This window comes from Chiloscyllium punctatum, chromosome 1 (assembly GCF_047496795.1).
Source record: "Chiloscyllium punctatum isolate Juve2018m chromosome 1, sChiPun1.3, whole genome shotgun sequence".
NCBI lineage: Eukaryota > Metazoa > Chordata > Chondrichthyes > Orectolobiformes > Hemiscylliidae > Chiloscyllium > Chiloscyllium punctatum.
In genome coordinates, this window is record NC_092739.1 from 67,238,719 (window position 1) to 67,310,807 (window position 72,089).

At 39.9% G+C, this 72,089-nt stretch overlaps 1 protein-coding gene across 2 annotated transcripts; it reads right to left on the bottom strand.

The window, feature by feature from the left end:
* Positions 1-1,708: 1,708 nt before the first annotated feature.
* smim14 (small integral membrane protein 14) lies at positions 1,709-46,553 on the bottom strand. Of its 2 annotated transcripts, none has more exons than XM_072567814.1 (5): positions 46,511-46,553; positions 40,956-41,058; positions 18,592-18,640; positions 8,393-8,541; positions 1,709-6,744 (listed from the first exon to the last, which is right to left on the bottom strand). In XM_072567814.1, exons 2-5 carry the CDS (start codon positions 41,028-41,030, stop codon positions 6,706-6,708), a joined length of 312 nt encoding a protein of 103 aa, XP_072423915.1. In that variant the 5' UTR covers positions 41,031-41,058; positions 46,511-46,553; the 3' UTR covers positions 1,709-6,705. The 2 variants fall into 2 exon arrangements, with proteins under 2 accessions (XP_072423915.1, XP_072423913.1); XM_072567812.1 differs by having other exon boundaries at positions 46,411-46,527.
* Positions 46,554-72,089: the final 25,536 nt, after the last annotated feature.

The window sequence follows — 72,089 nt, forward strand, 5'->3', positions numbered from 1 at the left end:
TGATGGAAACTTTTGGAGGGCAAAGCTCCACTGATTATTTTCTTGAAATTAAAAGGAGCAGAGTACGACAAACAAAACAGGTAGGAGAGGGAAAGGGCATAGTAAAAAGCAGGATGGCAATGTGGCATAGAATGGGAGAGATTATATTACATTTATTATTGTCACACATATGCAGATACAGTGAAAAATATTGTCTTGAGTGCTAACCGGACAAATCATTCCTTATATAAATACATAATACAACAGAATGCACAATAAGGTGTTATAGCAATTAAGAAGGTGCAAAGAAAGATCAAGTCTAATATACAAAAGGTCCATTCGTAAGTCTGATAACTGCGAGGAAGTAGCTGTTCTAAAACCTGTTGGTACATGTTTTCAAACTTATATCTTCTGCCCAATAGAAAAGAGTATAGCTGGAGTGGGACAAGTCTTTGATTATGTTGGCTGCTTTCCTGAGACAGCAGGAAGTGTAGATGGAGTCAATGGAGAGGCGACTGGTTTTCATGATGGACTGGGCTGTGTTCACAATTCTCTGTAATTTCTTGCGATCTTGAGCAGAGCATTTGCCATACCAAGCTGTGATGCATCTGAATAGGATGCATTCTATGTGCATTGGTTAGAGGTAAAAGGAGGTGGTTGAGAAAACAGATTGAAAGGAGGGAGGAGGGAGTGCAGGTAAAGGATATCAGCATATTTTGTATAATTGTTACAAGATACTGAATATTTTTCAAAATTTACCAAATACATTAAAGAAAAAAATAGAACCACAAATGTAGACCTGGACTTTCAAAATTGGGGTAACTTATGAGCCCATCTTTCAGTGGAGTATTTCTGGGCTAATCTCCTATCAGTTTCACAACGCTGATTTTCTCAAGTCAAAAGGTTTCAAGTGACTGCAGTTTCAGGTAGTGTAACTTTAAGAAAGGTCTGGATAGCAGAGACTTCTACTTAGAGAAAGATAATTGAAAATATTCCATCAGTGACTTTGAATTTTCTTCGGAAAAAATGTCATTATTAGGGCTATTGCATACATTATGGGTGAGTGGACATGGACATGATGTAATATGGGTGGGTTGAGGGAACTTGGATGGTGCATGGAGAATGTTAAGGCTGGAGGATCTCTGTCCCAGTTAGAAAAAACGAAGTCCTATTACATGAAGTTAAAAATCACACAACACCAGGTTATAGTTCAACAGGTTTATTTGGAAGCACTAGCTTTCGGAGCGCTGCTCCTTCATCTGGTTGCAATAAACCTGATGGACTATAACCTAGTGTTGTATGATTTTATACACCCTAGTCCAACACTGGCATCTCCAAATCACTATTACAAGAACACCCTCTGCCTCTGAACTTTCTCCCATATCAGCTGGCCCAACTCTGGTTTGTACTTGCATCCTTCCCTGCCAAGAATCAAAATTCCATCTTTCCTGGCATTTCCCCCTGAAGCAGGTTTGTCAAGTTTGAACTATTCCAACTCCTGCTACCAAGCCATGTTTATAATTGATTGAAATGGAAACCAGCTCAGTGAACTTTATAAACGGTTTAACCTTATATGGCATAATAGGCTAAAATATAATACCAAACTAATGCATTTCTTCTACATTGTCAAAAATCACAATTTGGATTAAAATGTTTAGCTTCCAGACTTCCTGACATGATTCATTTGTATGAATAAAATAATAGACTTTATTGAAAAGAATGAACATGATTAAGCAGTGGGAAATAGTAATTTAATAATCACCAAAAGTAGTCTAATTATTTATTTCAATCAATACCTTCTATTTCCATTCATAGAAAACAAAAGCAATCTTTATTTCCATATTTATAACCATTTAATATTGAACAAAAAAGTGCATAGTAAAAGCCATTTTCCCAATAATAATGCTTAAAACTTTGAACAGCACTAATTACAATACTACAGCAAGGATCAAGCAAGCAGTCAATGTTAACAATTACATGATATCATCTTTTGGCATGTTTAGAATTCTAAATTACATATTTCCACTGTGAAAGAATCAATCCTCCTGTAACAATTGATAGCAGTAAGACAGTATTGGATACATTACAACTTTTAATTTAAGGAAGGCTTCCCCAAAGGTACTATCACCTTGTTCTTCTGTGTTGATCTTCACATCTTTTATCTTAAAAAACAGGCAGTCAAGTTGCCCATTCATGTGTGGATTTTCAGTGTTATGAAAAAAGGTGTAGAGTATCCCATCCTTCCAACTTTTATCTGTCTTGTTATGGCCTGTGTTTGGTTCTTAGTTCTCGATCTCTCATATGGAGTTATAAAAGAGATTCTTCAAACCGATTGTGCATTTTCTGGTTTTTTTGGAATCCTACCATAATATTTTGATGAGATGACATAGCTACCCATTAAAATGTTATCAACTATAAGTCTCAGTACAAGTTTACAGATAGTGCACAATACACAGACATGAAAAAGAGGGTCAATCATAGACCTGAATCATGGAATAAAATAGTTCAGTGAAAATAATCAAATTAAGTGTTTTCCATTAAAAGTTGCCATTGAAATTGAACCAAAACAAGATATTAGAAACAAAATGACTTTCATGTACAGAGACAGCATCATTCTCTGTATTAAACTAAATTGGAGTTTTTCTGAGTAAAATGAAGAAACATTTATCTCAGAAATTTATTGAAAATTATGTTATGGTAATCTAGAGTTTGATATCTGTCACACCATTCAAACTAACAGACAGAAACATTTATATAAACTGAGAAATCTCCTCCCAGTACAAACTAAATTACACTGTGGAACAAAAGAATTATGAGATTTTAGGTGGGAATTCATGACATGAACAGCTGACCCTTGGGGAAATAAGTTATTTTAAAAATAATTCAACAGCAGATTCTCTTTAAAACATGAAGCAGCATGAATTTGATATGTCTGGAAGATCTGTTAAACTCATGGGACCAAAATACAAAATAAATGGTTAGTAGTATTTTCTTAAGATATTGACACAATCAAAATGGTTTCATTTTCATAATTTAGCACGCATTCCTATACTGATAAATTGTGAGGTTACATTTACTTTGTTTCCACTTCTTATAATGTACAAAGCATGGAACTGAGCACATTCAAACAGGAATTTACATCTGTTTTTAAATTCTCCAATAGAAACCATTATTCACACAAGGATCACTCAGCTTACTTCTTAGATTAGATTACTTAGTGTGGAAACAGGCACTTTGGACCAACAAGTCCACACTGACCTGCCGAAGCGCAACCCACCCGTACCCCTACATTTACCCCTTCACCAATACTACGGGCAATTTAGCATGGCCAATTCACCTGACCTGCACATCTTTTGACTGTGGGAGGAAACTGAAGCACCTGGAGGAAACCCACACAGACACAGGGAGAATGTGCAAACTCCACACAGTCAGTTGCCTGTGAGGCAGCAGTGCTAACCATTGTGCCACCATGCCGCCCATATTATAAAGGTTGAAAAAGATCTATTTCCATATTTCCAGAAAGTTTGATCCTCAGCTAAGATACATAATTATTCTGGTAAAAAGTGGCCAAAGTCAGTGACTCCTTACCTGTCTCCTTTTAAGAAGTCACTGCACTATGTATACAACAATGGTTCTACCTCAGGCAAGTCATGAATTTGGTCTTTAATTTAGAATCCACCAATTAATAAATTACATGTTTGCTACAAATTACAAAAGTAAACGAACTTGAACTCCTCAGATGTAATGTGAATGAATGGTTCATGTATCATGAATTACTCTATTGAAGGGTTTTAATAAATTGGAGATACCCCTTTGTTACAAGGAAAATAATAACTGGTTATAACCAGTGTTGGGTGCAGATTGATTGCTGGTAAGTGTTCTGAATAAAATTTGTTTACAATGCGTTTCTACTCATCTCTCAACCTATTTAACTTACTGTAGATTAAATACTGTCACAAAGTAATTTTATTTTGAATAAGCTGTGTATTCAAACACAGAGAGAGATATGAGTTTATATTTACTTCAAATATGATCATTCATTTGAAATGTAGAATGATAGGACAAAAGCAACCTGAACTACCATCGGTTTAGCTTTTTTCCAATTTCATTCTCTCATTCAGGTTTTGATCCATCTGATTTAACATGGTTAGTTTGGTGGCAATTCAACCGCAGGGAACTTCATAGCTGGGTTCAATGTTATCAACATCTGTACACACGAAATTCCTTTAAGCAAGTTTGAGATAAAAACTTCCTTTCTCTTCACTTTAAATTTCATGCCTAAACCAGTTACTGCAGCACAGACCAAAGGGCAAACATAGGACTTGTAAATCTGAAATTTTAAAAATGTCAACCAAAATCAGAAGGTTTAAGCAGCATCTGTGGAGACAGAAACAGAGTTAATGATTCAAGATATGATCTTGCTTCCAAACTGAAGGAGGCAGAAAGAGTGATGGGCTTTATGCTCTAGAAAGAGAACTAGCAGTAAAACGAGGAGATAATAAGGCTGTCAGAGAAAAAGGTAAAGGGAAAATGATAGTACTAAAGAGATATAGATGACGATTAAGTGTTAGTGGCAGAAACAGATCAGCTTTACTGACAGCAAACCCATGTTAACAAGAAGTGTGTAGATAATCTAATCAAAATGGAGGACAGAATTGAATGCATTGTTGAATCCTGAAAGCTATAAAGCACTGAAGTAGAAAATAAGGTGCCATCTTTTCAAATCCATGGGTCTTTCCTATCCAATTGTAGTTGTAACACTTGTCCTCTTTTCCTCCTTCCTTGTCACTGTCCAGGGTCCCAAAGATACCTTCCAGATGAAGCAGCTTTTTACTTGTACTTCAATCTAGTTTATTGTATTCACAGCTGACAATGCAGGCTGCTCAACACTGGTAAGAACACATGCAGACTGGGTGACTACTTTGTAAAACACATCTGTTCTGTCTACAAGAATGACCCCTACTTTTCAATCGTTTGTCACTTCTATATGTCACCTTGCTTGCTTCTGTTTTGCGCCTCCTGCAGTGGTTCAGTAAAGCCTCATGCAAGCTGGAGTACATCATCTCATTTTCCAATTAGGTACTTTACAAGCATCAGGCCTCAACAACTTCAGACCACAAACTCTGTTCTCCATTTACCTCCACTCCCTGTTATGGGTTTTCTCAGAACTAATCAATTTTCTGCCATTAATACCTACTATTCATTTATATCACATCTCTACCATTACTAGCAGACATTTTGCATCTTGCGGAGGGATATCTTTACCATTTGTTCTACTGGCTCCTCCCTACCCCTTTCTATAGTACAAACTCATGACTTTTCCCTCACTTCTGAAGGAGAGTCCTATTCAACTTGAAATAACTCTTTCTCTCTCCATGAACATTGCTAGATCTGCTGCATTTCTCTAGTACTTTATTTTCATTTCAAATCTCCAGCATTTGCAGTATTATGCTTTTACTCTGGTAATCTGTATGTCTCACACACAGTCCCTTTTCCTGAAGAAGGGCTTATGCCCGAAACATCGATTCTCCTGCTCCTTGGATGCTGCCTGACCTGCTGCGCTTTTCCAGCAACACATTTTTCAGCTCTGATCACCAGCATCTGTAGTCCTCACTTTCTCCTAGTCCCTTTCAGGTCATCAATACAACTGACTACCAGATGTGGTAGTACCAACACTTCCTGTAAAAACTGACACTTTTAAACTTGTGTATGAAGTAATTCAATAGAATGTTAAAAAAAAATCACAAACATCAAATGGAGAAAACTATACATAACACACAACCTGGCACCATGCTAATATGAATCTTATGGTTGTGGACTATGTCTGGAATAAGCAATCTTCCAATTGAACATGACAAATTGGCAGCAGTTACTCAATGGTGTTGGCACTGGAATCTTAACAAAGGTAGGCAGAAGATCCTCATGATAGACAGTTATTGTGAGATTTTAAAAAAATAATACATTTGCAATATAGGTTGGCACCAAGACAATTGTAACTATACTGACCTCAGAATACCAGAACATTTAATTTAAGCATACTGATAAACTTGAAAGTGGGGCAGGGTGGGTGGGGAGGTCTGGAATGTACTGCATCATACAGGAAAGTAATAAAAATGTTCAAGTAGTCTCCAAGTATAACTGTTACAAAAGGATTGTTGGATAGAGATCTCAAAGGAGGTAAAAGATCTACTGTTATTAAAAACTTAAAAGGAACAACCAAAACAAAAGTTTTAGTTAGTAATGCTCAACCGGCTTACCCACCCTCCACACCCTCTAACCCCATAATCACTTAAATGCTGACACACATACAAGTTAACAGTTTAATGTTACTGGGGCCACAAACATCTGGTTTGCTTGGTCCTGTTTGTGTTATGTGATGGTCCAGTGCCAGATGTGCACATATCTCACTGTCCCTGTGCAATTCAAAGGAAAAATCATCTGCACTGTCCTCAATCGGGTAAAAATCAGCTATTCTGTAAGAATACTGAACCAGCATTCAAAGTTGCTTTTGTAAAAGGAAATGACTTCATTAGTTTCAAATATATAAATTTGAATTTGTAAGTGGTACAATTCACTATTCAACTGTTAAGATCAATGTTCTATATCTAGTACTTAAGAAAATATCAGTAAAATATAAGTAAACTAATAAAAATTTGAGAGTTATTCAGGCCACAGTCAATGATTTGGTCATTGGTTTCTTGACTGAATTGCAGGATATGCACAAAGTTAATCCACTGGTGGAGCAGGGGGATCTTGTCTTGGATTCTGGAAAATAAATTGAATTGCATTATTTACACATCCTCAGCAATATTGGCTTATTTGACCATTTTTAATAGTATATACTACCAACATTCAAATGGTTCCAAAAATACACGATCAGACAGCAAAATGTTGCAATATAAATTTGGAATTAATATTGTTTACCTCATCACTAGAATGCTGCAGGGTAAATAAATAGAAAACATTTGACAAGTGCTCCAAAATACCATTGCAAATCTCAGATTTTTGAAGTAGTATGTGCAGCATTGATTAATTTTGAAAAAAAAAACAGGTTGCAGCAGTCATGAATCAATGAAACAAGACCAACCTACAGGTCATTGAAACACACAAAACAGGAATGTGGGCAACATGATGGATTAAAATGCATGTTTTTAAAAAACGGCATGCTCTGACAGTGGTGGCTCATAGCAGCATTGGTACAATTTAAATATGCAAAGAGAAATCTTGCCCCCTGTAAAACTGACTAAATTTGGATACAAGTATATATGGGGAACACAAAAGTTTATTTTGCTCATACAATGCGGAAATATGAGAAGAAAGACTAGCCTCTATATAAGTGTCTTTCACAACTACAGGATGAGCCTAAACCTTCTTCAGACAATGAAATACTTCTGGTCGGTGCTGCAATTCAAGAAAAACAGCAGCCAATTTCCACAGCAAAACCCTGTTGGGATGCTATAATATCTAGCTAATCTGTTTATGTGACATTAATCGGGAGATAAACATTGCCCAAGACTCTGTCATGAGATCCAACTGAAAAGAAAAGATGGAGTCTTAGTTTAATATGTTATCTAATGTCCTCAATTTCTGTCCTCAAATCCTTGAAGTGACGATTTCATGATTCGAGTGTGAATGTTCCTGGAAATTGGTCAGCATGAGTAAGCAGGAGCAGAACTCGAATGAAACGTTAATTTTCCAAGTGCATCCAAGCATCATAATTGTGAGCTTTGCTTGCCCCTCCCAAATGGTACACTGCATTTCAATTTCTGGAACCTATTGTGGGCATCAACCAATATTCCAGCTAGTCAATTTTGTTTCACTCAACAAATAGTTAACTCCCCATTGGAAGCTTTTAATGACACAAAGTAACTGATTTTCTTTTCACATGGACACTTGAGCATCTTTGTGAATTTGGCCATACACAGTGGAAGCAGAATCTTTAAATATTTTCAAGGCAGAAATTGACAGATTTTTGATCCCAAGAGGATGAAACATTATCAGGGATTTGCAGGAATGTAGAGTTCAGATCAGCAAGGATCTTAGTGAACAGCAGAGCAGGCTGGAAGGACTGAGTGGTCTACTCTTGCTCATCTATCATCTACCTTGCCCATCATTTTAGGTGCAGAGTTTGTAGTTGCTTTTGCTTCAGACCTGAAAATGGCAATAAACAAATTCCCAAATATATCTTTCAAAAGGAATCTCAATTCAACAATTACATGCAAGTCTTTTTAATTCCCGGTAGATTCAGAAACACTGCCACTGGAATAACTTAGATCATGAAATAATGGGCGCATTCTGGAAAACCTGATGTCACACATAGGATGCAACTGAAAATTTGGGTAAGTTACAAACATCACTATGTAGAATGAATAAGCAAAAGGTAACTTTGAGAAAGTAATCTGAACCAACTTACATTCTGTGGCCCATGTGATTTTCCACCTGTTTGATATCCTCTCAGACTAGCAGGTCTCATCAGGAATAAAACAAGGGCAATAATCACCCAAGCCATAATAATCATAGACAATGTTATTCCACTGTCATTGGAAGCATTTGGTCCAGGCACTATAGGAACAGAACAGATCAAATTACTGAGGAGAAAGTGAGGACTGCAGATGCTGGAGATCAGAGTTGAAAATGTGTTGCTGGAAAAGCGCTTTTCCAGCGCTTTTCCAGCAACACATTTTCAGATCAAATTACTGTACTATTTGACATAATGGGAGAATGTTCGACTTGATGAATCCATTTGGGTGCAACAGATTTTATGTCATACTCACTATTACTACATACTTAAGCCAAACAACATTATATTGGGTGGGGGTGTAAAGAAGTTTTCCACCTGACTCTCTACGTTTCCTGCTAAACATGCCTAGTTAAAATTGCTGTTTTGAAAAGTAGATATTGGGTCTTTAGGAGCATGCCAATGTCAAGCAGGCAGTTTCCAACTCTTTTTTTTGTTTATAAAAACAATGGGAGGAATTCCATCAGCAAACATCTACTCACTCACACCAAGTGAAACTGTAATGAAACTTGTAGTTTTGTACACAAGTGGGCACATCCCATTATTACTAAAGAATATGGGGGAGGAATTAAGTACCATCACTACCACTAGGGAAGTAGCAGTAGATAAACTATGGGGCTGGAGACAGATAAGTCCCCTGGTCCTAATGGCTTGCACCCGAGGATCCTAAAAGAAGTAGCTACTGAGATAATGTGTTGGTTGTAGGTTTCCAAATATCCTTGGATTCTGGAGAAGTACTGGAAGATTGGAAAACTGCCAACGTGACATCCTATTCAAAAAGTGAGGTAAAAAGAAGGCAACTAAGTTTATTAGTCTAACATCTATTGTTGAAAATAATGTTAGAATCAATTATTAAGGAAGTAACAGCATATTTGGAAATTAATCTATCAAGCAGAGTCAGCATTGCTTCACAAAAGGGAAATAGTGTCTGCCTAATTTATTAGTATTTTGAGGAAGCCTCAACCAGAGTGGATAAAAGGAAACCTGACTTATATTTGGTATCCAGAAGATGTTTGACATGGTTCCGGACAAAAGATTGAATCATAAGAAAAATGCCCATGGTGCTGGAGGTGGTATATTGGTGTGGATAGAGAATTGGCTAATTGACAGGAAATAGTGAGTGGAGATATGGGCTTTTTCCAGGTTGGCAATGAGATAACACAAGAGGGGTAACTACTGAGGTTCCACAAGGATCAAGTGCTGGGACCACAACTGTTTACAAATATATTAATGTTTTGAAGGGGGGAAGCAAATGTATTGCAGCCAAATTTGCAGACGGCACAAAAATGGTGGAAAGACAAGATTTGAGGGAGATACATACAGTTTACAGACAGATACTAATAGATTAAGTAAGTAGACAAATGGAGTATCATGTGGGAAAATGTAAAGTTGTTCATTTTGGAAGGAGAACAAGAGAACAGTATCAATTAAATGGAGAAAAACTGCAGAAAGCTGCTATACAAAGTGAGTTAGGGCTCCTTATGCCTGAAACACAAAAGCTAGCACACATGCAGTGGGTAATCATGAAGACTTATGGAATGTGAACCTTATTTCAAGGGGGTTGGAGTACAAGAGTAGGGAAGTCTTACTGAAACTGTACAAGGCACTGCTGAGACTACATCTGGAGTGCCGGGAACAGTTTTGGTCTCTTTACTTAGGGGACAGATATTGTTTCATTGCAGACAGTTCAGAGAAGGTTCACTAGGATGATCCCTGGAATATATGCATAGTCTTATGAGCAAAGGTTAAACAGGTTGGGATTCTGTTCATTGAAATTTAACAGAATAGAAGAAGTGATCTAATCGAATCATATAGCATTCTTAAGGGACCAAAAGAGAAAATGCTGGAAAATCTCAGCAGGTCTGGCAACATCTGTAAGGAGAGAAAAGAGCTGACGTTTCGAGTCTAACTGACCCTTTGTCAAAGCTTAAGGGGTTTGGCAGGGTAAATGTAAGAGGCCATTTCCCTCAGGAGAATTTAGGACGAGAAAGCATAGTCTCAGAACAAAAGTTGCTAATTTAAGACTGAGACAAGAAGCAATTTCTTCTGGGGTTTTAATGTCTTTGGAGGTCCTTGCCACAGAGAGCTGGGGGTCAGAGATATTGTACATTTAAGGCTGAGATGAATAGATTTTTGATCAGTAGGCAAATTAAGAGTTGTGGAGAAAACATAGGAAAATGGATGCAAGAAATATTAGATCGACCATGAACCTAATAAGTGGTGGAGTAGGTGTGAGCAGCCATTGACAGTCTACTTAAGTTCCTATTTCTTATGGTCTTATTGACAGTGAGCAGCAATTAGTGTATGTTGCAAAGATCTGGTGAAACCCAGAGATCCATTTAGAAAAATATCAAGGATATGTTCTTAAAAATGTGTTTTGTGATCAACAAAATGTGTTTGGACCTATGATGTAAAGGCCAAACTAATTGTAAACACCTTACTTTTTTATTTGTTTCGGTTTTGAATTTGGGCGCAGTTGGATTTTACAATGAAGAAGTGAAGAAGGAATCACTGTACATCTAATACACGATCAATGACAGATGAGAATACTTCATCAATCCCAAAGCTGTTCTGTAGAATGGACAAACAGGAGTAGTGGTTTTGGAATGGTAGGACATTCATTCCCTAATGCCTTGCAACCTCAACTGATAAGCCTTGTTAGTGTTATGACATGGAGATGGACTCCTCTGTTAACTAAACCAAATACTTCAGAAAAGTTCACCTTGCCTTGTAATCTATTAAAATTTGAGTGATAGAGAGCTCCAAAATTCCATAATTTAAAGAAAATAACATCATTTTTTATTTTAAAAGTGAACATTAAACAACAATTCACAACTATAAGTCCCCCCTTTCTCTTAACCGCTTAGTATCTGCCTCCTTAGTATCTGTCTTTCCTCTTCCAGCTGAGGATCTCCTCAGGTCATCATCTTTCATTTTACTGCAAGTATGTTTCATTTGAAAAATTACCTTTGATAGAGCGTGTTTCCTAATTTCTTGGAGAGTAAAATGTTAGCTCTCCATGCGTTTCTCTCGCAACTGTGATTGCTCTGACCAATTTTCAAGAATGTTCACATTTTATACCCCCCCCACAACAGATCGCCTCATTGGTTTGATGTTGGCAAAACAAATTCAAAGTCTGTTGGGTTTTAGTATCTTGGGGAATAATTTCAACTGATTAGTTAAATTCGAATTGTTGCCAAAACAGCAACCAAAACTCAGGTATCCATTTCACAGCCAAATGTTACATATTTTCAACTTTCCAGTACACTCTAGGACTGTCATGTAGTCATATACACAGGTGCTTACAATCTTTCAGTTCAGTTCTCTCTCAAAGATACAGTACATGTTTTCAACTTCATAATATTAGTAACACTCTTTGTTCTTCCCTCAGGTTGATGGGGTGGGACTCTTTTTCCAAAGAATATGGTGACTCACACCCCCAGATCCCCTTTCTCCCCTAGAATCTCTCCTCCACTGTTCCCATGTTGACTTATCTTATTTTTGGGGGTTGGCAATCATCTCTGTCAATCCTCTTGGCCAATGAACACAGCCAGCTACTCCTAACACCAGGATGATAGTGGTCGCCTTGCCCTCCTTATCAGAGGGTTTGTTAACCATTCTTTTGCAGAACAAAACAAATTATTTTCCCAAATACTACACTATTGATAGAGTTTATATGACACCAGAAAAATTGTTGACACTTGCTCAATGGCATATCGTGACCTTGGAGATTTTTGTGATTCCTACCTTTGTTTATGCTAGAAACTTAGAAAGTCAGTTACTATAATAGCAATTAAATAAAATCTCATGCTATATAGCAAATACTAAGGAAATTTAGATTTAAAGGAATCCTAGTTTCCAAACCAACAACCGAACTCAGTGGAGAATGTGCTGACACTGGCCCATAGCTAATACAGAGCCACTGTACTCTAAACTTTGTGTCTTTCAATGTAGATTATACTAAAGACAGTTATCTCTAAAGATCTCTCAAATTCTGTTGTACAAAAAAAACCTGTGCCAAAACAATTCCTTATTTGTCAAAAATTGCTATCCTCAATTCTTCCAACTATTAACTTTATTGCAAACAGTGGGGAAAGAATCAAGTCAGCATATCAGTAAGTACAATGCATTAATGATTAATTTTTACCTCTTACTCCTTAAACAAGCTAATGTCCAGACTGTATGCAAAACCATTAAGCACAGTGCAAAATAACTGCATTTCATATTAGAAGCCCAAGGTGCACAGCACCTAAAGTTGTTGTCATAACTACATCATTAGTGCTAGTATAAATCATTTAAATTTACAAATAAACCAAATGAGCATAAATACCGAAAGATGAAAAAAACACAGGAAATTCAATTTAATGCATAGGTGGTCTCTATTTAGTCTTGAGTAGAAAAAACATTTGTTACAGATGCACTCTCAGAATTCAGGTTAGATACTTTACATTTTTTAGGTAAATTGTTTCCATTTGTGCTCTGGCAAGTTCCAAGGGTACATGACAAGGTGAACGCTGAGATGATGCCTCACCCTCAAACACAGAGGACTCCCATTTAAGATGGAAATGAGAATTTTTTTCTCCAATGCTCATTGATATTGAATTTCTCTTCCCCAGAGGCAGGTCAATGAATGTGTTTGAGACAATGTTAAATAGAGTCTTAATTATTAGGCAAGTCAAAGATTATAGACAGTAGACAAGAAAGTAGAGTTGAGATCACAATCAGGCATGACCTTATCAAATGCCACAGCAGGTTCGTGAACTGACAGACAATCAAGAAACTGCCATGCACTCCTTTGCTACTTGAGCAGTAGAAATGATCTGTATCACAATTCCCTAATTGTCAAGAATGATTCCCAAACATTTACATGTCTGGATTTCAAGAAACAAACAGAAATACAACTGCTTTCCCACATCTGCATTAATTTTCTGAAGTTCCTTACATGGAGAGGACAGTTCAGGAGAGAGAGAGAGATAGCGAGTGAGAGAACCTGCACAGTTACTGCTTTTACTGTTTTGAATTCATGTATTGCTGGACATCGGAATGCGTCTGGGTAAATTAACCAATAGTGAAATTCACAACTAATCTTGGAGGAACCTATTTGGGCAAAGTTCACAGCACAGAATCAGGTAAGTTAATCGTTGTTTTAAGTTGTCCAACAGAAAGGCTGCAATAGTCATTAGAGTGGGTTCTTTCTTGATTATATGTTTTTGGAGATATGTCTCTTGATTAAACTTAAAATATAAGCCATAACTATTCATTTAACCTGGGGCAGTGTTTGTAGAGGAATAAGACGGTGTTATTTTCTGGGTCTGTAGACCGTGAAGGAGCAAAAATGGCCTTTAGTACAGTGATATGTACTTCTTGTCAGATGAGGGAGTTTAAAGAGAGTTTAAGGGTCACTGCAGATTATATCTGCCATAAATGCTGTATGATACAAATCTTATCAGATCAAATGGATCGGTTGGAGAGACAGAAGCAATGAGGAATTTGCAACAGCAACAGTGTGTGATGGATGGCAGTTATAGGAAGGGGGAAAGTCTCAGATACTATAACAAAGATGGGTTAACTCCAGGAAAGGTAACAGAGGTAGGCAGCTAGTGCAGGAGTCTTTTGTGGATATACCCATTTCAAACAGGTATACTGTTTTGGAAAATGTAGGGGGTGATGGATTCTCAGGGGAACGTAGCATGAACAGCTAAGTTTCGGGTATTCAGACTAGCTCTAATGCAACAAGGGGTACGTCGGCTTCCAAGATATCAATTGTGTTAGGGGATTCTATAGTCCGAGGTACAGACAGACGTTTCTGTGGCTAGCAGCGAAAAAGCAGAATGGTGTGTTGCTTCCCTGGTGCCAGGATCAAGGATGCCTCAGAGAGGGTGCAGAATGCTCTCACAGGGGAGAGGGGCTAGCAAGAAATCACTGTCCACATTGGAACCAGCGACAGAAGAAGGGAAAAAGTTGAGATTCTGAAGGGAGATTACAGAGAGTTAGGCAGAAATTTAAAAAGGAGGTTCTCGATAGTAGTAATATCTGATTATTCCCAGTGCTGCGAGCTAGTGAGGGCAGGAATAGGAGGATAGAGCAGATGAATGCATGGCTGAGGAGCTAGTGTATGGGAGAAGGATTCACATTTTTGGATAATTGGAATGTCTTTTGGGGTAGAAGTGACCTGTACAAGAAGGACGGTTTGCACCTAAATTGGAAGGGGACTAATATACTGGCAGGGAAATTTGCGAGTGTTGCTCGGGAGGTGAAGGGGGTGGGACCCAGGGAGACAGTGAGGAAAGAGATCAATCTGAGACTGGTACAGTTGAGAACAGAAACAAGTCAAACAGTCAGGGCAGGCAGGGACAAGGGAGGACTAATAAATTAAACTGCATTTATTTCAATGCAAGGGGTCTAACAGGGAAGGCAGATGAACTCAGGGCATAGTTAGGAACATGGGACTGGGATATCATAGCAATTATGGAAACATGGCTCAGGGATGGGCAGAACTGGCAGCTTAATGTTCCAGGATAGAAAGGGAGGCAAGAGAGGAGGGGAGTGGTATTTTTAAGGGATAGCATTACAGCTATGCTGAGGGAGGATATTCCTAGAAGTACATCCAGAGAAGTTATTTGGGTAGAACTGAGAAATAAGAAAGGGATGATCACCTCTGGGTGCTCCGGTTTCCTCCCACAGTCCAAAAATGTGTAGGTTAGATAAATTGGCCATGCTAAATTGCCCGTAGTGTTAGGTGAAAGGGTAAATGTAAGGGAATGGGTCTGGCTGGGTTGCTCTTCGGAGTGTCGGTGTGGACTTGTTGGGCCAAAGGGCCTGTTCCACACTGTAAGTAATCTAATCTAAAACCTTATCGGGATTGTATTATACACCCCCTAATAGTCAGAGGGAAATTGAGAAACAAACTTGTAAGGAGATCTCAGCTATCTCTAAGAAGAATAGGGTGGTTATAGTTGGGAATTTTAACTTTCCGAACATAGACTGGGACTGCCATAATGTTAAGGGTTTAGATGGAGAGGAATTTGTTAAGTGCGTACAAGACAATATTCTGATTCAGTATGTGGATGTACCTACTATAGAAGGTGCAAAACTTGACCCTACTCTTGGGAAATAAGGCAGGGCAGGTGACTGAGGTGTCAGTGGGGGAGCACTTTGGGGCCAGCGACCATAATTCTATTAGATTTTAAATAGTGTTGGAAAAGGATAGACCAGATCTAAAAGTTGAAGTTCTAAATTGGAGAAAGGCCAATTTTGACAGCATTGGGCAAGAACTTTTGAAAGCTGATTGGGGGCAGATGTTCACAGGTAAAGGGACGGCTGGAAAATGGGAAGCCTTCAGAAATGAGATAACGAGAATTCAGAGAAAGTATATTCCTGTCAGGGTGAAAAGAAACACTGGTAGGTATAGGGAATGCTGGATGACTAAAGAAATTAAGGGTTTGGTTAAGAAAAAGAAGGAAGCATATGTAAGGTATAGACATGATAGATCCAGTGAATCCTTAGAAGAATATAAAGGAAGTAGGAGTATATTTAAGAGGGAAATCAGGAGGGCAAAAAGGGGACATGAGATAGCTTTAGCAAGTAGAATTAAGGAGAATCCAAAGGGTTTTTACAAATACATTAATCTGTTTCCATGCTGTACATCTCTACGACTCTATGACAAAAGGGTAACTAGGGAGAGAATAGGGCCACTCAAAGATCAGCAAGGCGGCCTTTGTGTGGAGCCGCAGAAAATGGGGGAGATACTAAATGAGCATTTTGCATCAGTATTTACTGTGGAAAAGGATATGGAGGATCTAGACTGCAGGGAAATAGAAGGTGACATCTTGCAAAATGTCCAGATTACAGAGGAGGAAGTGCTGGATGTCTTGAAATGGGTAAAAGTGGATAAATCCCCAGGACCTGATCAGGTGTACCCAAGAACTTTATGGGAAGCTAGAGAAGTGATTGCTGGGCCTCTTGCTGAGATATTTGTATCATCGATAGTCACAGGTGAGGTGCTGGAAGACTGGAGGTTGGCTAACATGGTGCCTTGTTTAGGAAGGGTGGTAAGGACAAGCCAGGGAACTATAGCCCAGTGAGCCTGACCTTGGTGGTGGGCAAGTTGTTGGAGGGAATCCTGAGGGACAGGATGTACATGTATTTGGAAAGGCAAGGACTGATTCAGGATAGTCAACATGGCTTTGTGCATGGGAAATCATGTCTCACAAACTCGATTGAGTTTTTTGAAGAATTAACAAAGAAGATTGATGAGGGCAGAGCAGTAGACGTGATCGATATGGACTTCAGTAAGGCGTTCGACAAAGTCCCCCATGGGAGACTGATTAGCAAGGTTAGATCTCATGGAATACAGGGAGAACTAGCCATTTGGATACAGAACTGGCTCAAAGGTAGAAGACAGAGGATGTTGATGGAGGGTTGTTTTTCCAGACTGGAGGCCTGTGACCAGTGGAATGCCACAAGGATCAGTGCTGTGTCCTCTACTTTTTGTCATATACATAAATGATTTAGATGCGAGCATAAGAGGTACAGTTAGTAAGTTTCCAGATGTCTCCAAAATTGGAGGTGTAGTGGACAGCAAAGAGAGTTACCTCAGATTACAACAGATTAAGTAGCAGGACTTATACACTTAATGGTAAGATCCTAGGGAGTGTTGCTGAACAAAGAGACCCAGGAGTGCAGGTTCATAGCTCCATGAAAGTGGAGTCATAGGTAGATAGGATAGTGAAGAAGGAGTTTGGTATGCTTTCCTTTATTGGTCAGAGTATTGAGTATAGGAGTTGGGAGGTCATGTTGCGGCTGTACAAGACATTGGTTAGGCCATTGTTGGAATATTGCGTGCAATTCTGGTCTCCTTCCTATCGAAAAGATGTTGTGAAACTTGAAAGGGTTCAGAAAAGATTTACAAGGATGTTGCCAGGGTTGGAGGATTTGAGCTATAGGGAGAGGCTGCACAGGCTGGGGCTGTTTTCCCTGGAGCGTCAGAGGCTGAAGGGTGACCTTATAGAAGTTTGCAAAATTATGAGGGGCGTGGATAGAGTAAATAGGCAAAGTCTTTTCCCTGGAGTCGGGGAATCCAGAACTAGAGGGCATAGGTTTAGGGTGAGAGGGGAAAGATATGAAAGAGACCTAAGGAGCAACTTTTTCACACAGAGGGTGGTACGTGTCTGGACTGAGCTGCCAGAGGAACTGGTGGAAGCTGGTACAATTGCAACATTTAAGAGGCATTTGGATGGGTACATGAATAGGAAGGGTTTGGAGGGATATGGGTCGGGTGCTGGCAGGTGGGACAAGATTTGGTTCGGATATCTGGTCGGCATGGACGGGTTGGACCGAAGGCTCTGTTTCCATGCTGTATATCTCTATGACTCTATGACCAAGCTTTTGACACTAAGCACGATGTCTCAAGCCACTTCATTATTAAAGCTGCAAGCTGTTGTAATGGAATTACCTCACTTGTTGAGAATTTGGTTATTAGTTTAGTCTAAGCGTTAAGAATCAAGGGCAGCTCAAGTAATTTACAGTGCATAGTGGTATCGATTGATGCAACCCATTATCCCATTCAGATCAAACATCGACTGGAAGCTTCAAAATATGGATCTCATTTGGAAACTACCATATTGCTGTGAACACCAATGAAAGTAATTAAAAGACCTACCAAAAAGTATTACTACCTTCTTTACACCATTAGATTAAAAATTAATAAGCAAGGTCAGTAAAAAGCTAGTTTATTTCTGTGTTTAGATCTAATAGGCCAGTATTTGGAATGTAGTGATAATGTTATTAAGGAGGAACCCAGAATCTAAGGCAAATGATCTGGGACATGGATTCAAAGGCCACTGTGGTCAATGGTGGGATTCAAATTCAATAAAAATCTGAAGTAAAAAGCTCACCTAATAGTGATGGTGTGAACAACGTCTATTGTCATAATAACTCATCAGGTTCACTAGTATTCTTTCAGTCTTTCAGATTTAGATAAATGAGAAGTGTTGTATTTTGGTAAGACAAATAAGGGCAACCAAATTTCTATTATACATATTGGCATTTCACAAAATTATTGACAAATCAATTTAAATTCAAGGAGAACTTACATTCTTGCAGACACTCGTTGTCTGTGCAATAGGATTGTGACTGTCGCAGCTGAAATTTAAGAGCAAAGAATAAAAGGTCAAGGATTGTAATCTTGTAAACCACAAATTCAATGACTTGACTATTTACTGTCTTTTCCAATACAGAGAGATTTGTTTCTCGTAATCTTTTATAACGTTCTTCCAAACAAACCATCAGCATGTGTCTTCCTTAGCCCATTCATTTTCACATGTGCCTTTCTCATCTCCAGCCCTAAACATTCCAACATTTTCTCTGCTTTCCTCTCACCCACCTTTTATAGATTCCAATATGTGCAAAACTCTGCTTTATACATCTTGATCTGCAGGCGGTCCAGAATGAACATTACGCTTCTCACAATTAGCCTACATTGTTTACCCCACGTCTAAGCATTAAAAATTAAAGTAAGACCAAACACAGGCAAGATCCTATGACATACAGTTGCCTGTGGAGTCTGCAACATTAATTCTGGATCTCATGAACTCTCATGGTATTAGTTCAAGCATGAACAAGGCTACTTCCTGCTGACTATCACATACCACATTCCCATTTACATCTCTTCCCCTTGATTAAATCAGTACTCAAATCAGTACTCATTCAAAAGTTACTTGCAGGAAGCCCCAAGAATGGGAAGGGCACAGAATGGAGACATTGACACAGCAGGTCAATCAGTATCAGAGGAGCAATAGAATCATCCTTCAGGGCCCTGCCCGAAACATCGAATCTCATGCCCCTTTGAGGCTGCTTGACCTGTTGTGCGTTTTCCAGCTCCATATTTTATCGAAGGGCATAGAATGAACTATGAAGGGGATTTTAATAGTCTAATCTGGCAGTGTTCTGAAGGAAGATAGCAAGAGAACCAAGAGTGGACAAAGCCTACATGACCTTGTCCTCACCAATCTACCGGAACACAGGCATCTGGTAGGAGTGACCACTGCACAGTCCATTTAAGTCAAGATTAAAACATTGTTTTCCTCAGAAGGTACTGACTTTTTATAATTCTTTACCACACAGAAGACTGCTGAGGCTGGGTCATTAACTATATTCAAGGCTGAGATAGACTCGTTTCCAATTACTAAAGAATTCAAGGGAAATGGGAAAAGACAGGAAAGAGGAGGATGATCTAAAAATTAGAGCCAGACCATTTAAGAGAGATGCTGGAAGCGTTTCTACACACAAAGGGTCATAAAGTTTTGGAAATGTCTTCCACAAATGACAGTTGATGCTAGATCAGTTGTTAATTTTAATCTGAAATAGATAAGCTTTTGTTCAGCAAAGCTATTAAAGGATATGAGCCAAAAGCAAGTTTATGGAGGGAGGGCACAGAACACCAAATGATCTCATTGACTAATGGAGTGGGCTTGAGGGGCTGAATGGCCTTCTCCTATCCCTATGTAGATCAGACATTATCTCTTTGAATCGTAAAGTGGACTCAATAGGAGAACTAGGCCATTTGGCCTACATCTTATGGTCTTGTGTGCTGCAACTATTCACCAAAGTTTCTTTGAATCACACCTTTTAAGTCCAGAACCTTTACTTCTAGAAAGGCAAGTTTCTCTCCAAGCCCCAAACCATCTTGACTTGGGACTATTATTGTTCTTTCACAGTTGCTGAATACAATCTTGGACTGACATTAGATAAAATGCAATAATTCGAGTTGACAGCTCACCACCTCAGAAGGCAATTAGGAATAGATAAATAGCACTTTGCCACCAACATCCACATCCCATGCAAGAGTAAACAAAATTTAACACTGTATAGAGTGAAAAACAAATCAATTTCTTTTAATGCATTATATGCCACTCATTTAATGTCAAACACAATGTCTGAGGGGTTTTACACAATTTTCAGTCCCCTGGTGTATTGTGGTTTTATTTTATGGCCTTTCCAAAGTCAGCATTTACACTATAGTATTCCTAAATTTGCACGGTGAGCCAAAATGAGAAAACAAACATATTAAGCCTGTTCTGTTGAAAGGTCAATTGGCTGGATGATGTCTTCAATCTTTGTGTTTTCTGGATTGGGATGTGTGTTTTACATTATGTTGTAATTAGTGACAGAGTCTGGGTTAGGTCTAATGTAAAAGAAATGCAATTCTCTAGACATGCGATGTCTATTTGTAGGCAAAACAAAATTGTTGATCACATGCTGTGTAAATTTCATATGGTTGACTAAACGACAAAAGCTACAAGGAATCAGGATGGCATGGGCAGCCGAAACAAATTGGCCTGAGGTCAAGGTTCTTTTAAAGCAGAGAGATTAGCGTCTTTCCAGAGAAAACAAGCAGCTGTTTAAATGAGCAAAAAGATTAACTGGACCATGGAACACATTGCATGTGATGTTTGCTGGACAGTGTCAAGGTTTGATCACATAAGCTGCTTGTATGGAACAGGAACATAAGAAAGCATGCTTCAGAGCAGGAGTGATCTGATCAGTGACTAGAGTTTGAGATAGTGTGAGCTGATTACCTGTTTTAGTCAGATCCTCAGACAAGTCCATATAAGCTAGGTGACTTGAGATTGTAAGTATTGTGCAGGTAAGCTTCTGATGTATTACTTTTTTTGAAGTATTTTTGCAGTGTACCTTGCTTTGAGAAAGAGCAATTAGGTATATCCTGCTGTTAGAACTGTCTTGGGTAATTGACATCCAGAGTAAACCTGATGGACCAGACTAGGTAGAAATAAAATCTTGCAACACCTATACCCCAAATTGTACCATGTCCCTCAGCATATCACCCTAATCCTTGCAACATGCCAGTCTGTAACACTTTGAATTTGGGCACGAAGGTTTTACACTGTCCCATGCAGAAAGCAATTCATTGAATGATTAGTGAGTCAACTTTTTCATGGGACAGGGACCAGAAAGCCCATTCCAGTGCCCATAATTTACTTAGTGGATGGGTAAAATTATATAAATTTTTAACAGATGTATCTTAGCAATTCTACATTTCTAAACTTGAGATATAGAATGGTAATTTCAGCCAAATGGAACTAAATCTTTTTAATAAAGGTCAATTTTAAAAATTCATTTGTGGGATGTGCATGTCACCGGCTGGCCTTCATTTATTGCTGGTTACTAGTTGCCCTTGAGAAGGTGATGGTGAGGTGCATTTGATCCTCTGCAGTCCACCTGCTCAGGGTTGACCCACAATGCCATTAGGGAGGGAATGTCAGGTTTTTGACCCAGCGACAGTGAAGAAAAATCGATACATTTCCAAGTCAGAATGGTGAATGGCTTGGAGGGGAACTTGAAGGTGATAGCGTACCCATATATCTGCTGCCCTTTCCTTCTAGTTGGAAGTGTATATGGGTTTGGAAGATGCTGCCTGAGGACCTTTGGCGAATGTATGTGCTGCATCTTGTACATAGTACACATTGCTGCTACTGAGCATCAGTGGAGGGGGTGGATGCTTGTGGATGAGGTGCCAATCAAGCCGGCTGCTTTGTTGCAGATGGTGTCAAGCTTTGAGTGTTGTTGAAGCTGGACTCATCTAGGCAAGTATTCTATCACGTTCCTGACTTGTACCTTGTCAATGGCAGATAGGCTTTGGGTATTCAGGAAGTGACTTACTCACTGCAATATTCTTACCTGCTGTCAAAGCCACTGTATTTATTTGGTGAGTCCAGCTGAGTTTCTGTTCAATGACAACTCAAAGGATGTTGATAGTTGACCATTGAATGTCAAGGACAGTGGTTAGATTGTCTCTTATTGGTGATAGTCATAGGCTTGCATTTGTGCGGTGCAAATTTACTTGCCACCTGTCAGCGCAAGGCTGGATATCGCTCAGACCTTGTTGTATTTGAACATGGACTGCTTCAGTATATGAGAAGTCGCAAATGGTGCTAAACATTGTGCAATCATCAGTGAACATCCCACCTTCTGACCTAATGATGGAGGGAAGGTAATTGATGAAGCAGCTGAAGATGATTGGACCTAGGACACTACCCTGAGGGATTCCTGTAGAGATGTTCTGGAGCACAGATGACTGACCTCCAACAACCATGACCATCTATGTGCTGGGTGTGACTCCAACCACCAGAGAGTTTGCCCCCTGATACCCAGTGATTCTTGCTAGGGTTCCTTGATGCCACTCTGTCAAATGCAGCTTTGATATCTAGAGCTGTCACTCTCACTTGATCTCAATGAAAATAAAAAATATATAGTGTTATTTTATAAAGTAAATATGCTATAACCTACAATAATAGATTATGATGAAGTCTATTTGTAAAACAGTACGTTACCAAAATATGTTTGGGGCAATTCATGCCTAATCTATAGCTCCCCGATGAAAGTAATGGCCAATACAACTGAAGCTTTAAGCAAAAGGATACATACAAGGTACATGATAAAAGGTAATAGCTTGTTTGGACAAACCATTTCTTCAGTTTAAGTGATGCTTCTCAGTGCTTTACTGAAATCTTTTAAATAACATTAGCTAAATGCCTCAGAGGTTATGTCTTTAGTATTCTCAATGCATTCATTAATCAAACTCTAAACAGTATACGTTCAAAGCACAGTAAAATGTTGACTTTTTCCAGAGAAAGGATTTGAACAGGTGCAATTTAGAAATATTGCAAGTGGATTAAAAAAAAGGCCACTGACACCATAAATGAGTAAATCTGCATTAAAAGCCAAACTATCCATGAAAATCAAAAAGGAAGTAATTAGCCCTTTCCAGAACTCCCAAAAACTGAATATCCCTCCCTGTTCAGTTTTATGGAAAGGGAGCTTTAAAAAGAGACTGTACAATAATTGGCACAATAACAGGTCTTCAGGCAGAACCTACTAAGAGAGGCAGGTCAGGAACCAAAAGGCAAACAAAGCCTCAAAGTTGGCAGTTAAGACATAACAATGCTACAAGGATGCTAAAACAGGATATAGTACAGATAGGAAGTTCTACCCTGGGCTGCAAATAAATACCTTCTCTACTAAGTAAGACAACCCAATAAAATGGCTAAGGAAATTCTTCATATTTATTTGTGCAACGTGGCACATTGAAGAAGTGGAAATAGCAAAATATTCCAGCCTGCTAGGAAAATCGGTCAACAGTGCCAGAATTTAGCACAAATGCATGATAGGACACTGCAAATTACATCACAGTCATGAGGGGTATCAAAGCAGTGGCACTGCTTAGAAGGCAGTTATGCTCACAATTGTACCAGACTATTTGCCATTTGAGCCTGCTTCACTTTTCAATACAATTATGGTTGATCGTCCAGTTCATAGAATCATACAGTATGGAAACAGACCCTTCACCCAAATTGTCCATGCCAAACAGGTTTCCCAAACTAAACTAGCCCCATTTGCCTGCTTTTGGGCCCATATCCCTCGAAGCCTTTCCTATTCTTGTATTTTTCAAAATGTCTTTTAGATGTTTCAATTGTACCCACTTCTACCATTTCCTCTGGCAACTCATCCTATACATGCACCATCCTCTGTGTAAATGTTTGCTGAATTACCATATCAATTGGATAAAAAGAATGTAACATTTTAAAAAAGATTTTTCAGAATGCATTTGAAAAAGGAAGTGTCTCAAGGGCTGCTTAGAAAAATTCAACCATTGGAATAAAGGAAACATAGTAACATGAATATAAAGTTGGTTTGTGGATAACAGGAATTAGAGAAAGGCTCAGAAATGATACTTCAACATCACTGTCCTTTGCATATATAAAACATTTGGACTCAGGAATAGGGAAATGTATTAAGAATACAAAAGCAAGATTGCCGAATAAAGGATAACAGTGAAGGACTGTATAGCAGAATGGGTACATTGGTGAAAGATTAAATTTAGTGTGGATAAGCGTGAACTACTTTGCAGGTAAAGCCATTGAACACCATAGAGCAATGACAGATAAATGAAACTGAAGCATAGATCTGCAATGATTCAGAATTACAGAACAAAGGGCTGAATTACCTTTTCCTGTTATGAGAGAAAAAGAAACACGCAAAGGAAAGGCAATGAAAGACATGGATGGTGACGTACAGGGCTCAAATATACTTACACGTTCACATTATTTTGTAAGTAGCTAGACAAAATAACAAAAAAAATCAATAGCATGTGAAAATAAAGTATATGCAGCTAGATTAAGTGATAAGAATTTAATGAGGTAACGATTAATTTAGTAACAATAATCTTGGCAAGGATATGAGTTAATTTTACTCGTATGTGCCCAGAATGGAAAATTATAGCTCGAAAAAAATAAAAATTGAAGTTCTAGACCTAGTTCCAGAGTAAAGGAGGCAAAGGGAAAAAAAAGTTAATTAAGTCTTTGAAAATTACAAAGAGTTTTGATAATCTTACCCCAGTTACTGATTCCCCAGTCAAAGAGATTTTGGTTCCTTATCTCTGTTTAATAACACAAAAAGAATCAGGGCAGAGCAGTCAGAATATAAACTGCCACCACGGGAAATAGATTAAGTCACAGACTGTTGTGTCACAAAGGAAAGAAATTGGATAACCATTTTGAAATGGTCAAACGTACAAGTTATGGAGAGAAAATGAGATTAGCTTTAGTAAAGACCCAGCAAATCCAAGTCTAAAATACATTCTTCTTTGAAGTGACATTCTCCATGTCTTTCAGAACATTAGAAAAATAATATTTTTGAATGTTTCAGTCACATCATGTCAGCTTTACTATAATGTCCTTTATCTGTACTAACCCTTTGTTCATTGTTATTTAAAATTATCAGAAACAATTTCTATGCCATTCAGTAATCTGGACATTTTTAAAAATTTGCTCCATTATTAACTGCTCAGTGCATAATGGATAACATTGTCATCAACATTGTAAAAACATTCCTGGAAAAGGTCCCACAAACCTTTATCCTGCAATATATGGCTATCGTTATTTCATGTCTGCTACAGCATAAAATTGTTATTATGCATTACCTAAAACTTTCTGGTCTGTTTGGTCACTGGCTTTGCTTAAGCAAGAGTGGACTGTGGGGAGAAGAGGGGAAAAAAGTAATTGTGAGCAATGCCTTGTCAGAGGATCATTTTACTTATTCTTTGCTGTACTAATAAAATTAATGAACTAGCCTGAACCCCAAACATGGTCAAAAATGCTTCTGTCTTTCAATTGCTTGAAGACGTTGGGTGCAATATGGAACTAGAGTAGGATTTCATGTCCTTGTTCCAGAATTCAATGGGTTTATGGTTCATCTAAATCCCAACTCCATCCTCCAACCTAGACTCCATATGTTACTAATCCTGGCATTAATTAACTAGGTGAGATGGTTCTGTCAGAATTCTGACTCGATAATCTCTGGGAAGCATCAAGTCCTGTTTATGCACACCATGTTCCAGTTTATAAATTATGTATCTCATGGGCTTGATTCACCAGTCGCTCAACTGTCGCCTACCAATTTCAATGATCCATGATGCCTCTCTCCAGGTGTCTCTACTCCCACGTTTCCAATAGAATTGTACCCTTCAAAATATATTGCTGTTGAAAGCAAACTGTTTTCCTTTCCTTGAGAGACAGAATTGACATTTGGTTAGACTACTTTTAACAATTCAGCATGCAGCTCTTATCACTATATTATGAAAAGAATATATGGAGATACTGGAGAGGATGCAGAAATGATGTATAAGGAAGTTATCAAAAGTGTGAGAGTTTGCATTTAAGGGAAGAATAGATAGACAGGTCCTCTCTCTCAAAAGATATTTGAGTGGTGGCGTAATAAAAATCTTAAAGGTAAATGAAGGATTTTGTTGGGTGTATATACAGAGAAAATTAGTTTGATTTGAGAAGAGCTGGGGTCTTGACTGCCAGCTGGAGAGAGCTGTCTCTTCCTCTGGACAGACCCATCAGTATTAAGTGCCACTAGATACTTTTCTGGGATCAGACTCCAGTATACCAACATCCAGTCTACTTAAATGATCTTCTCACCTCCAAACACACTAACAGAAAGGCCATAAGGTTTCACCCAAACTTCTTTTCTCCATTGATATCAAATAGTCACCATTAAATTTAATGGCAAATTTTGAAGAAAAATTGTTTACGTCAAAATGTGGTAAGAGTGCAGAATGTGAGAGCAGACTGCTTGAAAAGAATAATGTAGATGCATTTTTTAAGGAATTAGATAAGCATACAAGAGAGAATGGAATGAATAGTTACAAGTATAGTTTTAGATGTGAAAAGAGGCAGCTTAAGTATAAATACCAACTTGCGCAGTTTGGATAAAATGGTCTGTTTCTGTGCCATATACATCATAAATCTCTTTCATTCTTCTTACCAAAATGCATCACTTTTCTGGATTAAACCTCATCTGCAACTTGTCTACCCCATTCCACCATCCAGTCTACTTCCTCTTAAAGTTTAATCACTCTCCCCAGTTTACAAAATACTCAAGTTGTTTCAATCACAAGTTGTGAAATTGTGCCCTGTACAGCCAAGACTAGGTCATTAAAATACATCTGGAAAAGTAGCAATCCCTGCTGCAATCCTTGGGGTCCCCTACCATTTCCTTCCTCTAGTCCAAAGGAAGATATCATTCACCCCAACTTTTGTTTCTTATCACGCAGCCAATTTCTAATAATATTGCTCCTGTTCCTTTTATTCCATAGGCTCCAATTTTGCTGACAAGCTTGTTATATAGCACTTAATCAAATATATTACTCTAGTCGACCCTCAAAGAGCCCAAGTTAGTTAGATGCGGTTTGCCCTTAGCAAAACTTAAGTTAATCCATGTTCGTAAGTATAATTATTATTGTTATTTGTAATTACCACCAAGCACTTTCTCACCACCCAATTTAACCAATTATTGAGCTTTTCCACTGACACTTCTTGAAAATAACATTTGCAATTCATCAGCTTTATCTAGTATGGAACAGAAGACAGTAGTCAGTGCCAATGCAATTTCCTGCTTTGTACTTCTCAACATCCTCTAAAGCATCCAATCAAGTCCTGGTGAGTTATCAACTTTAAGTATAACTAACCTTTATCCAACCTAGCTCCACGGCAAAGACAAACGTGTGTATTAAGAATGTCAGCCACAGCCCCTGCCTCCATACGTAAATCCACTATTTTCATCAACCTTCAGCATTCACAAGGCTTTGAAGTCTGTTGGACCCCTTTACTAAAAATGGTAGCTGCCACTTTCTTCTTAAATTCTCTCTTTGTATGTTTTAAATTTGCTTTTTCACTTCCCCTGTGAACTTTCTACATCAAATCTGGTTATCAATGATTTTATCTACTGGACATCTGACATTTACATGCTTTTTCTCCTTCAACTCACTCTCCATCTTTTGTAATCCAGAGTGTTCTGGACTTATTTGTCCCAGTTTCCCTATTGTGGGCATATACCTCAATTGTACATAATTTTTCACTTCTTTAAAGGCAACTAATTGTTCAGTTCCAGTTTTTGCCCGCCAATCTTTGATTCCAATTTACCTCAGTCAAATGACCTATAGCATGATAGATGGATCACTTATTATTTGTGGGGAGAAGCCCATGCAGTTTTATCTGCAAAATAAAACAAGTAACTGAAACATAGAAGGAATAATACCCTGACTGTTTTTTCTTTCTTTTCTCTCTAGTCAGCTTCTAAGTTTCTGGATTCTATCTGCTGAATTTGACTACCCAGATGTCACAGACATATTAAAACGAACTCAACCCAATGCTGTTGTCTCAAGTGGAACACATAAATCATCAATCTACACCTTTAAATCATCTCAATGCTGAAAACAACAGAACCACTGAACTCATCCTACAGACAGTAAACTGACCAACCTTCAAGAGCAGCATACTGCATTACTTTTAGTGTGCTTTAAATCACGTAAATTATCATCAACTTGTGTAATCTATCTGTGTGTGAATTTTGAGAGAGGGAGTGCAAGTGAGAAAACCAGATTATTTTATTAAATTATTTAACTTTATAAGTGCAATTAGTGTTGTTACATGAAATGAAAACTAACCTCTTTCCTTTATAAAACATTAAAGGTTATCTGATCATGTTATTTATCATAGCACACAAAACAGTTAAACACTTAAAAACTAAGTTAAAAATCACACAACACCAGGTTATATTCCAACAGGTTTATCTGAAAGTACAAGTTTTCAGAGCGCTGTTCCCTCGTCAGGTTGCTAGTGGCGTAGGATACATAGGACACTGAGTTTATAAGCAAGAGATCAATTGATGTGATATATTAGACAAACCTAAATGGCTGTTAAGTCTTTAATCACTTAGAATGGGGATGCAGGTTTCGATTGATTAATATGTAAATCCTAACTTTCTTTCAAGTCACAGTCTCAAGATAATTTAAGGTTTTATCAGTATATTAAAAAAGTGACATCTTAGCTCAGGCAATGCATTAATCAAATGAAATCTGCATCCCCATTCTAAGTGATTAAAGATGAGGTTTGTCTAATACATCACACCAGTTGTATGACACTTTGATCTTTTACTTATAAATTCTGTGTCCTCTGTTTCTTGGCCCAATGCCTGCCTGATGAAGAACAGAGCTCTGAAAGATGGTACTTTCAAATAAACCTGTTGGATTATAACCTGGTGTTGTGTGATTTTTAACTGTGTTCACCCCCAGTCCAACACCAGCATCTCCACATCACTTACTAAACTGTCAATTACATAAAGTCAAAAAATCCTGCTGGGATCAAATGTGAAATGCAAATAGGAAAGCCACCTGACCCCTCCTCATCTGATCATAGCAATTCACTTTTGCATGGTATCAACAATTTGGAGATAGCTACCTTTGAGATCTTGCTAGCATAATTTCTTTCCCAATTCTCTAAACTCTGCCTCCAAAATCTCATCACTCTTCCAAACTGCTTGTCTCATTGAAATACACAGAATGTTTTGATATTGTTGCATTTGCACAAGAGCTTTGAACTAACTTCGCTCCAGACACTGGGTAAGATCCATTCCAATCCAAGTGCCACTTCAACAAAGCTATAACTTTATTACTGCTAATAGACACCAATTGGTGTAGAACTTCATTCTTTCATATTTTAATGGTTAGAGAGTTAAAAATAATTATTTTTTCCTTGTTTCTCTTTCTGATCAGAGGTGAGTGTCTCTACAGGGAAATAATAAGCAATTTTCTGAGGCTGAGACCAGGTTGTCGTCAGCAGCCATTTCATTTGGTTCAACTAGTAAAACCTGAATTGAAACGAGAGTAAATTCCCTGACAAATGAATGTTAGGCTCTCAACCAAAAATAATCTGCCTTCAAAGCAGGATCTATGTTGCATTTCCTGGATAAGTCTTGCATCAAAAATTCTTAACTTCCTGGTATTCCAAACATTGAGTGCTTATTTCTAATTCACCCCACTGAACCAAAGTCTAGCACCACATTCTCGACTCAGATCTCCAGCATCTGCAGTCCTCACTTTCTCCAAAGTCTACAAATGTCAAATTGTCTGCATTAAATGAAATTTGTTACATGAAAGAATTACAGCATAGAAATAAACTACTGAGCCCAACCAGTTCAAGTTAGTGTTTATCTTCTACCCAAGCAAAAATCCTAATCTCAAATTCTCATTCAGTTCACGAATCTATTTGTTTTATGTTCCTTCAATCAATCGTATAATCTATTTATAAACACTGATTTGCTCTCTGTTCCAATCATGTACGTGATGAATTGTTGGAACAACTCACAGCTCTGCATTCCAAGTCCCTATTTTTCTTCATATTTCTTACATCGCATGAGTGACTACACTTCAACAATGCTAGATTGGCTGCAGAATGTCCTAAAGTCATGAACAGCACAACACAAAACCTTTTCCTTTTACGTTGGTAGTTCTTCATACCAGGCAGTATCTCAGTGAATCAGCTTCAATCTTCTTCCTGTATTTTGAAGCTCGGGCCTGCATAGAGTACTCGAAACTGGAGTATAGATTCTAAACAAAGATAACTCAAGACAAACTCTGCAACCTATTTACTGACAAAAGGTCCAGCAAACTTAATCTGATTGGTTACCAATTAAGTTATGCTAATATGGGAGTTAAGAGGTTAGTGACAGTCAGACAACTATTGCAATCAGTAGAATTGGTGAAAAACATGAGACAAAAAGCTTGGATGATATTTGTGAAAGTAAACTACAGACACTGCCCAAATCGACACATGTTGATGCAACTAGAGTGGAAGTGCAGAGATTGAGAGCACCTACTTTCACAAATAGAGGAATTGCACTCACCTTTGAGTCTTTCTTAACCAAAAGTTGTATTAGATCATTAAATAAAGTTTCTGGGATGGAGAAAACAGCACTAATTTTCCAAATTCTCTAGTTCAACCTCTTTCTTCAGTGATAACTTCTTATGGATGATTATCATAACCTTAGCACCAAACAGGTAATGTCTAGGTAATCGACTCAGGGAAAAGACGCCTGTAGCAGTAATTTGCCCATGCAAACAAGCTGCAAAAAAAAAGTCTTTGCACCAACTTCCAATTGACAGATTATTATATCAAATGGACATTCTCACATTACTGTTGCAGGGCATTGCTGTGTGCAAATTGGTTGCTGCTTTTTCTAAATTTCTACAGTGAATACATTTTAAAAGGTATTTTATTGATTGGTAAGAGCACTTGGACACCCTCTGGGCATGAATGTCACCAGCATAGGTCAAGGTTTTCTTTACGACAGGAAAGCTTTTCACACAAACATATTTTGCTCACGTAATTGCATGACATGGGTTCTAATGATGTCTCATTGTAACTCCACAGCTGACCATCAGAACCCACAGGGAATCAATGCAAATAGCCATGAGCATCTGTTATTAGCGTTTTAAGAGATCCATAAAAATTGCAGCGAGAAACCTTTATTGCAAGAAGATTGAACTTAGAAGTCAAAAATACATTTTGCTGCAATTGTAGAACCTTGGTGAGACTGCACTTGTAATACTGTGTAAAATTTCAGTGTTCTTACCGAAGGAAGGATATATTTGCAATAAAAAAAGTGTGATGAAAGTTCACCAGAATATCTCATGGGATGGCGTTACAGTAGTCCCCCCCAATACCCATGAGGGATACTTCCAAGACCTACTGTGGAAGCCCAAAACCACGGATAGAAGTGAACCCATCATTTAAATGGGAAATTTACCTTCCTAGCAGCCCCAGGTCCCTGGTTCTGGAATGTTCCCTGTAATATGGTCAGGCCGCAGTAAACTGCGGATAACTGAAAACATGGTAACCGGATCCATGGATATTGGAGTCGCCCTGTATCATCCTGTGCGGAGAAATTGAGGAGATCCGGTCTGATTTCACTATAGGATACAAAGTTCTTATGGGGCTTGACAGGTCAGATGCAAGGAGGTTGTTTCCCCTAGTTTGGGCATCACAAACTCACCCAAGGCATTAATATACAGTAAAAAGAATGTGATGAACGTTCACCAGAACATCTCATAGGAGCTAAACCGCAGGCAACCGAAATTACGGAAAATGATTCCGCGGATTCAGGGGTGGCCCTGTATATCATAAATAACGTGACCCCAGCACTGATCTCTGTGGCACTCCATCAATTATAGGTTGCCATCATGAAATGATCCGTTTATCCAAACTCAGTCTTCTATTAACTAGCCAATCCTCTATGCTAATGTGCGACCTCCCAATATCATGCGTTCTAAGCTTATTAAATAGCCTAATGTGTGGTACCTTATCAAACACCTTCTGAAAATCCAAATAGATTACATCCTCTCAACTATTCTATTGTTATCTCAAGGAACTGTAATACAATCGTCAGGCATGACTTTCTCAATATGAAGCTGTGCTGACTCTGCTTGATCACAAATTTCAAATTGCTCTTCTCTTACATTCTTTAGAAATAGACTAATATTTACCCAGTGACAAATGTTAAGCTAACTGGCCTATAATTACTCAATTTTTTAATCTCCTTCCTTTTTAAATAAAGGTGTTACATTGGCAGTTTTACAATTCTCTGGACATATTCTTATTTGCTTAATATCATGCAAGAATAACAGAAGCAAATGTGCTAAATTAAAAATATTATAACAGTATTAGGTGATTGTATGTTTACTTTTTTCAAAGAATGAAAAGATAGTTCAGAAGACAGAAGGAAAGGACACAACAGATGAAGTTAATTAATTTACCATACTTCTGCCATCTGCCTGTTTACTTGCATTAAAGTGAAAAAATCCTTATACACATTTGTTGCCAATGGTTGAAAAAAAGTTACTTTTTTACTGTACATTATATGTTGAACATTCAATGTGCGGTAACAAGCAATTCTAACTGACATGTTTAGAAAACTGTAAGACGACTATACCTTTGATTCACCAAATATGTCATCTGTACATCAAGGTACAAAATACCCGGTAGTAATAGAATACTGATACTGGAGACAGTAGAAATTCAAACATAAAACCCCAATGTCTTTAAAGGATTGGTTTAAGAGAAAAAGCACAATGTGCTTGCTAGCAAAGTGACAATAAGTACTAAGAGGAAAATACAGAATGAAGTGACGCTAAAATTGTTGATGGGGCCCATACATTTTGAAATGTAATAAGGAACTTTAATAAGTTTGGAAAACAGGTAGAACAGGTATAAGCCTCATGAATAAATGCAAATCAAGATCCTATAAATGCCACTGCGTTGCAGATACAACTTTAATTTTAAATGCCTTTTGAGCAGGCAATCTGTCATTGAAGCCTCGTAGACAACCTTGTCAGGTGGGGGCACAGAGTTTCCTTTTAAATGCTCAAAGCCCAAAGAGGCTGAACCTTTGCCACAATGGGCTTTCTTTCCTCATCACCAGGAACATGTTCCAGAAACATTAACTTGACACAAGAAATATTTAAAATAATTATAAGGAAAATGAAAAACTATTTCACATTGGATGGATGAGTAAAAGCTCGCTAAATAATCTTCCCACATTTATTTGGTAATCCCAGTGTGACATATATGCTTTACGACTTAAATTTTCAACAGATGTAAAGTTATTCAATTATTCTTTTATTCATCGGTCCATCTCCCACTTTTCCATGCAATGCACCATTTTATCAGGCCTATTTCTGCACCATTGCCGAATTAGACCTAAAGCCATCAACAATGCTGCAGTATTGAGCTAGTTGCCAGCCACTGATTTGTTTGAAAAAAATGTCAGGGAGAGTTGGGAAGGGTTAATTTTACAAGGCATGTAATCTCAACTCTCAAGCTTTGTACAGCTATGAGATGAAACTAGTCAGGGAATCCAAAGACTCGAGTCCACAACAATACAATTACACTTCTGCAATTATTTTTGGTCACCCAGTCGGTTAGATTACTCCTTGCTTTGTGCAGAGTTCAATCTGAACTGAGGCTATATGCTTTATTGCCTTAATGTTCTAAGTTGGGAAAGGAATGAGAAACAAAAATGACCATCGCCACTCACTTTCTCACCTAAAGTGCTAAGAATGGCCACCTATCAGCAACTCTTACTAGTTTAAGCTAGACTGGTTGTCTGGGGAATAACTTCAAATGCATCAGCAGCTGAATGATTAGTCAGGGCCAACAGCCAACAGGACATCATGTTGGACTCCTAATAGAAAAATAAATCAAGGTGCACAAGTACTTCAGAGACATTGAAGTAGTCAAGGCCAGATGGGTCCAAATGTTTAAGATAGATTTCCTGTTGAGGTGTCAAGTATTCACTGTCAAATGCAATGGTGTCAAACTTCTCTGGCCTTCTACTGGTCGAGTATCACCTAAAGGGTGAGAGGGTTGACAGAACAACATAGTTTGTTAACCTCAGAATCCATCACGGAAATCAAAAGAAATTATCATGCTTGGAGAACAGCCTCAGTCTCTGAACCTCTGATGGGAAGCAAACATCAAGAGATTCTCCATCCTTAAATGGTATTCAAAAGATTCAAGAAGAACAGAAGAAAATGAGCCAACTCCAGTAAATCTTGCAGAATCTGCATCAGCTGCAGGTCATGGGGCACGAAGGATACGCAAGAGGTGAAGAACTAGTAAGCTTCAGTTTTTGATTTGGAAGTTTCCATGGTCATCTTCCAGCCAAGTACTTGCTCCATGGTACAGAATAATGCACACTTGCATTTCTGTTTCCAAAACGTATACAGCTGTGATCAGAAGCCTGAAGAAAGAAGATGGTTCAGTAATATTATCTGACATTGAAGATCACAAATTCTATTGTGATAGATTATATGATATGAAACCGGCAGGCAGCATGTCCTCTCAACCATTCCTTTTCTATATCCTGGGTGCCTTTGATACCAGTGAGCAGAAGAGTTTGGACAAACACCTAAATCTGCTCAAGCTGCTAAGTCTAGACAAACTGACTAACGCCCTTCAGTCCATGGAGAAGAATAAAACTGCCAGTGAGCTATTGTTTTCAGGAGACTGGCATTCAACTCAGTGAGACTATTGGCCCAGACCTTAAGGAGATGCATGTGAACATGCTTCTGGCTGTTGTTACCCTCAGCTATAAGTGGAAGGGGAAAAATTAGAAACTAGAAGTCCAACTCATGGTTGAACATGGACTAAAACTTTCTGTCCAAAGTCACTGTCAATCAAGTAGTGTCTGCTCTTGAATTGGTGTACTACCCTGACAACACCTGTGCTGAGCTGATGAAGATCCCAGAGCCTTATGCTACTCAGAGGTATTACTGCCTATGTGCAGCATACGAGGATACCTCATGGACCCCAAGAAAGCCCTTGACAGAATATTGCATATTCATATGATATTGTCTTCAAAATAAGGTTTATGGAAGGAACTGCAATTGAATAAAACTGCAATTGAATAAAATTGAATTAAACACCAACATCAATAGTACAATTTCAAATGGGCAATGGTCCTTCTTAGCTGTCCAACTGTATGTGCAAGGCTCTGTGCACAGTGATCATTTTGGGCATACTAATCACTGCAAAGATTGCTGTTTCCAGAGGTCACTGCTGCCCATGGTCAAGACCCTCGCAGCTGGTATGAAAATTAGAGGGGAATACTGTAACAGGTAGGAATTAGAAAGGCTTGCTCGAAGGAGTTAGGGAGTGAGGCAGACTTGCCTTCTCTGTCCTTTCCTGATACTGTGTTGCATTGAACCATTTCCCAACTCAATCAGAAAAGATAAAAACATGATTTCAGCATGACAGGCTTGATCAAAGCTGCCCTGAACATGAATCATGTCACCATCTTCTACTCAGAACTGCTATCACGGTCCTGCTACCAGCTTGAACTAGCCTTGAGATCCAAGGCAAATGGGAAACCGCATTCTTGTACAAAGTTGGCTGATGCAAACTCTTTGGCCATCAGGTTAGACCACCCAGACGTGCTAGTGATATAACTCAGAGGATCTAGGATATGCAGTAAAAACTGAATTCACTGATAGATTTATGGTAAAAGAAAGTTGGGCATGTGGAATCTATGCTTCTTTTCCACTGTTGGAAAAAATCCAACCATCATATGCAAGGCACTCAGTGTTAGAACACAGAATATTGAACATAGAACAGTAGAGCACAGAACAGGCCCTTTCGCCCACGATGTTGTGCCGACCATTGACCCTCATGTATGCACCCTCAAATTTCTGTGACCATATGCATGTCCAGCAGTCTCTTAAATGTCCCCAATGACCTTGCTTCCACAACTGCTGCTGGCAATGCATTCCATGCTCTCACAACTCTCTGTGTAAAGAACCCGCCACTGACATCCCCTCTATACTTTCCTCCAACCAGCTTAAAACTATGACCCCTCGTGTTAGCCATTTCTGCCCTGGGAAATAGTCTCTGGCTATCGACTTTATCTATGCCTCTCATTACCTTGTATACCTCAATTAGGTCCCCTCTCCTCCTCCTTTTCTCCAATGAAAAAGTCCGACTCAGTCAACCTCTCTTCATAAGATAAGCCCTCCAGTCCAGGCAGCATCCTGGTAAACTCCTCTGAACCCTCTCCATAGCATCCATATCTTTCCTATAATAAGGCGACCAGAACTGGACGCAGTATTCCAAGTACGATCTAACCAAAGTTTTATAGAGCTGCAACAAGACCTCATGACTCTTAAACTCAATCCCCCTGTTAATGAAAGCCAAAACACCATATGCTTTCTTAACAACCCTGTCCACTTGGGTGGCCATTTTAAGTGATCTATGTACCTGCACACCAAGATCCCTCTGTTTCTCCACACTGCCAAGAATCCTATCCTTAATCCCGTACTCAGCTTTCAAATTCGACCTTCCAAAATGCACCACCTCACATTTATCCAGATTGAACTCCATCTGCCACCTCTCAGCCCATCTCTGCATCCTGTCAATGTCCCACTGCAGCCTACAACAGCCCTCTATACTGTCAATGACACCTCTAACCTTTGTGTCGTCTGCAAACTTGCTGACCCATCCTTCAATCCCCTCATGCAAGTCATCAATAAAAATTACAAACAGTAGAGGCCCAAGGACAGAACCCTGTGGAACACCACTCACCACTGACTTTCGGGCAGAATATTTTCCTTCTACTACCACTCGCCGTCTTCTGTTGGCCAGCCAATTCTGTATCCAAACAGCTAAGTTCCCCTGTACCCATTCCTCCTGATCTTCTGAATGAGCCTACCATGGGGAACCTTATCAAATGCCTTGCTGAAGTCCATATACACCACATCCACAGCTCGACCTTCATCAACTTTTCTAGTCACATCCCCGAAGAATTCGATAAGGCTTGTGAGGCATGATCTACCCCTCACAAAGCCATGTTGACTGCATTTAATCAAGCCATGCTCTCCCAGATGGTCATAAATCCTATCCCTCAGAATCCTTTTTAGCACCTTGCAGACTTAGTTTGGACACAGCTAAAGACCCTGCCAACCACAGTGGAGGGGAATCCTTGGATGAGGAAGAAGATGAACATTTCTGAGGCCCTGCTGCAGAAGGTGGCATAATCAGAACAGATGTAACAGAGATGGAGAAACCTGGAGAATGGAATAGTGTCGTTATGGGAAGCAGGGTGCAATTTGATTTAATTTATTGTTTTCACACATACTGTGATACAGTGACAAGTGTTGTTTTGCATGCTATAAAGGCAGACTGTACCATAAAAAGGTCCTTAAGGCTAGCAGAAGAGTGCAGAATAGTGTTATAATTACAGAGAAGGTGCAGAGAGATCAATATTGACATTTGAGAGGTCGGTTCAAAAGTCTGATAACCCCAAAATGAAAAGAGATGTTGAGGAAGGAAAGGGAGGAGTCAGAGATGGACCAAGTAAAAGGTGACAACAAGATGTTAAGCAAAATTTATCAATTCTATCATTTCCTTATGAGAAGGGGAAGCAGTGTGATGTCATTGATGAACTGGGGAGCGAATCGTGGGAGGATTCAGATTAGGATTCGAACAAGGAATATTCACCTCACATTTTTCCACATTAAACTCTATTTGCCACCTCTCAGCTCAGCTGTGTAGTTTATCTAAGTCCCTCTGTAACCTGCAACATCCTTCAGCACTATCCATAACTCCACTGACTTTAGTGTCATCTGTAAATTTACTAACCCATCCTTCTATGCCTTCATCCAGGTCATTTATAAAAGTGACAAACAGCTGTTGCCCCAAAACAGATCCTTGCGGTACACCACTAGTAACTGAATTCCAGGATGAACATTTTCTATCAACCACCACCTTCTGTCTTCTTTCAGCTAGCCAATTTCTGATCCAAACCGCTAAATCACCCTCAATCCCATGGCTCTGTATTTTGTGCGATAGCCTACCATGGGGAAACCTTATCAAACACCTTACTATACTAAGGCAGAGTTGTGACCTACTCTGTCCTATGTTATGGCAATTAGAGCCAGAGATATACATCAGTCCAACTCGTCCATGCCGACCAGATATCCCAATCTAATCTAGTCCCATTTGTCAGCACTTGGCCCATCTCCTTCTAAACCCTTTCTAATTATCAACCCATCCAGATGCCTTTTAAATGTTGCAGTTCTACTAGCCTCCACCACTTCTTCAAGCAGCTCATTCCAAACACACCACAACCTTCTGCATGAAAAAGTTGACCCTTAGGTCCCTTTTATATCTTGCCCCTCTCACCCTAAACCTATGCCCTCTAGTTCTGGACTCCCTCACCCCAGGGAAAAGACTTTGTCTATTTACCCTATCCATGGCCCTCATTAATTTATAAACCTTTATAAAGGTCACCCCACAGCTTCCGACGCTCCAGGGAAAATAGCTCCAGCCTATTCAGTCTCTCCCTATAGATCAAATCCTCCAACCCTGGCAACATCCTTGTAAATTTTCTTTGAACCCTTTCAAATTTCACAACTTCCTTCCGAAAGGAAGGAGACCAGAATTGCATGCAATATTCAAAAAGTGGCCTAACCAACGTCCTGTACAGCTGCAACATGACCTCCCAACTCCTCTACTCAATACAATTACCTGGTCCCCTTACTTTATGGAGAGGTTGGATATGAACCATGATTAGGGAAGCGATATACAAATCTTTGAGTTAAGAAGGAAACTAAAATATCAACAGTGTCCTCATTATTTGTGTGCAGCTTCAACATGTTGTACGTGGAGCCTCAGCACAAAATCAAGCGTTACCACATGCTTTGATTCTACCCATCCCCAGTGATGCCAAGGATAGGTCTGACCACATCACTGCAGAATGCTCAGTGAGATTGGAATGTGAGAAAAGGTTTATTTTTGAGAAAAACACTATTGCTCACAAGTCCATCAGTCAGTACATAACATTCTAGAGACTCTAAGTGAAAATGAGATAGTTAGATCCTGTTGCATGGTTCCTTGAGCACACATTAAACGTTATTTGGTCGAATGCCTCATCACCAGAAAGTACAAAGGAGCACTCATGAGTGTCTTGGCTCATGGCGAAAAAGTCCATTCCTGTCAGATCCTTCCTACAAGTCTAGGCCTCAGTCCCTTGGTACCTTGCCCTCAAGGTGGCAGATGTGGGGAAGGGATAAATCTTTACCTCCTTATGGAATGTGTTTTGGCAAAAGTCTGGAGAAAGATGCAGCAGTCAAGGTTCATCACAAGCAACTATAAGACACAGGATACTATGCTCTACAGGTTTTTTTTCCCATGGACATGCACATAAACATCAACCCCTGCTGGAGTACTACCAACTTAGTGAAAGACATGCTTTAGTTTGATATTCTTCCAATGCAAAATAGATGTCCTCAAGTGTTGCGGACTGGCATGGTCCAAAATCCAGGATTACATGGTGATGGATGTACAAATATTTGAGGCAGCCTCAAGAGAGGCACAATGGAGAAGGTCACTTTCCAAAGCCTTTCAGCTAAAATACAGAGAGGGGCTCGAGACTGTGGAATACCTTAGGTGTAGGCATCATAAGGAATATATATGCTAAGCTTTAAGGATATTGAATTTGTACTGAATGGAACATGGTATATGAATTTCTATTGCAGTCATTGCAATTTTCAACTTGAAATATTTGTCCTCGAGCTGCCAAATATGGAAAATATATGGTAAACATTAGAATCATCCAATTGATTCTGCAGTCTTCACTTTCTCCTAATTTATTTTTCATCCAATGACTTGTATGAAAACTATTAATGTGCTTTAAAATTGAAACTCAGCTATGTATAGGAATCAGGATTCAATAGATCTCGTTCAAAAAAATGACCTATAGCAATCCTTACAAGTAACATGTACTGGTTCAAAAAGCTACAACTAACTAGTAACAGCTCTGTTCTGTTAAAGATCCATGGGTTAATCATCAGCCCTCAATAAAATAATGACCCTTACTATCAGGTTATATTGAAAATATATTGCTTCAGCAAAAATTAAAGTTTTGCAGAGAAGACAACATTTGTCAAGGTTTTACATCTGGCACAAGCAAATGTTGACCAATTGCAGACTCAAGGCACATCTATTATGGTAAAAGACACTCTGTCACAAAACAAGTAATACAAAATATAAATTTCAGTGCCAGTGCGATGCCAAGTACATAGGCCAAATGACACACAAATTAGCAGATCGTATAAAACAGCATGTCCCCTTCAGATGTTCCAAACAGGCAAGGTACTGACTTATCGTACCAACCTGTACTTGCAAAATTCAAACAAATGTCCACTTTAGATGGAATTCTGAATTTCGGCAACACTTGCTAAATATTCCTGGGTGTGCAAATAATTTTGCTGAAAATTAACTTAGGACTGTCAGTCAGGCTCACAGTGCAGCACACATGCATGTACTGGAAGCTGCACGTAAATACATAGGGCTGTACTGTACACAGACAGAAAAGAACATTTTTCTCTCCTTAGAACAACAATACCAATACTGTTTAAGATGCTAAATAAAAGTTATTTAATGCAAAGTAAAATTGTATTAGCCTTCAATTTTAAATCTGCCTGCTGTCCTTAAATTATGGAAACTAAATACATAAATTTTAATTAAAGAATGCAATTTCTTACCAAGTTTATCAGCCTTCTCATAGCATGTTCATGTGAACATATGCATTCACAAGGGTCATAGCCTCCTTCTGCCATGGTGGGACCACGTTCCTTCTACCAGAGTCTAATATTTAAAGCAATGAGAACAATTACAACCGAAATATTATAACACAATTCCAAATTTGCCAACCAGTAATGTACTGCTTTAATGATTTCAAATTTGTAATTTGTGCCTTAATTATCAAATCAATAAAATAGTTTAAAAAACATATTAAGGCCAAGGTTTGTGAAATTACATTGCTCATTATTTTGCATATGTATGTCATGTAGAGTTTAGTTTTGGATCTGATGAGAGCATATTATAAGGTTTCATAAAAGATCTGGCAGTGAAATTAAACACAAAACATGCTTATATAAAATGGGTTGCTGATTCAATAAGCCAGTTACAATTTTACTCCCTGCCCAACCCCACAAGCATTGAATAGGTCGAAATTTCTCCTCTGCTTAGAATGAGGAAACTTTGGGTTCTTTCAATTTTTTGGGAGGGTAGTGGGGGAGGTAGAAAGAGCAAAGTGTTAGTCCTATGTATTTCTCAAATATTTCATGCATTATCTACATTAATCATTTGCATGTTAGTCAAAGTAAAACTTTGTTTGATATTTCCTCAACAATGTATCTCATCTCCAACCTCAGGATGAACCATGCTGCATTCAGATAAAAATATGACCATTCACATCAGCCCATCTTAGTTTTATATACTAGTTGATACCCATTAATGAGAAATAATACATGTCTTCTTCCCACATTTACGTGACACACCAAATGTTAAGATCAAAATATGCGCACTGTTTTGGGGTCATGTATGCCAAAGGATCAACCAAAAACAAAGCTATGAAAGTGTCATGACAGTACTCATTGCTCAAAGGTTTTATAAAAAAGATAAAAAGTCTACCACAGTACAAATAATATTAGTTCTAGTTCTACTAAAATTTAGCAGGTTAGCAGGGTAGGAAGAAAACAACCCTGAGAAATTACTTCAGCTTGCTGCAGATCATGACATGACCTTCTGAAGTATACGAGAAAAACTGTGATTGGTAAATTTTACAAATTGGTAGGACAGCAGGTGGCAAGTTAAATTGTTCAAACACATATTCAAACCCACCAAGCTATGAAAAGCATGGAATGTGTTTTAATTTTGAATGCTAAATTTGAACAAATACAAATTAACTGAGAAGCTGTTAAGAGAAGGGAGCTGTTCTGGAGAGATGGGCTTCACTTGAAGCATGCTGGGATCAGTGTCTTGGCAAATCAAATAACGAGGACTGTAGAGAGAGTTTTAGACTAATTTGTGATGGGGTAGGAGGTTAAGGCTTAGGAGAAGGGAAATGTATGTTTACACATCAACAGAATATGGCAGAATTACAAGGCAGCTTTTTGGATAATGATACCAAGAATGGAACAGCAAGGGACAAATAACACAAACAAAACAAAAAAGAAGAAGTAAATAGGGTCAAAAGGGGAAATAATTATTAAAAGGGAAAATTAATGGTTCTTTACTTGAATGTACATAGCATTCAGAACAAAAGTAATGAATTAACCACACAGATATCGTTTAAAGGGTATGATCTTACAGCTATACAGAAAGACTGTTATAAGGAGAATAAAGCTGGGGACTAAATATTCAAGGATACATGATTTCAAAAGGACAGGCTGGTGGAGTAGCATTATTGATATGGAAAAAGTACAAAAGCAAGAGATAATCTTGAATCGGAAGACAGAATCCATATGGTCGCAGGAAGGTACAAAAAGGGCAAGACAACACTGGCATGAGTAGTCTACTAGCCCTGTAACAGCAGTAGCTACTTGATGGAACAGAGATAAAAGATGGAGATAATGAGGACATGTAAAAATGTCTGTACATTAATCATGGGTGACTTTATTCTTTGTGCAGATTGGGATAGACAGATTGACAAAAGAAATTAAGAAGAAGAATTTAGAGTATTCAGGACAGTCTCCAAATCAGATTCAACCATGGATCTGGCTTGCTTCTGCATTGAAGGGATTCTATGATTCCCTCAGAAACAGTGACCGTAACATGGGGAAATTTTCAGTTTGAGAAGAATGAACAACTTAGCTAAATTTAAATAAAGGTAATTATAGAGGAATGAGGAGATGGAATATAATGTGGGGAAATGTGAGGTTATGCATTTTGGCAGAAAATAGTCTCTAACATTAATTTTGATGCTCTGCATCACAATACTGTTCATTGGAATTATGATATTGAATTTCCAGTGTTGGACTGTTGGCCAAGTGAGAAGTCACATGGCACCACTTCAACACTTCACCTGACGAAGGGACAGCATTCCAAAAGCTTGTGATTTCAAATAACCCTGTTGGGCTATAACCTGGTGTTGTAGAACTTCTGACATTGGAATGACGATCACTTACGTACATCCACCAATGACAAGTACTTCTACTCCTACCATCTTTTGGCCCCTACCAGATGACAGGTAGCCTCTGTGGTATAAGGCTTAGAAGACCTTCAGTTTCATCTAACTCAAAATCAGGAAGACTGAACCTATTGTCTTGATCCTTTCGTTGTAATTTCTAATCCCTTATAACTAATTCTGTTTCCTTCCCTAACCACTCACTTAGGCTAAACTTAGATGGTTAAGTCTTGGTGCTTGTTTGCCTGAGAAATAGTAACAATCACTGATTACTTCAATCCCATTAATCACCAACAATACTGAATTTTATTCCTAGATTTTGCCTATCTCTGCCTACACTTCAAATACTTCATCTGCTAAAACTTCTGTCTTGTTCTCTGGACTCTATTATTTCCTTGTTGGCCTAAACTTCATAAATGCCCAAAATGTAGCAGCCCAATTCTAATCAGACTCCCCTATGACATCTGTCCATAGCAACACTTTTTAAACTCATTAATGGGATGTGGGTCACTAGCAAGGCCAGCATTTACTGACAACTCACAGTTGCCCTGGAGGAGAGTTAGCTGTCTTCTTGAACTGCTGCAACGTGTGGCAAAAACACCGATAAGTGGGGAATTCTGGTATTCTGACCTAGCAACAGCGTAGGATTGGCAATATATTTCAAGTCAGGATGGCATATCACTTGGAGGTGAGTTTGAAGGCTGTGATGTTTCCACATGCCTGTCAGCCCTTCCAGATAGTCACGGGCAGGGCAATGCTGACAAAGTTTTGGTAAGTTGCTACACAGCACCTTGAAGATGGACTACATTAAGTAGAAGGAGAGATTGAATCTTCAGATGCTAGGAGTTGCCAAACATTTTCCAAGATAATGATGAGCTTCTTGAGTGTTATTGGTTCTGTACTCATGCAGGTAAATGGAAGGCATTCTATTATAACTTGTGACAGTTGATACTGTGGAGCTGACGTTTCGAGTCTAACTGACCCTTTGTCAAAGCTTTGACAAAGGGTCAGTAAGACTCGAAACTTCAGCTCTTTGCTCTCCTTACAGATGCTGCCAGACTTGCTGAGATTTTCCAGCATTTTCTCTTTTGGTTTCAGATTCCAACATCCGCAGTAATTGCTTTTATTATTTGTAAAAGAAACTGAACATTCATTTGATTAAAGCATCAATCCTTCTCAATCCTGAACAAACATTGGAGGGATGATTGTTGGAGATATTTGCACCTCAAATAACTTCCTGATGAATTGATGCAGCAAAGTTCTTAGTGAGTTAACAGTTTTCCAACAAGCATAACCATGTTCCTTATGTTGATAATGTATTAATTTTAACTGTCACCCTTCAGCTTCAATCCTCTACATTCCCTATGTTCGTTATATAATGTCCTCTTCTTGTCATAATTGTAAGCTTCCCTCATTTAATCTTTGTTTTTGTAGTCTAGCATTCCGTCAGTTTTCAACTACTTCAGCTCCAATATCTGGAATTCCTTCCTCAATCACACTTTTCTCTACCCATAAAAGAGCAAGCTTTGGATCGGAGCTTAGTTTTTAGCAATTTCCAATTATCATGTATTTTCAGATGTTAAATCTTAGGTCTGATGTGCTTTCTTGGGAACCACATAATAATTTCTATGAGAGTTATTTAAAGACAGTACTTTGGCCAACTTTTATTCCTTCAGCAACACAACAAAAATTATCAGGAGAGACATTGGCATAGTGGATACTATCACTGAACAGATGATCCAGGTTAATGCTCTGGGTTTGTGGGTTCAAACCCTACTATAGCAGATGGGTAAACTTGAATTCAATAAAAATCTGAAGTAAAAAGCTAACCTAATGGCAATGATGACTGTCTTAAAAACTTACCAGATCCACTAATGTCGTCTAGGGAAGGAAATTTGCGGTCCTTACCTGGTCAATTCTATCTGTCAATCACCTTCTGGCTACTCAAGGACGGACAATAAAATGCTGGCTTACCCAGTGACATCCACAATCCATGCATGAATTTAAAAAGGATTATCATGGTTATTTGGTTCACCTTATGTTGTGGGAACTTGCATGCAACTCTGCCATTCCCTGCAATTTAGTACCTTCACTTCAAAAGTATTGTGCTTAGTGGCAAACGTTTTGTAATATACCATGGTTATGAAAGGCTTTTTTTTCTGTGAAATGTTCGTGTTTAACTGAACGTTCGGCTCATTTTGTACAAAAATAATATTTAAAAGAATCAAGTCAACTCAGTGCACTGAAGCTTATCAAAACAGCTGCACAATATGTAAATTTTAGGGCAGCTATTTATAAACATCTCTCTCCATCGGAAGCAAAATTTGAATAGAAACTGAAGACTTTCACCAGAAGTTTTTCAAATGTATTTTTGAAGGTACGCTAGATTTCACTACTTCCTTCCATATTATACCATTGACAATGGTTGTTTGAAATTTGAAACACATGATACGGCTGATACAAACAGAATAAACAGTTCGTACTTAAAATCATGATACAAAATGTTGACATTAAATATCAACAAACGCCACTCCCCGCAAAGAAAAACATTATGCATTGACAGTCTCCATCAAATTATAACAGAACAACAGTCGTAGCGTCGGTCCACCGACTTTTATGCCGTAACTTGCGAACTGAGAAATGCACACGACATCTTTTTAAAAAACTTTCACTTTCTTTCAACAAACACTACAGTGTGGACAAGGTAATTAAGTAAAGGCTTAACGATGAGGAACTAAGGCAGTTGATCAAAAACAAATAAAACTAAACATCAACTTCAATTGCCTAATTACATTCCAGAAATATGATAACTATGCTATTAACAGCAGAAGAACAACACTCCGATCTGAATCACATTGGGAACCATATAGAGGCGACCCGGGTTTGTTTTGAAAGCTGTTTACAGACACATTCCTTTCACAGAGTTGACCGGTTTCCAGCTCTGCCACGGGATCGCAGTCCCTCCAAAAGAACAGCGACCGCGATTGCTGCAGATGCTATCGGAATGCTCTGGGCTCACATTCTCTTACCAGCTCACGTTCTCTACCACGGACCTGTTACCCCCCCACCACCACCAACGTCGGGAGCAATTGTTCCACTGTTTAGATACAATCCCAACAATCGCGTCACCTGCAGGGGGGCGGAGCACAAGCCGGAGCCGGATCTTCCGCCTCTCCGTTATGTGTTCGCGCACGCAGGACATGAGCTGCAGCCATGGTAACGCAGTTGGGGAGCGCCCATTGGAGAACTTTCTTTGCACGGTCCCGGTGAGAAGGGACCTCGGATACAGTACTGTTGAAGTTCACTTAAGAATGTAATTAAATTAAATTCTAAAAAGTTCTGGAGTTTACAGATGAAAGAACTAAAAGATGAGAGACTTAGCAAACAATCTAGGTCCTTTTTCAATATATTGTTTCAGCTATATAACACTGTAATCTTTGGCTATAAATTTTATGTCTTACAATCTTACACTCCACAACCATTTGATGAAGGAGAAGCGCTCAGAAAGCTAGTGCTTCCAAATAAACCTGTGGGACTATAACCTGGTGTTGTGTGAATTTTAATTCTGTACACCCCAGTCCATCAGCAGCACCTCCAAATCATGACATTGAAACCATCTGTGTAATGCAGCCTATCTAACGTGAGCGTAACCTGTTTAAAAAACAGTGGTTTAAAATATTTGGAGCGACATTAACTTGATTTCTAAAAGTACAGTCACTTGCAGAGCGGGAATCTACAGCCAGCACATTCCAAAGACGCCTGCAGGGGGCGGACTGTTCTGTGGCTCGTGGGTAGGACACGTGGCCGGTTTCGGTTGGTCCATGTTCCCGGGGCATGTTGGGAGCAGTGGGTCCCATGTTGCGGGTCGAGTGGGCGGGGTTGATGACGGCACGGGGGGGTGGGGAAGTGTGGAATGTTGGTGCGTTGGCCGGAAGTCTGTGGGTGAGCTGTTGGTCCTTGCACACGGTTGTGAGTTGTCGTCAGTTCCCAGCGTTTTACTTCCTCGATTATTTTGTGCCGCTTGATGCGATGTGGTTGGAGAATGATGTCTCCCTTAGGTAAAAACAATGACTGCGGATGCTGGAAACCAGATTCTGGGTTAGTGGTGCTGGAAGAGCACAGCAGTTCAGGCAGCATCCGAGGAGCAGTAAAATCAACGTTTAGGGCAAAAGCCCTTCATCAGGAATAAAGGCAGAGAGCCTGAAGGGTGGAGAGATAAGTTATGTCTCTCTTCCCTACCCTCCCAATGTAAGATGGGTTAGGGTGAGGTAATGTATGTAGTTTTCTTTGGAGGGGATGGGGAATGAAGAACCTGGAATGGGAATGAGCCCACACAGTGGGAACCGGCAGAGCAACGGCGAGAGACCTGAAGGTTCAAACATTCATTGGGTGGAATATGCCATTAGAAGGTCAGCATACAAAAATAGGAACTCCGAAACAAAAGCAGAAATTGCTAGAAAAACTCAGCGGGTCTAGCAGCAGAGAGAAAGTAGATTAGATTAGATTAGATTAGATTACTTACAGTGTGGAAACAGGCCCTTCGGCCCAACAAGTCCATACCGCCCCGCCAAAGCGTAACCCACCCATACCCCTACATCTACATCTACCCCTTACCTAACACTATGGGCAATTTAGCATAGCCAATTCACCTGACCTGCACATCTTTGGACTGTGGGAGGAAACCGGAGCACCCGGAGGAAACCCACGCAGACACGGGGAGAATGTGCAAACTCCACACAGTCAGTCGCCTGAGGCGGGAATTGAACCCGGGTCTCCGGCGCTGTGAGTAGAGTTGACCTTTTTGTGAATGTATCCCTGAGTGCAAATATTTAATCCGAGGAGGGAAGTTTCCGGCTTTTATTACTTTCTGCATCTATCACCTTCCGACTGGACCTCAGGCGGTGAGAAAGAAGAACTGGGCACCAAATTCTTCAAAGTGTTTTTGCTCAAGTGTGTTTTGAAATTTAAAAGTCAGAAACTTCTGTCTTCGAATTAAATGTTTGCACTCAGGGCTACATTAATGAGGTACGTAGAACTTTGATTTTCTCCAGATATTTAAAGAAATGGAATGTTAAAACATAAGAGATTCATGTTTGAAAAATAAAAACCTCCTTTTATATTAAGCCACCACTTCTCCACCTGATGCTGCCTGGCTTGCTGTATTCTTCCAGTCTTCTGCTTCTCTACCTTATATTCCAGCATTGTGTTTTGTGTCTCATCACTTAGTCTACCAATGTCTTCAGTTGTACCAGTACAACATAAATTAATATCTTCAAACTTGGATGTATGTTCCTTCAGAGTTGTAGATATATGCTGAAAAGCCAACTGCTTCAGTTAGCTCAGTATATTGGCTGCTGTTTGTCTACTTCAGCAAATCAAACACTTCATTGCAATTTGCTACCAGGTCCATCCAAGCCAATTGCCAATACCTCTCATAAAGTTGCATCCAATTCCTCATACATTGATTTTTGATTTTGATCATTTAGAATAGATACAATATTCAGTACCACTATTGCCTGAACGCTGCATACCAACGCAAAAGTCCCCAGTGAAGCTATGTACAACTTGGTTTCTTTAAAATATCTGTATTCTGTTGCCAGAAAAAGGCTGCCTACTTCATTAAGACCATATGACGTGGGAACAAAAGTTGGCTATTCATCCCCATGAGCTTGCTCCACCATTTAATGAGATACAAAAGTGTTCAACTCCACTTCCTGCCCTTTCTCCATAACCCTTGATCCCCTTGCCGATCCAGTTCAAAGTAAGTCTATTTCAGCTTTGAATGTACTTAATAACCCAGTTCAGCAGTCCTCTGCGGTAAAGAATTCCACAGACTCAATTCTCAGCAAAGAAATTCCTCATTCTGTCTTAAATTGGCAATTGTTTATTCTGACATTATGCCCTCTGATCTTAGACTCTCCCACAAGGGGAAATGATCTTTCTGCATCTACCCTGTCAAGTTTTTTAAGAATCTTGTATGTTTCAAAAAATCTGCTAATTTTTCTCATTTCAACGGGTACATGCCCAATTACTTGATCACTCTTCAGAAGGTGATGAATATTGCACACCTCCATACTTGATGTCAGCCCAATACTTCAGATCTTCCTCCAATACGAGTATATCTTCCTTTGGATAAGATGCCTGAAACTTTAGTTTTCAGATGAGATTTGATTAGTGTCTTGAACAGTTTTAGCAAAACCCCTTCCCTCTGTATTCTATTCCCTTTGAAGTAAAGATCAATATTCCATTTGCCTTCCTGATTACTGCTAATTTCTTGTAATTTACAGACAAATAATATTCATCTCCTCTATTCTTACCAAAGTACATAAAGTCACATTTCCACATATATTCCATGTCCTCATTCTTTTGTAATTACCCATATTTAAATTTAAAATGGTTATCTCCAACTCAAGTTTTTCCTTCTCAAACTCAATGCTAAATTCTTTCATGTTGTGATCAGTGTTCCTGAGGGAACCTTTTATAGAGTCATAGAGGTGTACAGCACAGAAACAGACCCTTTGGTCCAACTTGTCTATGCCGACCAGATATTTTAAATTAATCTAGTCCTGTTTGCTAGCACTTGGTCCATATCCCTCTAAATCCTTTCTATTCATATACCCATCCAGATAACTTTTAAATTTGGTCACTGTAACAGCCTCCACTACAGCCTCTGGCAGTTCATTCCATACAAGTTGCCCCTTAGGTCCCTTTTAAATCTTCCCTTCTCGCCCTAAACCTATGTTCTAGACTCCCGCAACCCAGGGAAAATATCATATTTATTTACCCCATCCATGCCCCTCATGATTTTATAAACTTCTATAAGGTCACTCCTTAGCCTCCGCGCTCCTGGGAAAACAGCCCTAGCTATTTCAGCCTCTCACTATAGCTCAAACACTGCAACCCTGCCAACATCCTTATAAGTCTTTTCTGAGCCCTTTCAAGTTTCACAATACCATTCTTACAGGAGGGAGACCAGAATTGCACACAATATTCCAAAAGTGGCCCAAAAAATGTTCTGCACGGCTGTAACGTGACCTTCCAACTTGTATACTCCATGCACTGACCAATAAAGCAAAGCATACTAAACACCTTCAGTATTCTATCTACCTGCAACTCCACTTTCAAGGAACTATGAACCTGCATTCCAAGGTCTTTTTGTTCAACAACACTTCTCAAGACCTTACCATTAAGTGGACCAGTCCTGCGCTGATTTGCCTTTCCAAAATACAACACCTTACATTTATTTATATTAAACTCCAACTGCTGCTCCTCGGCCCATTGGACCGTCTGACCCATTGTACTTTGAAGTAACCTTCTTTGCTGTCCACTACATGTCCAATTTTGGTGTCATCTGCAAACTACCTCCTGTATTCACATCAAAATCATTTTGTAAATTACATAAAGCAATGGACCCAGCACCGATCCTTGTGGCACCTCACTGGTCACAGGCGTCCAATCTGAAAAGCAACCGCCTGTGGCTACCCTCTGTCTTCTACCTTCGAGCCAATTCTGTATCCAAATGGCTAGTTCTCCCAGTATTCAATGTGATCTAACCTTGCTAACCAATCTACCATTATAAACCTTGTCGAATGCCTTACTAAAGTAATGTTGATCACGTCCACCACACTGCCCTCATCAATCCTTTGTAACTTCAAAAATTCAATCAAGTTAGTGAGAAATGATTTTCTACACTCAAAGCTGTATTGACTATCCCTAATCATTCCTTGCCAATTCAAATACATGTAAATCCTGGTCCTCAGGATTCCCTCCAACAACTTGCCAATCACCAATGTCAGGTGCACTTGTTGTAGTTCCCTGGCTTTTCCTTACTAACTTTCTTAAATAGTGGCACTGCATTAGCCAACTTCAGTCTTCTGGCTCCTCATCTGCAACTATCAGTGATACAAATATCTCAGCAAGGGGCCCAGCAATCTCTTCCCTAGCTTCCCACAGCGCTTTAGGGTACACCTGATCAGATCCTGGGGATTTATCCACCTTTATGCATTTTAAGACATCCAGCTGCTGCTGCTCCTCTGTAATATGGGCATTTTCAAGATGTCATCATCTATTTCCCCACATTCTGTATCTTCCATGTTCTTCTCCATAGTAAATACTGATGCAAAGTACTTGTTTATTATCTCCTCCATCTCCTGCAGTTCCACATAGAGGCTGCTTTTCGGATCTTTGAGGAGTCCTGTTTTCTCCCTAGTTATCTTTTCGTCCTTAACATATTTACAAAATTCCTTTGGATTCTCCTTAACCATATTTGCCAAAGCTATCTCCTGTCCCCTTTTTGTCCTCGTGACTTCCCTCTTAAGTGTACCCCTACTGCCTTTATACTGTTCACTCGATCTTTGCTGTCTATACCTGACATATGCTTCATTCTTTTTCTTAACCAAAACCTCAATTTCTCTAGTCATCCAGCATTCCCTGTGACTACCAGCATTGCTTTTCATCCTACTAGGAATATACTGTCTCTGGATTCATGTAACTTCATTTTTGAAGGCTTCCCATTTTCTAGCCGTCCCTTTACCTGTGAACATCTCACCTTCCCCCCCCCCCCTTCCCCAAATCAGCTTTTGAATGTTCTTGCCAAATACCATCAAAATTGGCTTTCCTCCAATTTAGAACTTCAACTTTTAGATCCAGTCTATCCTTTAATTATGGTCACTGGCCCCAAAGTGCTCCCCCACTGACACCTCAGTCACCTGCCCTGCCTTATTTCCCAAAAGTAGGTCAAGTTTTGCAACTTCTCTAGTAGGTACATCCACGTACTGAATCAGAAAATTTTCTTGTACACATTTAACAAATTCCTCTCCATCTAAACTCTTAATACTATGGCAGTCCCAATCTGTGTTTGGAAAGATAAAATCCCGTACCATACCCACCCTATTATCCTTACAGATAACTGAGATCTCCTTACAAATTTGCTTCTCAATTGTCTGCTGACTACTGAGGGGTCTATAGTACAATTTCAATAAGGTGATCATCCCTTTCTTATTTCTCAGTTCACCCAAATAACTTCCCTGAACGTATTCCTAGGAATATCCTCCCAAGGTACAGCATAATATTATACCTTATCAAAAACGTGTCCTCTCCTCCTGTCTTTCCCCCTCTCTATTCTCCCTAAACTATTTGTATTTTGGAACATTAAGCTGCCAGTCCTGTCCATTCCTGAGTAATGTCTTTGTAATTGCTATGATATCCCAGTTCCATGTTCCTAACCATGCCCTGAATTCATCTGCCTTCCCTGTTCGGCCTCTTGCATTGAAATAAATGCAATTTAATTCATCAGTCCTACCTCATTCTCAGCTTTATTCCTGCCTGCCCTGACTGTTTGACTTGCTCTTTTTCCCCAACTGTACCAGTCTCAGATTGATCTCTTCTTCATTATTTCCCTGGTTCCCTACCCCACCCCACCATACAAGTTTAAATCCTCCCAAGCAGCTCTAGCAAATCTCCCTACCAATATATTAGTGCTGTTCCAGTTCAGCTGAAATCCATCCTTTTACAGGCCACTTCTACCCCAGAAGAGATTCCAATGATCCAAAAATGTGAACCCTTCTCCTGCACAGCTCCTCAGCCATGAATTCATTTGCTCTATCCTCCTATTTTTACCCTCACTAGCTTGTAGCACTGGGAATAATCCAGATATTACTATCCTCAAGGACCTTTTTAATTCCTGCCTAACATCCTACATTCTCCCTTCAGAATCTCATCCTTTTTCCTTCCTGTGTCATTAGTTCCAATGTGTACAATGACCTGCTGCTGCTCCCACTCCCGTTTGAGAATATTTTGCACTGTCTCTGAGTTATCCTTGATCCTGGCAGCGGGAAGGCAACACACCATTCTTATTTATGGCTGTCGGCCGCAGAAATCTCTGTCTGTGCCTCTGACCAGAGAGTTCCCGAACACAATCGATCACTTGGAACTTCATGTGCCCTTTGTTACATATAGCCAGTCTCAGTACCAGAAATTTACCTGTTTGTGCTACATTCCCCCGAGAGTCCATCACCACCTACATTTTCCAGAGCAGCACAGATATTTGAGACGGGGTAGCCAGAGGAGACTCTTGCCTCCCTCTCCTACCTTTCCTGATGGTAATCCATCTACCTGACTATATTGCATTTTTGCTTCCTTCCTATAACTGCCATGCATCCCTCCTCCCCACTCCTATAAATTCTTCATTGGCTCTGACTGCCGCTCCAATCAACCCATGTGATATGATAGGATTCGCAACCAAACACACTTTCTGCAGACATAATCATCAGTAACATTGAAAGTCTCCCCTTAATCTCCCATATCCATTGTTTTAGTCTGTTTTTCTCCAAAATTCCAAAACAATACAACAGCTTATAAACTATAGTTACTGCTCCTGGCATTCAAGGAAATCATGGGCAAGACCTAAAATACCTCAAAAAAAAGGGGCAGCTCTTACAGCCACAATTTTTTCCCCACCTCCGTCTTTTACTCATTACATATTACAAGATCCAAAAATCACCTGATACCTGGTTGGATCCACAACGTACTATAGAGTATACATCATGGAAACAGACCCTTCGGCCCAACTCAGCCATGCTGAACAAGTTTCCCAAACTAAAGTACATCCACTTGCCTGCGTTTGGCTCATATCCCTCAAAACCTTTCCTATTCATGTACCTATTCAAATGTTTTTTGAATGTTATAGCTGTACCTGCATCTATCACTTCCTATGGCAGTTCATTCCACATATGAACCACCTTCTGTGTAGAAAGGTTGCCCCTGAGGTTCCTTTTAAATCTTTCTCCTCTCACCTTAAACCTATGTACCCTAGTTTTGAACTATCCCACCTAGAGAAAGGCATTTGCTATTCACCTTATTTGAGCCCTTCATGATTTTATAAACCTCTATAAGGTCACCCCTTAACCTCTTGCACTCCATTGGAAAAAGTCCCATGCCTATCCATATAAGTCAAACGCTGTAATCCTGGAAAGCTTTCCTGAAACCTCTTCAATTTATAATATACTCCCTATATTGACCAGAACTGTACACAGTACTCCAAATATGGTTTCACTACTGTCCAATACAACCTCAACATGATGTCCAAACTATTATACTCAATGGTCTGAGCAATGAAGGCAAGCATGCTGAACATCTTCTTTAACCATTGTCTACCTGTGATGCAACTTCCAAAAAGCTATGTACCCTGAACCCCTAGGTCTCTCCATTTGATAACGTTACCAAGGGCTCTACCATTAACTGGACAAGTCTTGCCCTTATTTGTCTTATCAAAATGCAATCTCTCACATTTATTCAAATTATACTCCTTTGCCACTTGTTAGCCCATTGACCCAATTGATCAAGATCACTTTATAACTTTAGATAACTTTCACTTTTGACTATACCATCAATTTTGGTGTCATCCGCAAACTTACTAAGCATGTCTCCTAAATTCTCATCCAAGTCGTTTATATAAATGACAAACAAAAGTAGACCCAGCACCAATCCTTGTGGAACACTTCTGGTCACAGGCTTCTAGTCTGAGAAACAAAATTCCACTGTTGCTGTTAAGCCAATTTTGGATCCAATTGGCAAGGTCTCCCTGAGTTTCATGTGGTCTAACTTAATCTGCCATGTGGAACCTTATCAAAGGCTTTATTGAAGTCTATGTAGAAAACATCTACTGCTCTGCCCTCATCAATTTTTTTGGACCTCAAAATACAATTTCCCGTGCACAAAACCATGCTGTCTATCCCTAATCAGTCCTTGCCTCTCCAAATGCATGTAAATCCTATTTCTCAGAATCCCTTCCAACAACCATACCACCACTGAGGTCAGACTCACAGGCTTCTCCTTCTAGCCTTTCTTAAATAAAGGCACAGCATTACCCTCCAGTCCTCTGGCTTCTCACTAATGGCTGAGATTATACAAATATCTCTGTTAGTGGCCCGAGAATTTCTTCCTTAACTTCCAGCAACGTTCTGGGATACACTTGATCAGATCCTGAGATTTATCTACCTTTATATTTTTTAAGACCTCCAGCGCTTCCTCTTCTGTAATACATTCAATGAATCCTTCCTCTATCAATCTGACAATCCCAATTTACATGAGGTTAAAGCCACCCATGATTAAACTTCCACCTTTGTTACTACCCTCATTATCTCCTGAACTTATTCTCTATCCCACTATGTAGCTACTGTTACAGCATCTATAGACGATGGTTAGTGCTGTCTTACCTGTTTTATGTCTTACATTCATATGGATTCAACATCTTTCGATTCTTGCTATATTTATTCAATCCTGTAGCAACAATGCTACCCCAAAAGTCTTCCCTTCCTGCCTTTCATTTCAAATAGTCACATATCCTAAAATATTTTATTCACAGCTTTGATTTCCTTATAACCATGTCTTTGTTATGGCTACAAGATCATACTTATTAAGCTGTATCTGTATTAATTCATTTATTTTGTTTCAAACATTGTGTGCATTCAGGCAAACAGCCATTAATTTTGCTTTTTTCCCTTTATTTCTCCTTTACACCGTATTGCTGCTGTTTTTCTATGTTTTTGTCCCCTGTCAATTTCTGTTCCACTTTGGCTATCGTTATCCAAATCTCCATATCCTATTGCTATGGAAACTTACATTTCCCCTCTCCCTTCTTAATTCTTCCCTCTTCCCCCAGCACCCAACCACACACACAATTAGTTTAAAGCCCTCTCTACAGCCATAGTTATTCAATTTGCCAGAACACTGGTCCCAGTACAGTTTAAGTTCATCTCATTACAACAGCTCTCACCTATGCCAGTACTGGTGCCTGTGCCCCACAAACCGAAAGCCATTCCACCCAGAACAATCTTTGAGTAGTTGTGCTCAAAATAAATCATCCATGTACTCCACTAAGAAATGAGAAGGCTGTTGCTCACACCTGCCTCAAAATATTCACTGAGATTGATCAGACGTGACCTACCCACAACAAATCAGCTTTGATACTTGTCCAAGTTTCCATGGCTGTGTTTCAGAATGGATTCCTGTAACTTGCCCATAACTGCTTTTTTGAAACTGTCAATGATGAAAATTCCATGACTACTCTCAGCTGTCTACCATCTTTGGGCAATCTGTCAAGACTTGATTACATAAGGATTGCAAAGTGGTCAACACGATAAATATTATCAATAATTACATCTGTGACAATTGGATTCATAAAGTCAGTTGAGTTTTTTCCCTTGGTTCTGCCATCATCTGTCTCAAGCTCAGCCTTGTATATTTATCCATTCGGATTCCACAAGCTCAGTAGTGGCATTATTGAACCACTCTTGGTAATGAATAAAGTCCCCACTGCCTGAGTACATTCTGTGCCCTAATACAAAATTAAAGTACTTTGGATGCTGGAAACCTGAAGTAAGAACAAAAGATGTGGCAAGCACTCAACAGGTTAGACGCCATATGTGGAGACAAGCAGTTATGTTTCATACCAATTAACAGGACATTCTATGCCCTGACTTCTTCCAAGTGGTTTTCAATATGGACAAGAACTGACCATTAGCTAAGACATGGAAGAAGGTTGTAATCAATGGGTTTCCTTGCCAGTGTTTATACTATTTCATGAGATTCAATGAAGTCTGGAATCAATGTTGAGAACTCCCATGACTGCTCCCAATTGCATTATAACCTTTGGATAATCTGTCCTGGAAATAGAACAGGACACACTCAAGGATGATGATGGAGGTGTTAGAGACATTGGCCATAAGTTATGATTGTACATCTGCGAGTATTGCTGTGGGAATTTCTCCCAAATAAGTCTCTGAATGTTGACAAAGAGGCCTTAGAAGTTTGACTGGGCAAGCGTGCCTTTTCGTTAGTAATATCAGGGTGGTCCATCTTGTGTTCTTATTTCATGTTTCTGGAGCAGTTTAGTACAACTGAGTGCATTGCCATATCATTCCTCCCATCCAGTTGAAGTGGCAGTATTGTGATGTCACTGAAGTAGCAATTTAGAACCTAGGCTAATTTTTTAATGGACTTAGTTTGTGGCAGACGGTTAAATTTGACTTTAGTAAAAATCTGGAACAAAATGCTGGCCTAATGATGACAGACAACCACAGAAACTTGTACCAGAACCGTGCAGCCAACTGTATCAATTATGTTACTTTATGGTTGTTGAAGGGGAAAAGTGTCTTTAAGGAATTATCTGCACTTCAAAAACTAAAGTACATTTACAAGTTTCTGATGAGTTGTTAATTGTTGGGGCTCATGAAATTTATTAGGTGTCATCGTTTTTGAATAGATGAGAATTATTTTCTGAGGGTTGCAAAAATTTGGAACTCTCTCCCTGAAGGCATTGGAAGTGGGGTCATTAATATTTTTAAAGCTGAATTAGATTCATGTTAGTCAAGAGACCCAAAGTCCACTGGGGTTGATAGAATATGGAATTCAAAACAATAACCATTAGCCATAATCTTATTGAATAAGACAGGCAGGAGGCTGGAAGAACATAGCAAACCAGACGGCATCAGGAGGTGGAGAAGTTGATGTTTCAGGTGTAACCCTTCTTCAGGACTGGAGAAAGGTTACATCCGAAATGTCGACTTCACCACCTCCTGATGCTGCCTGGCTTGCTGTGTTCTTCCAGTCTCTTGCTTGTCTATTTGGATTCCAGCATCTGCAGTTTTTTTTGTCTCAAACCATGATCTTACTGACTGGCACAGCAGGCTTGAGAGGCCAAATGGTTTACTTCTCCTAATTTGTATGTTCGTACAATATCATGTTGCAATATCATCATCGTTCTCAATGCAATAGATTCAGAATATAGTAGCGCAAGTCAGTTATCTATGAGAGGTTGTGGGCCATCAATAGCACCCATATTAATTCAACTACAATCTGTATACCTTGTGGCCCAGGGGCCTGTGGTGCAGTGGCACGTTTGAACCATGAGGTATGTGATGACACCTCTGAATATGTTGATTAGAAAATTAAGAAAAAGAGCTACGTTCTTTAGATGAAAAAATACCTCCAATGATTTGGTCATGAGAAAACAAAGCCCTAGTTGTGTGTAAGAGCATTTCTGGATATAAATAGAAATACCTAATTGCCCTAGGGGCTCTTATGGCACAGTGGTCATGTTCCTACCTCTCATCCAGGATACTGGGTTCAAGTCTCATCTGCTCAAGAGGTGTACAAGAACATGTCTGAGCAGGCTGATTAGAAATACCTACCTTATGGTCCAAGAGTCTCTGGTGGCAGAGTGGTAGTGTCCCTCCCTCTGAGTCAGGAGACCTTGGTTCAAAATCTACCTGCTCCAGAGGTGTGACATAACATCTCTGATCGAGTTGATTAGAAAATATCTATCTCATGGCTCTGCATATTTTTCAGAATGACATTATCATTAAACCAAGAGATCAAGTTCTTTTGAAACACCATTGATCTGAAACTTCACCTCTGTTTCGCTTCCCACAGATGTTGCCAGACTTGTTACTTCTGGCATCTTCTGTTTTTATATGACATAGGCAATGAATCAAATTTAGTTCACTAAAGAGTGTAGCACAGCCTGATAGAAGCAGCACCTATCATCTAACCCGAAGTTAACCCTATTTAAAAATGAGGTACTAACCTGGTGAAGTTATAGAACAGGATTAAAGGTAAAGACACTAGAATCCCAGAGGGCCATATAGCTGCTTCTTATTAGAGACAGGCGACTAGTGGTGTGTTTAATCTGAGGGTCTCCGCATAAATTTGAAAAGGCTAGATCTTCATGCTGACCTGAGTTATTACAGCAATTAACTCAGTGTTGTTGACTTCATTCTACATCACATACCAGCCATATGAGCTAACCAACCCTTTAGCACAGGATTACAAATATGTTAGACATTGGATGCTGTGTACTGTAGAAGCTAAGTGATACCAGATTAAAGGGATCAGACCAAAACTCTACAATCCTACCAAATTCAATTGTGAATAATAGTGGAAGGTAAATAACAAATGAAGGACAAGGTTCCATCAATATCTCCATTCTGGATAATCATGGAACCCAATTTGGATTATCTAGCATGCAACTTACTATAATATTACTCATTAACCTTCCTTCATTACACAATGCTAGAACTAAGATCTTCATCCCTGGTTTCTTCAAGAAACTCACAAACATTCAACAAACTAATTTGTTCTCTGTATTTTTTTCTGCCACTATGTGTTCCTCCAAGATCCATGTATGGCATTGCCTTCTGGAAAATGAGGTGATATCTGAAATAGAAGGGGCCAAGGATAGATACTTGGCCAACACCAAAGGTTATCATGGGAGTGGGAAGAGAAACCATTGCAGTTGACTCACTGGTTATGATGAATGGATAAGGATGAAACCAGGTAAGAGTGTGGTGTGGAAAAGTACAGCCGGTCAGGCAGCATCCGAGAAGTAGAAGAATCGATGTTCCGGGCATAAGCCCTTCATCGTGACTTCCTAATGAAGGGCTGACGCCCGAAATGTTGATTTTCCTGCTCCTCGGATGCTGCCTGACCTGGCTGTGCTTTTCTAGCACTACAATCTTCGACTCTGATCTCCAGCATCTGCAGTGCTCACTTTCTCCCATGAAACCAGGTAAGTGCGGTTCCACCCAGCTGGCTGACCCCAGAGAGGTGCTGCTGGACAACGTCGTGATCAACTTTGTGTGCTCCAAATAGGTTGCAAGTGACAAGGAGGAATAGTTTACTTTTGCCACTTGTAACTTTGATATATAGTTTTGACTTTTAAAAAATTCTGTATCTTCCTATTTGGTAAGGGTTATCTGTAAAAACACCTCAGGCTTGTTTTGATAGTGACATTTTCTCTTGGCCATTTCTCTACCAGATCGTAAACATAATGACAGTGAAAGTAAATTCCTCACCCCTCACAGCCTTAATCATAACTTTCTTCTTATGATTTTGATGAAGTGAAGGAATTAATGCTTTTGTCCTTGCTTTGCCTATGATTTGAAACCAAAGCCATAATCACAGTGCGTATTTCATGTCAGTTGTCGCTCCATGGTCATGCTTTTTCCACTCAGTCAGAAGAATACGAACTTAATTCCCAGCTCGAGGAACTTGATTACATAATCTAGCCATTATCTGCTGTTTGTGGGATCATGTGTGCAAACAGCCACTGCAATTCCTGTATGACTACTGTGACTTGACTTTAAAAAAGTATCTCTTTAGCCATAATATGTTTTGGGACATGTGAAGACTTGGAAATGCTTATATTAATTCAATATATTTTTCATAGTTTTAATTGGTTTCACAGTACAGTAATACCAAAGCTAAAAGGATTAAACTATGAAAATCAGTTGTGTAGCCCAGACTAGTTTTTCCTTGGGCGTCAAAAAGCGTGGTGCTGGAAAATCATGGCAGTCAGGCAGCATCCAAGGAGCAGGAGAGTCGATGCTTTGAGCATAAGCTCTTCAGGAATGTGGGGGTCCCAAGGGGGCTGAGAGATAAATGAGAGTGGGTAGGAAGTGAGGCTGGGAGGAAGGTAGCTGCAAATTTGAAAGGTAGATGAAGGTGGGGGTTGATGGTGATAGGTCAGAGTGGAGGGTGGAGCAGATGGGTGGGAAGGAAGATGGACATGTAGGACAGTTCAAGAGGGTGGTGCAGAGTTGGTTGGATCTGGGATAAGGAGGGGGGAGGGGAGATGAGGAAATGGGTGAAACCAACATTGATCCTATGTGATTGGAGGGTCCCAAGGTGGAAAATGGGGTGTTCTTCCTCCAGGCATTGGGTGGCTAGAATTTGGCGGTGGAGGAGGACCAGGACTTGCATGTCCTTGGCAGAGTGGGAGGGTGAGTTGAAGTCTTCAGCCACATGGTGGTGGGTATTTTTAGTGCATGTGTCCCAGAGATATTCTTGGAAACATTCTGCAAGTTGGCTTCCTGACTCCCCAGTGTAGAGGAGACCACATTGAGAGCAATGGACACAGTAGATGAAGGTGCAGGAAAATCTCTACCAGATGTGGAATGATCTTTTGAGGCCTTGGAGGGAGGTGATAGAGGAGGTGTGTGCGCAGGTTTTACACCACTTGTAGTAGCAAGGGAAAGTGCCGAATGGATTGTTGGGGGTGTCGTGGACCTAATAAGGGAGTCATAGAGGGAATGGTCTCTGCGGAATGCAGATATTGGTGGGAAGGGAAATTTATCTGTTGTGGTGGGGTCTGTTTGTAGGTGGCAGAAATGGTGGAAGATGATGCATTGTATCTGGAGGTTGGTGGGGTAGAAGGTGAGGACTGGGGCGTTCTGTCCTTGTTGCGATTGGAAGGGTGGAGTTCAAGGGTGAAGTTGCGTGAAGTGGAGAGGATGTGCTGGAGGACATTGGTGATCACAAGGGGAGGGGGAGGGAATTGTGGTCCTTGGAAGTTGGAGGCTATCTGGAGTGGAATTGGTCATCCTGTGATCAGATGCGGTGGAGGTAGCGGAATTGAGAATAGGGGATAGCGTTTTTACAGAAGGGTGGGTGGGAGGAGGTGTAGTCCAGGTAGTGTCGGTGGGTTTGACACTAGATGCTCATGTTGAGTTAGTTGCCGGAAATGGAGATGGAAAGGTTCAGGATGGGGGGGGGAGAGGTGTCTGAGATGGTCCAGGTGAACTTGAGATCACGGCAGAAGGTGTTTGTGAAGCTGATAAACTGTTCAACCTCATCGAGGGAGCATGAGGTGGCACCGATACAGTTATCAATGTAGCGGAAGAAAAGGTAGGGAATGTGTTAATGTAACTGCGGAAGATGGACTGTTCCATATACCCGATGAAGAGGCAGGCATAGCTGGGGTCATGCGTGTGCCCATGGCTACCCCTTTGGTCTGAAGGAAGTGGGAAGATTTGAAGGAGAAATTGTTGAGGGTAAGGACCAGTTCAGCCAATCGAATGAGTGTGTCAGTGGAAAAGTACTGGTTGGGTCAGTGGAGAGGAAGAAACAGAGGGCTTGGAGGCCTTCGTCATGGCAGATGGATGTGTACAGAGACTAGATGTCCATGGTGAATTGAGGCATTGGGGTCAAGGGAACCGAACGTTGTGGAGGGGGTGGAGGGTGTGGTTAGTGTTCCCAATGTATGTGGGGAGATCCTGGACCAAGGGAGACAGGACAATGTCAAAGTATGCAGAGGCAAATTCAGAGGAACAGGAGCAGGCTGAGACAATGGGTTGAGCAGGGCAGTCAGATTTGTGAATTTTGGGTAAGAGTAGAACCAGATGGTGCAGGGTTCCTGGACTTTGAAGTGGACGCTGTGGATGGGAGATCCCCTGAGGTGATGAGGTTGTGGATAGTCTAGGAGATGATAGTTTGGTTATGGGAGGTGAGGTTGTGATCAAGGGGGCTGTAGGATGAGGTGTCCTTGTGTTGGCGCCTGGCTTCAGTGGTGTACAGGTTGGTGCAAACTACCACTGTGCCCACCTTGTCTGCTGGTTTGATGGTGATGTTGGGCTGGAGTGGCAGGAGTGTTGGGCTGGAGTGGCAGGAGTGGAGGGCTGAGCATTGTGAGGGTGAGAGGTTGGAGTGGATGAGGAGGTGGACAGGTTGAAGCAGTCAGTATCACAGCGGCAGTTGGAGATGAAGAGTTCAAGGGCAGTTAACAGACCAGCATGTGTTGTCCAAGTGAATGGAGTTTGTTGGAGGCAGGAGCAGGGGTCCTCAAAGGGTGGGTGGGAGTCCAGATGGAAAAGGTTAGCACAGAGGCGGAGGAAGAAAAGTTCAATGTCATAACGTTTGTGGAATTCGTTGATCTGGGAGCACAGTGGGATGAAGGTGAGGCCTTTACTGAGGACTGACCATTGATCCTCTGTGAGGGGGTGGTCTGGGGGAATGGTAAAAACATGGCAGAGTTGGGAGCTAGGACCTGGTGTGGGGCTGGAGTTGGCCGTGGGGGTGGAGACTGTCTCTAGAGTGGGTGTGGTCATGGTATCATGGTTGACATCACCAAAGGAAGTGACGCGCACCATGGGGGTCAGGGGGGTGGAAGCGATGCATTAGGTGGCATCTGCTGGGGCGGAAGTGACATTCCATGTGATATTTGTGATGTCTTTGGCGGTGACTGCATATTTGTTGGCGATGTTCCAGTGAGTGACATTGGAGGGGGCAGGAGTGGCTGAGGCAGCGGCAACCATGGGGGTGGAAGTGATGTGCTGAGTAGTCTTCGTGTAGTTTCAGCGGCAGTGATCCTGGTGGCAATCGTGGAGGCTGTTATCTTGGTGGTGGATCGTGGAGGTGGTATAGTCGGCGGTGGCTGTGGTCCATAGGGCAGCGGGGGGGTGGTGAGGAGCGGAAATGACATCATCGTTTGCCGCAGTGGTGATGGCTGTAGTGGTCACATGGCTAATGGTATCTGAGCAGTTCCGGAGGCTAGGAGAAGGTTCTGGAATGATCAAGGAATTCCGTGTTTGGAGGTAAGTACATGAAAGGCGGCACAGTGGTTAGCACTGCTGCCTCACAGCGCTAGAGACCCAGGTTCAATTCCCACCTCAGGCAACTGTCTTGTGGAGTTTGTACATTCTCCCCGTGTCTGCGTGGGTTTCCTCCGGGTGCTCTGGTTTCCTCCCACAGATTAGGTGAATTGGCCAAACTAAATTGCCCGTAGTGTTAGGTGAAGGGGTAAATGTAGGGGAATGGGTCTGGGTGGGTAGCTTCGGCGGATCGATGTGGACTTGTTGGGCCGAAGGGCCTGTTTCCACACTGTTAAACTGTTAAATTATCTAGAGTCCTCAACACCTCTGCCTTTACAATGTCTCTTCAAAAAAACCAAGAACAAAATAACCTTTTTAAAGTGACAGTATCATCACAGGAGAACGAAGTGGACCTCGAAGTGACTGGGTCACATCAATTGACAAGTATTCCAATTGGGAATATGTGGGAGAGAGAGAGAGATCATGTTTCGTTAGAGGATTTGGGATAAGGTTGTGGGGCTCAGAAACAATCTCCATGCATAATTCCCGAACTCCTTATTGACAAGGTATTTCTCTCATCAAATTTAGAAACACCAATTTTCGTACAGTACATTCTTACTTAAAGTTCCTGTTGCGTTCCTGAAATTTGTGACTACAAATGTATCAGTTTTGCGTAGAAATCAATGTTAAAACTGGAATTTCTTTAGACTCCTTCAGACCTTTATTCCTGTGATAAGACAATGTACAAGTCGAAATATGGAACATAAGTTTGCAATACTGTGCATTTGTAGCTGAAATAACTTGCAAACTAAATAAATCACTAAAGATAAATGAAACAGTGTACTGTTTAGATACTTTAGGACCTATCTTAGTAGCAATCAACTTTAAAACGTTAAGTTGATGGTCCCTGCTGATGGTAATACTGAACAACTCAGATTCCAGTGTGAAATCTGGCTTGATTGACTATATTTTTGTAATTTGTTTACCACGGTGGTCAGTCACTGAACATATTCACAAAAGGCTAACAATGTACTTTCAAAAAAATTTGAAGTTTATTACACACAAAAAAGGAAAAATAAATAACTGGCACTATACAATAACGAGTGGAAAGTCTTATTACAAACAACAGAAGTAAAGATTTAACCTTTTTACAGTCTTCAAACAATTTTACACACTCAGATCTCAGTGAAAAGTCATTCTGTTTTCATATTAATGGGCATAACTGTGAGTGTTTCTTGCCAGTGAACATTTGCATTCACTCGGTGCCAGACTTTATAACGTTTCTACATGCGACCTTTAGACTGTTAACAGCTTACTTATTTCTTAAAAGAATTGTAGATGCTGGAGATCTGAAACAAAAAAAAGTTGGCGAAACTCAACAGGTCTGGCAGCACCTGTGGGGCAAAAGCAGAATTGATGTCTTGAGTCCAGTGATTCTTCTTCAGAGTTGTTCTCCCGACAGATGCTGCCATTGTGCTTAGAGCAATGAATTCCACAGATTCACAACCCTTTGAGAAAAATAATTTGTCCTCACCTCCATTTTAAATCTGTCACCCCTTATACTAAAACTATGACCCTCTTATTCTATAAAGAAGAACTATTCTTTTACATCTTTTTAATCCCCTTTATCATTTTATGTACTTCAGTTAGATCTCTTGTTCTTCTAAACTCTGAAAAGTGTAGGCCTAACCTGCTCCATCTCTTTATAAGACAAACCCCTAACCTCTGGAATCAATCTACTGAACATCCTCTGAACTGCTTCCAATGCAACTATATCCCTCCTTAAGTAGAGGGCACCCAAATTTAACTAGTACATATGACAACAATCAATCAAATTGTATGCAATCAACATGTTTGAAGCCATAAGTAGGTGGAGTCTGTAAAAGAAGAAGCCATACCAGCAGATAAGCAGTTTTTGGTTTGGCAGAAGTCTTTAGGCTATGGGACTTTATCATTGGGAAATGTGGCAAGTGGAGCATATGAGTTGCAGGGTATTCTAAAGGAAGTGGACACCCTTGCCAGTCTGACTGAGCTTCGGGAACACCATTTGAGTGCAGGCAATTACATAGCTTCACTCAGGGCATGTGCTGATCAGAAGGACTTTAGGTTGGCCCATACCAAGTCTCAAAACAAAGCCAAGTCTTGGCCAAATGGTTAAAAATTTTCTTCGAGATCTGGGCTGGCAAGCTATTGTAGTTGCTGCAAATAGGCAAACTCAAGAGCTAAGGAGTCCTACTAGACCTAAATTGAGTATGAGAACTCTTAGGCTGGTGTCGAGGAGAGTTCATATTCTGGTAAGTCCACCGAGTTAGTTTGGAACAGTTAAATCACTTAGCAACATCCAAATCAGAACCAATCAAAATAAACATCTGGTTAAATGGTCAACTGGTTCTAATGGAGATTGATACCGGCGTGGTAGTATTAGTGATTGCAGAAAATTCACTCTGGCCTCCAGCCCATTAGTGTGCACAGGACTTTGGCTAGACGGAGAAACTATACCAGGGAACCTTTACAAATTAAGAATACAACTTTGATTCTTGGCTCTTAAGAAAAGCAGCTGGTTCAATTATCAGTTATTAGTAAAAAGCTCAGGCCCAAGCTTGATCGGATGAAATTAGCTGCAAAGAGCTCACTTAGATTGGCTCAACATTTTTCAATTAGAAAATGGCTGCCTGAGTGAAGCTGTAATTAAATGTCTGAATATTTTTCAGAAAGGTCTAGGGACTCTCAAAGGAGCCAAGGCCACCTTGCAATTCCACAATTCTTCAAGGCTTGCCCAGTGCTATTTCAGGCAATTATAGAGGTAGAAATCAGAAGGCTGGAAACTGAAGGAATCATCAAATAAGTCCACTTTGTGGAATGGGCAGCAGCGGTCATATTAATTTTGAACACAACAGGTCAGTTCACCTTTGTGGGGATTTTAAACAAATGGTAAATTGCTTTTTGCTGCTGGATAAATATGCACTCCCTCGGATAGAGGATGTATATGCAAAACTGCCAGGGGGCTGTCCTTCACAAAGTTGGACATGAACCATATTTACTTGAAATTGCATTTAGACAAGGATTCCCAGAAGTATGCTATAATTAATACCCATAAGGGCTTGTACCAGTATACAAGACTGCCAATTTTGGGTATCATCAGCCTGCTAAAAATTGAGAATATATTGTAAGGCATCCAAATGACATTCTAATAACAGGGAAACCGATAAGGAGCACGTAGAAAACTTGGATATAGCCCAAGGCATTTTTCCAAGGTGGGTGTATGCTTAAGAAGGGAAAAACATGTGTTCTGGGCCCCTCAAATGACCTGCATGGGCTACAGAGTCGACAAGATGGAGTTACACCCATTGGAAGATAAAGTGAGGCTGATCAAATGTGCCCCAGCTCCCACATCTGTCCAGGAACTTATTTCATTTCTTTGGCTGGTAAATTATTACAGAAAGTTCATGCATAACTCCTAAAAAAGGAGTCAGCCTTGGAAATGGTTGCATAGACAAGCCCTAGCTTTCAGTGAAGTAGAGAAACAGTTATTATCTTCACAGGTTACGTTCCCAAGGAAATTCTGGTAAAGACGTGCAATGGCTCCCCATATGGCATCAGGGTGGTATTAGCTCATAGGTAGCCCAGGACTTTGGCTAATGCAGAGCGTAAATATGCCCACATAAAGAAAGAAGGATTAGCGGACAGAGTTGGAGTCAGGAAGTTCCACCAAAGCCTTTATGGATAAATATTTATGACAATAATGAACAACAAACCCCTACTTGGCCTGCTTGAAGAGGACAAGGTGTTGCTGCCCATAGCTTTGGCAATAGGTTGTAATACTAACTGCATAGAATTACAAGTTGGAACACCATCTGTGGGGTCAAGTAGCAAATGCAGATGCATTGAGCCACTTCCCGCTGCTAGATACACTACTAGTGGAAGAATCTGTAATGGTATTAAATCTTCTGGACATACTCCCAGTCACAACTGACAATATCAGACTTTGGACAGAAGAAAGATCTTGTTCTATCAAAACTGAAATAACTGGTAGTGATGCGGGAAACCAAAGGGCCATCACAATTAGACTTCAACTCTTTTTGGACCCAGAGAGACCAGCTCATGCTAGAGGATGGCATTTTGTTATGGGGAACAAAAGTGATTATCTCATGCAAAGGTCACCATCAAATACTGGCTAAACTCCATCAGGCCCATCCAGGGGTTTCCAAAATGAAGATGTTTGTGAAAAGTTATGTCTAATGGCCAGGCCTGGATGCAGACATAACTGCAGTGCCTAGAGTGCCAACAGGGCCAAAAATTGCCTCCAGTAGTACCCCACATTGTGGGAATGGCCCAGTAAACCTTGATCTCAGTTGCACGTTGATTCTTCAGGTTCTCTCAAGGGCTCAATATTCTAAATCATTGTAGATGCCCAGTCAAAGTGGTTGGATATGCATCGAGTCCATTCATCAAATATGGGATGACAATAGAAAAATTGTGCTCAACTTTTTCAATACACAGTGTCTGGTAGTGGCGGTCGCAGATAATGGGCCATCATTTACCAGCTGGGAATTTGGGTATTTCCTAAAGTCTGATGGATTTGACATATAAGGACAGCTCCATACCACCCATCATCCAATGGCCTGGCAGAAAAAGCAGTTCAAGCTTTGAGGGCTGGCTTGAAGAAACAGCCTACGTCGTCACTAGATACCAACTGTCCTCGTTTTTATTTGATTATAAGACCATACCATGTACAATTACAGGGAAAGCACCAGCAGAGTTGCTAAGACTCCACACTAGGTTAAATTTGATCTTCCCGAACCTGAGGGGGAGGGTGAAATGGCATCAGGGTTATCAATGCCGGACACTAGACTGCACCAAGTGAGAGTGACAGTTTGATACAGGGGATGAAGTTTGGTTTAAGAATCACAGAAATGGCCTCGCATGTGTAAGAGACATAGTCTACGTGAGGTCAAAGTTTGGGTAGATCCTGAACAAGCACATTGACCATATGAAAGCCACAAATTTGCAAACGGTGCCCCACTCCTTAGAACAGTTGGAAGGACTATCAGAAGCTGTGGGTTCACCTTCTTCATCAATCATTGACGGGTCCTCTGAATCAGAGATGGATATGATGGATGTAGCATCTCAATCCCTTTGCTGTTGGACGAAGAATGTAAAATTCTACTGGGGTGCACCTGGCGTGGGCTCTCATGTGTTACATGCCACCTATTTCAGCCAATGAGTCAGAGGAACCTGACCCAGTGCTAAATTGTCCCAGAAGGCTCTCCAAGGAAGAAAAGCAGCCTATGTCCTTGGACCCAGAGGGGTGAGATGTAATGATTGTAATAAGGTCTGCAGGTGGACCTCATTGAGTGTGCGTTCCCTGATTGGGGCTATTAATCTGGTCCAATCAGGCAGTGCTGGCTGCAATAAAAAGAGGAGTGTCACCTGCACACACACACCATGGGTGCTGGGGAATAAAAATAAGCACTACCGCACTTAGAAAAAAAAAGGGAAAAAAAAAAAAGGAGGAGTGTCAGACATTCTGGCAGTTTGAGAGCGAACTCTAAAGAAACAGTGTAAATAAAGGGTGACTTGGTGATGGGATACCAGCTGCTGAGGAGTTATTTCACCTTCCTTTGCACAAGCTGGAAGACTAAACATTAGCAATGGTGTGTATTGTTCACATGGCATTCATTTTTCAACAAATTTCAATCCTAATCATTTCATTTATGTACAGTTTGCAGCCAATTTGTGCTACCATTATGAACCCAAGCAGTTTCCTAAAACAGCTTCCATTACTTCCGGTTTCATTCCAATAATTTGCATGTTGCAATATATGTGTTTTAACTTTTTTCTAACTGTGTGCCATTTTACCTACTTAGATATTTCTTTTAATACAACATGAGAACACTTTTACATCAAGGTTTTTTTGGTCTTTTAAGACCATCATTAATTTTTGACTTGAAGGCTTCGGCTTTGACCAAAATCCTGGGCTTGAATGATATTTTACTGAGAACTATTCTTCTGTGACTCTAATTTGAATGGGTTCAAGCATGTACTGTTACATTTTCCAGGATACTTCAGTACCATTTACTATACTGATGGCACATTCTTCTTTAGAATGTTATAAATGAGTTCTTTACCTGTCAGCTCTGAAAAATGTTGTGACACGTACAATTGCAACATTTCAAAGACATTAGGATGGGTAAATGAATCGGAAGGGTTTGGAGGGATATGGGCTAGGTACTGACAGGTGGGACTAGATTGGGTTGGGATATCTGGTTGGCAAGGACAAGTTGGACTGAAGGGTCTGTTTTCATGCATACATCTCTATGACACAGGGTAAACCCTTCTGCTAATTTAAGCCATACTCACAGAAAAGCTCACTTTGCCTCATAATCAAAGTCTGAGTGACAGAGAACTACCAAAATTCCACTATTTAAATAAAAAAATTAACAATTTATTCTTTAACTCCAAAAGAGAATATTAAACAACAACTATCTACAACTGTAAGCCTCTTTTGTCTTAACTATTTATCTACCTTCCACCCTAAAACAATATACTGAACCAATAAAGCCCCTATAAAATTTATAGCAAATCCATTTTCAAAACCAGTTGTCGTCTTCGAGTGTCAAACTTCTTCTGTTTGTAGATTTCCCCTGGGTCAACTCTGGTCTTTTGCTGCAAAGATATTTCATGTGAAAAAGGTACCAACAGGTCTATGGGCATCCTGTCAATGGCAGTGGATGCTCTTTGTCTCCAGCTAACTGTACAAAATATCTGCATTTTATACCCCAAAACAATGAATCGTCTCATTGGTTTGATGTTGTCAAAACAGTAAAATTCGAATTCGATTGGGTTTTAGTGTCTTGGGACATAATTTAAACTGATTAGTTAAATTCAAATGTGAAAACAATTTATCATTTGAGTTACAGCTCAAATATTACATCTTCAAATTGTCCAGTACACTCTGTGCCTGCACTTAATCACATGACAGGTGCTCGCCACCTTTTCAACTTTCACTTTCTCTTAAAGGTACAGCAGATGTCTTCAACTCCACAACTAAAACTAGTCGCTAATAAAAAGCTGTTGACATTTTGGAAATCTAGATTAACATTTCTAATATTTCTGTACCCCATTTGACAGATACCTGGAAGCAATAAATTGACAAGTAACGTGTATTATTTATTATTTCTTTTGCACATGCATGACATTTTAGTGATAATGTACAATGCATTATGGGACTGAATATCTTCTGTTCAGCATAAACTGTGTTAACCAAAACTAAAAACACCATTGCAATATAAAATTTAGACACATGGTAACTTTGATAATATCAAATCAAAATATTACATAAATGTAAGGACGAAATGAAAGAAATGGGAACTGAATTAAATCCTTGCGCATTGGTCCAATGACCTGCAAACTGTTGAACCCCACCACCATGTCATCTGATCTAGACTTTGTGTGCAATTTATCCCTTCTATCTGTGTTGGTAATGTCACCAGGTTAATGACAGTAATTTTAAGGATCAATATTTTACAAAGTGTTCAGCATTTTGCTCAGAAAAGTAACACCTTTAGTAAGATAAAATGTGGAATCTGTTAGGAAGGATGTTTTAAAATGCAATTAATGAAATTAAAGAAACTGATAATAGGCTGGATTTTCCAAGGAGGGACAATCTCTCTCAGATTTACATTTTAAGAAAGAATAGAGCTCTGCATTTCTCAGAGGAATGCTTAAGACTCCCTCAAAAATTCAGAGCGGTACTTTTTATTTCTTCCATAAAGCAGAATTACTAGAAGAAGGCAAACCATGCCCCCTTTTCACAGCAATCAGGTGATGTGTTCTGAAATGTATCTGTCCTGACAGCCACTCTGACAGCTGTTGTCACACTGTAAGGTATTAGGTAGGTGTGATGATAGGGTGTTGGGAGAATACAGTGCCAGATGGGTGGGGAGAATAGTGTATCAGTTATGCAGGATGGATAATATCTGTGGAGATGTTTGGATGCCAGTGATAGGATGCCAGGAGTAGGAAATTGGGTGCCAAATGAGTTGGGGTTAAGATGCCAGGTAAGCAGATTGTCACCTGGGAAATGGCTAGATCGCCAAGTGGGAAGGAAGTAGCATGTTAATTGTTTAGGGTGCCAGACTGGAACGGCTAGATAAGTGATGCAGTTTTTGGGATGAGTGGGAGAAACTGGGTTCACTGGGAGAATCTCTGATAGGCCTGAATGGGTTGAGTTTCGTGACAATGGTTGTGGATTGGTTGTGTCATGTCAGTCAAAGGGAGGACTGTATCAGGTTGGTTCCGTTGGTGGTTGAGGGTTTGGGCTGGATCCAGTCTGGTTCAGG

Excerpts from the sequence above, each read along its gene's own strand:
- smim14 (XM_072567814.1), bottom strand. The coding sequence starts at position 41,030 with ATGGCAGAAGGAGGCTATGACCCTTGTGAATGCATATGTTCACATGAA. Across the intron at positions 18,641-40,955 it reads TGAGAAGGCTGATAAACTTG|CTGCGACAGTCACAATCCTA; the intron begins GTAAGAAATTGC and ends CTTAAATTTCAG. Across the intron at positions 8,542-18,591 it reads CAACGAGTGTCTGCAAGAAT|TGCCTGGACCAAATGCTTCC; the intron begins GTAAGTTCTCCT and ends CTGTTCCTATAG.